The following is a 72,089-nucleotide window of genomic DNA, read 5'->3' as shown; positions in this document are numbered from 1 at the left end:
CATATTCAGTTCGGCCCCCTGGGATCATTTTCAATTGATTTACTTAATCATCAACATGTTCCCCTCTATCTTAATTCTTATATATACATATTTGGTTCAGTAGCATCATATATCACCATATCCAAATCATTTACTAAACTTACAACTTCCAAACCCAATTAACCTGACTCAGACTCAGGCGGATACATGGATCATCCAACCAACACACCAAACTGGCACCGAGGGGCATCACCAGATAAATTGAAGTAGGGGTAATTGGCACGTAAATTACATACTAGCGCACGAAACGCATTATTGGCACACAAAGTGTATCTTGACACATGAGGTGCATCCTGGCATTCAAAGCGCATAATGGCACATGAAGTGCATCTTGGCACATAAGCGCATAGTCTGTACACAAACCAATCCTATGACATGCCAACTATATTGGAATCAGCTCGACTAGTTAATAGGGTATCAAAGTTTAATTTCATTTATAATTTAATACATATATTATCTTTCCATCATATTCATTATCTTAATCCATTTTATCATCATATGTCATTCAATATATTTTCATTCAATTCCACAACAAGTATCATATTTCAAAACAAGTTATGCAACTATACATTTTATTCATTTTAGTCCTTTATCTCGGCAGTTCATATTCTAACTCAATCCAATGATTCATATTATCATTATATACTCCCTTGACATTCTCAAATGCAGTTAGTATGTAAATCCAACAATTCAAAATGATCATAAATGTACAAACTGTGGTCTCGTATCACCCGTCGACAACTTTCATTTTTCCTTTCCCTCTCGATGGTTCCACATCAATGTTAGCTACGAATAGTCACAAAACATATCATATAATCAATTACCAGCCAATTCATAACCAATTATCAATTTATACATATTTTTTTATTTATTCAATTTAGTCCCTAAAACAACAATAATCATAACTTTCAATCTAGAGTTTCGAATTAAAATCCAATTTCACATGTATATTCATTAGAGACCCTATACTTCCTATTCCTACTGAAATTTCATGATAGATTTTCATTTTATTCAATTTGATCACTAATGTAATAAACTAACAATTAAGCTTTGCAATTTAGTCCTCACACCTACATCATTCAATTCTCAACAATGAAAACTTTCAAAAACTTTAAAATTTTCACAAATTGGTACATGGGCTATCTAAATCAAGTTCCCATGACCTCAAATCTATAAAAATTAAAGAAAAATGGCTAGAGACTTACTTGAAATCAAGGGTCGAATGCTTCAAACTTCTAAAATGGTGTTTCCTTATTTTTTTTCTCTTTTAGAAAGGTGAAAAAGATGACAGTTTCATCTTTCTTTCCACTAAAATGCTATAAATATTTAGTTTATTACTTAATTAATCATGTTTTAACTAATTAACCTTTCATTTTTTAAGTTAATTAACATATATCATTACTGTCCACTAACACATATTTTTAAATGGTTTATTAACCATTTTGACCCTTTGGATAATTTCAATTTAAGTTCCCAAGCTTTCAATCAATTAAAAATCTATAGTTATTGGACTTTACAATTTAGTCCTTGAACCTTAATTATCACAATTTCGACTAAATTGTCTAACCAAAATTCAATTAGATTATATATTAACTCTGTAAATATCCCTATTTAATATTTACAGACTTAGTTTATGGAAACGAGGTCCCAAAATCGAAACTTCTGGTACCACTAAAGACTGGGTCATTACATATATTACTTTCATGTTCTAATCACAATGACATATTCAATCAACAAGTCACAAAATCAGACCAAATTCACATAATTCAATACAATCACCCTTCTTGCATTATCAATCAATTAAAATCTATAAATTACAATTACATCCATTTCATCACATTCTCAACTTCCTATTTCATTTGTATTGTTTCGCCTGATGGAACCCTAGTAAAATAGACTCGGATTCACGAGTAAACTACACCACACCAAATTGCTCATCCGAGCTGGACATAAATACATATCAGGAATCCGTCTGAGCTAAATGTAACACCCCTCGTCTGACTTGATCGCCGTATTTGAGCTACGAGATGCCACATTCATTTTCAGAGTAACTATAGTCAAATTACAGCAAAATATTCACATACAAATGTAATTCAGAGCTAAACATATTCATTTATGGTTAAACAAAAAAAATTGAGTCTTAATCAGGCTTACAAAAGCCCTTCTATTGACTCGAGCAAAAAATAAGACTAAATTACAAATTTTTAAAGCCGAAATCGTGACATCGCACAATAGTTTGTCAAGTCGTGACCTCAGGCCACTCGACATTGTGACGTGACCTATTGTTTGTTGACATTACGACGAGAAAGATTGCTTGTCCGGACGTCGACTCTATTTTTGGTAACTATTTCATACTTTCAAAACAACCTATCAAATTGTAAATCATATACCAACTTCAATTGAGTTTAGAATACATCAAAACATATCAAACAAATCATTTAACTACTTATAACCAAAACTAATTCAACATGAGTTTAATCTTTTACAAGTTAACCATTTAATCTTCAACAAGCTTAAGCATACAAGTCATTAAAGGCATATCTACTACTACATTCATTCATATATGTTACCTATTTCAACATTTTAGAAGCTACCATCAACCATTTTCACTTCAAATCATACTAATCCATGTACCATTATTTTAACCATGGTACTTCACATTTTTAGTTCAAGATCACACATATATGTCTACAAATTCAATACCATATGCAAATACAAAAAAAAAAACACCAAGTCAAGATGGAGAGTTTAAAACCAACTTGTCACAAGTAAACATAATCACACCCTAAGTTACTGAACAAGACCCCTTATATACATGCCACAATCTACGACTCAAAAAGACCGAAAAACAACTAATACAAAGACAAGATAGTGTGAGCTTCGATCGATCCTCTTAACGTGTTTCGCAAGGTGAAATATACAAGGGAAGGAGTAACAACGAGGTAAGCATATCAAATGCTTTGTAAGTTCATAGACATTAAACATGAACTTACCTCAATTTAATATTTGATACAACAAGCTATTTAACATGGAAATGTTTGCCTACACATAAAAACTCATATAAATAAGGTGCGTTAACATATAATGACATCAAATGACCATTCAAACATATATCAATCCAATTCAATACCATTTCCATAATCAAAATCAACGTTTAACTATTTGGATAGCAAACATATAACATTCCATTGCCATTTTCACTTTTCATTAACCTTTTTAGCCCGATGAAATCAAGTGAATAAATTCAGATACACGAGTAACTACACCACACTAGATTTCTTGTCTAAGCAGTAACTACACAACACCAAGGCATCTTAATGCAAAGCCCATAGGCAAGAATTCATATAATTGCATTACAATACATCCCTCCACCACACCAGGGTCTCTGTTGAGACGTACAATACTCAATGGTCCGCAACAAATGTTGGATCTTGATATAATCAGTAATGATCTTCGTAGAACCAATTATCTTGTACTATCACATATCCCGTACAAGCGCGCATATAAACCCATTGGCATGTCAATCTTATCCTATCCTTAACTACGTTCACTCGGGCATTTTTAACACATATAACCATTTACTTACAATTTCGTCCATATCTCACATTTTGTACCAAATCACAAATAATTCAAATTGCAACCAAACATGCACATATTCATAATTCAAATACATAAAAATTAAATACAATCATACCATATGAACTTAATTGTTCAAAATAGCAAACAACAGAATCTTCAAGGACTAATCAATAATTTTTCATTTTCAATTTGATACAATTCTCGATCTATACAATTATTCAATTCAGTTTAACAATACCAATCATTTTATAAAATCACCTTATATGTATCAAGCAGCTTAATTTCATTTTTTGAATGCCCCTAAAGTTTTACATTTTATTCAATTTAGTTCCTAAAACAAAAATAACAATATATTTTCATTTTTAGCTTCAATTTCGAAACTGATCTCAATTACATCCTTCTATGACCCTCTATTATTTATTATTGCTAAAATTTCATATCAATTTCAAAATTTATACACTTTAGTCCTTTTAGACAAAACTAACAATTTAAAATTTACAATCTAGCCTTTTTTTTCACATCTAAGCTTAAAATCTATCAATTTAACACAAATTTCTTCAAGAACTCGTCAATGGAAACATTCAAAAGCTTTAACAATTTTACAAATTGGCACATGAGCTAGCTAAATTAAGCTCTCATGACCTCAAAAACATAAAAATTACAACAAAATGACTTAATTGTTATACCAAATTAGTGGCCAAAAGTTTGAAACCTCAAGGAGGGTTTTCTTTGTTTTGTTCTTAGGTGGAGAAGAAGAATAATGAAGATGGCCATATTTTTATTTTATTTTAACTTATATACTTTAATTAAAATTTAATTAATCATAATTATTTAATTTTAATTTTAATTAATTAAACCTTAAGCTTAGTTAGCAAAAATTAGTGGATTCTAACTCATCCACCACCATTTGACCATTTAGAAATGGTCTTATTATTCATTTGGTCCTTTGGCTATTTAAAAATCTATAATGATAAACTTTTACAATTTAGTCTCTATACCTTAATTAACTATCAATTTGGGAAAATTAAAGGTCCAAACTTTAATAAATTTTAATAATAATATCGTAAATATTAAATATTTATATTTACAGACTCGAACATCGAAAATGGGGTTTCGAAACCATCATTTTTGACACCAATGAAAATCGAGTTGTTACACTAAACCTATATAACAACACATCAAGTTACTCGTCAGAGCTAGACTTATGTTACATAATGCTCAAGAACCCACAAAAAATGTCAAACCTCCTTAAAATCTGGAATAATCCCCATAGAAGCGTGCATAGGTCCTTATTGGCTTGCCAATCATATCCTAACATTTTACTAAGTTCATATGGGCATCTTTTACACATACAAGCGTTACATATCATTGTAATTATTCATATTTCATATCGTACCCTATACATAACCACATGCTTCAATTATATGCCTATAATTAATCAAAGTTTCACATATGTACCCTATACTATTACATAATAGCCAATTATCACGTAGTATTTCAATTCAGTCCATTTCTAGCCATATATGCTAATTCACTAATACTTAATCATATTCAAACATATGTATATAGGAATTCAAACATGAAATTTCACATAAAAATAAAGTAAGATGGTAAGTCCCATACGACTTTACCTATTCAAAATGTGAAATAGGTGGATGCTTCAGGGACTAATATGTAATTTTAGCTTTTTTCATACTAGTTCCACTTTGATCCAGATCTTGATCTATATAATTATTTTATATAACCAATTAATACCAAAAATTTTCATACTATTCAATGATATATATAATCCTATAAAATTCTAGTTTTCATTCTCCTCATATTTTACATTTTATTCAATTTAGTCCCTGAACTCGATATGAGTATAATTTTTTATTCCTAGCTTCAAATTAAAAGCTGATTTTGTATATTCTCATTAGGAACCTTATACTTTCTATTTAGAACATAATTTCATGGTAATTTCCATATTATTCAATTTGGTCCTTAATGTAACAAAGTTAACAAATAAGCTAAATTAACTTTACAATCTAGTCCTGTTTATATTCTAAGCCTAAAATTTATCAATCCAAGTCTAATTATTCAAGAAATCAACAATGGTAATTTTCTAAAACTTTAACAGTTTTACAAATTGGTACATGGGCTAGTTAAATCAAGCTCTCATGACTCTATTTCCATAAAATTACCAAAAAAAATAATTGAATTTGCTAATTAATTAATGGCCAAAAGTTTTTAGAATTTCCTTGGGTTTTTCCCTTCCATGGACAGCAAGAAGAAACAAAATGAGGAAGATATATTTTTCTACTAATTTATGCTTTTATACATTGATTAAACCTTAATTACCATTAATTAATTAACTTAAGCTTTAATTAGTTTACTTTAATTACCATTAACCTTATTAGTGGAAAGCAACATCAACATCCATTATCTTAGGATAGAAAATGGTTTATTTATCATTTTGAGCCTTTGATTAATTGCTATTTAGGTCTTTAAACCTTTGGCCAATTAAAAACCTATAGAGATTGGTTTTTTTCCAATTTAGTCCTTAAGTCATAATTAACTATTAATTTGGAAAAATTATTGGACCTATCTTTAATATATTTTTATATTAACTCTATAAACATTCATATTTAATATTTATAGACTCAATTTATTGAAATGGGGTTTTAAAATTATAATTTTTGGTACCACTGAAAATTGGGTTTTTTACAATGTGTACCATTGGCAATACACTGTTTGAAGGCTATTACAAGAGGAATAAGTTCTGAAAAGTGATATGTCACATTTCATGTAATTGGATGTGTAAATCTTAGAAGAATAGAATAAAATTATTGTTTTATTCATTAATTGTAAAGGTATAAATAGTAGTATAGGAATCCTATAATAGGAAGTAAAATATCCTATATTAATTCTAATAAATCAACTCTCTAATTCCTATTATTTATCCTGCAAATCAGCATACATATTAGCTATCTAATCCTTATAAATCAGCCTATCTAATCTGTAACACTCCCCCTCAAATTAGAGCATGGATATTAATCATACCTAACTTATTACATAGGTAATCAATCTGGACCCTATTAAGAGCCTTTGTGAATATATCACCTAATTATTCTCCAATTTTAACATAACCAGTAGTAATCAAACCCTGTTAAATCTTTTCACGAATGAAATTACAATCAATCTAAATATATTAGTTCATTCATGAAAGACTAGATTGGAAGCAATGTGAAGTGCAACTTGATTATCACACCATAGCTTTGCAGGTATTGAGACCTTAATTCCTACTTCACTGAGGAGCTGATATACCCATATGACTTCAAACACAGACTTAGACATAACTTTGTGTTCAGCTTCCACACTTGATTGTGAGACTACATTCTATTTCTTACTCTTCCATAAAACCAAATTTCCCTCGACAAAAACACAATATCCTAAAGTAATCTCCTATTTCAAACCAAGCCCAATCAGAATTTGAAAAACATTCGATCCTAGAATGATCATGATTACCATACAGGATTCCACGTCCAGGAGCATTGTGACAACCCGAATTAGGGCCTAATCGGAATAGTGGTTTCGTGACCACAAATCCGAGATAGAAATAATTGTTTTACAATTATTTTGGGGTTTATGATATGATTTCATGATTTCGTGAAAATTTCGTGATGAAATTCTATGCATTGAGCGCTTAAGTTGAGATTAGGGACTAAACCGAATAAATTGTAAAACTCATGTTTTAGAAGTTTTTAGTATGAAATTGCTTTGGGATATTAACTAGGAGGTCTTAAATAGAAATTTGACCCATTCCTAAGTTATGGACAAAAGTTGGACATGGAGGGAATTTTTGGAAAGTTTAGTAGTAAGGGCATTTTGGTCATTTGTATATTAAATGAAATAAAATGGCAAAAATAACACAAAATTGGTCATCATCTTCACTAGTTGCTGCCGAAATTTGCTCTCCTCCATAGCTAGGTTTTCTTTAACTTTCAAGCTTCATAGTAAGTGATTTCAAGCCCCGTTTTTAATGTTCTTCACATTTTTGAAGTCCTTGTAGCTCGGTTTACCTATTTCTACCATTATTTCGAGTTAGGGTTTATGTTTAAAAATTTACCCATGAATGATAGGCATGTATTTTGTTGTTTGATGGTAGAATATGAATGTTTTAAGTTAGGAGAACGATCTTTTCTAAGCGATTTTTAGCGAAAACGAGCAAAACGGCATAATCGATAAAAATACCTATTGTTCATAACTATGTGTTAGAGTGAGAATTTGATGTTGCCATAGAAGAGAAAAATGATCCGTAGGTCATTAAACATAAGAATAAGGCTGAAATTAAAATTTCGAGCCTTGGGGAAAAATCATAATTTTGTAAAAGTTAGGGGGCAAAAATGTAATTTTTGTATAATGTGATTTTTGGATTAAAATAAATAGTTCGAGTGTTAAATGAGCTAAATATGTTGTTATAGATCAAGAAAGGTGTGGAATCGACCTCGAACGGGGGAAGGAGAAAATTTTGGACTAAATTGCAAAATTCCCATATTTTGCACCGAGGTAAGTTTGTATGTAAATAATACATTAATTTCATTTACATTCTTATATTTCAGCCTATTATATATATACTAGCTGATGTTGAAGTATAAATCGACTATTGGAAGAATGGAAATAAGTAATAGAGAGAGATCCCGGTTGAACATTCGGAAAGATCGAATAAAATAGAGGGAGCGTAGTTAGGTCACATGTATGGTGCTGAGTGCACATCATGTGTACAAGAAAGCTACGAGATACTATGTAGTAGCTAGGTCACATGTGTGATACGGGATGTATCCCATGTAGACAAGAGAGCTACGAGAGAGATAAATGTAGCTAGGTCGCATGCGTGATTCCAAGTGAAGAACACCATGTAGACAAGAGAACTACGAGACAAATTGGCTAGGTCGCATGAGTGGTACTAAGTGTTCACCATGTGTACAAGAGAGCCAAATTAAATGAAATATGATGGTGGGGCTGTGTGCTGAAACCATCAAGTATAGAGGATTAATCCTAATTGTTCAACGGGATGGCTTTGTGGTGACATTGTAATCGTGGGCCTATACTCGTGATGTGTGAAATGTGGTGAAAATGATTTGTGATATATATAAGTTAAAATGAGGTTAGTACAAAGAATATGTGAAAGAGTGAAATTAGAACTAAAACTGTTTTGGATAGTAACAGTGATGTGATTTTGAAAAATCACCAAAAATAGAAAGAATTTAATTAGAGGTTGAATGAGATTTGAAATTAAAGCTTAATGAGTCTATTTTCATATAAAAGAAACAGAGCAAGCAAAGGAATTATATATTTTGAGATATTTACAATTGTGTGACTTGCTCAGGATGACTATGTGATCCCCTATTCCAAATTTTAAAAATCATTAAAAATTGTACAAAACACAATAAGAAATATAGTTTATAAGCCCAAATTTCTTATTGAGTCTAGTTTTAAATGAAACAGGTTTCATGGTTATTTGAATTGTGTACTGAGAGAAATTCAATTCGTAGTGAACAGAGGTCAGATTAGTTGAGCTGTGTAACAGGGGAAACTTAAACTAATAAACTGTACTAATTGGCTGAACCAAAAATTCTAAAAAAAATTTAGTAAGAATATTTATGAGTCTAGATTCAGGGAAATTTTACAGATTTGAATTTTGAGTTTCGTAACTCGAGTTATGATTTATTTAGTGATCATGACGCAGGAGGGACAGCTTGATCAAATCAGAGTAAATAGTAAAATTAAAAATATGATATAATTGAGTTATGTTGTAAACATATTAGATTCCTTATTTGTTATTTATATACTTACTTAATAAGCTATAAGCTTACTTTCTTTTCTCTCCTTTTTCTTATAGTGTCATCTAGCTAGCATAGGAGTTAGAGATCGTTGAAGATCCACCCGCACTATCAATACTCTTGGTATTTGAACTCAACATTTTGAAACATGGCATGTATAGCAGACTTAATTATTTTGTTACATGTCATAATTGTCTAGGTTTAAAATACTAATTATAGTATCAAACTAATCATTTTGTACGAAGCCTTTGAAATTGGTTTGTATTGTTAATAGCATACGTTATAATGATTAATGATCAAATTGCACGCCATATTTTTGTTTGGGTTCTATTTAATAGTATATACTATAATTTGTTAATACCTCGTACCCTGTTCCGGCGACGGATACGGGTAAGGGGTGTTACAAGCATCTTTTAAATAGTGCATAACTTATTCTACCTCCTTCCAATGATCAACAATTGGTGATGACATAAACTGGCTTTGCACACTCATTGAATAAGCAATATCAGGACGCGTCACAGTAAGATAATTCAACTTTCCAATAAGTCTTATGTACCTCTCAAGATCTGCAAATAATTCACCTTATTTAGTTAATTTTAAATTAGGAACCATTAGAGTGCTATATGGTTGAGCACCTAATTTTCCCGACTGCGATAATAAATCGAGCACATATTTTCTCTAAGATAGGAAGATTCCTTTCTTACTCCTACAAACTTCAACTCCCAAGAAATAATTTAACATCCCCGAGTCTCTGGTATGGAACTGAGTATGGAGAAAAGACTTCAGAGACAAAATTCCTCTAGAGTCACTACCAGTGATTACAAAATCATCGACATATACAAATAACAACATAATGCCTCTATCAAACTGTCTATAAAAAATAGAATGATCTAACTTGCTCTTTTGCATCCCAAATGTAACACCTCTAACCCATATCCATTGCCAGAATAGGGCTACAAGGTATTACTGATCAATCACATCACAAAAGGATATATTTCTCATACATTAAGTATTTCCATATAAACATCAATCAAACATAACCACATTGTCCCTTAAGAGGGCTTATGAGGCCTTAAACATGCTTTAGAGGTGGTTCAGGACTAAACCATTAACATACAAAAACTTTGGGAACTTATAAAATTTTTCATGAAATCAGGGGTTATACGCTTGTGTGACCATGCCGTGTGCCTCACACGGCCACAGGACACGCCAGCGTCCACGTCGTGTGGAAACAAGGCATACATACTGACTTGGCCACATGGCCGACCACACGCCCGTGTGCCTATTCGAAATGGCCACACATGCCCATGTGCCAAGGCTGTGTGCCACACACGGCCAGTAGACACGCCCATGTGTCTAAGCCGTGTAACTCACTGACTTGACTTTAACTAAGCTTCAGGGGACACACGCCCGTGTGCTAAGCCCGTAAGGATGAAAATAGGCTAGTTTCAAGCCACATTTCTCACCCAAACTTAACCACTTGCAACAGGTCATAATTCACCTATAAAATTTGACTTATGAGTTCAAATAACTCCACATCTTTACTAACCTTAAAACACACATATAAAACATATCAAAATCAAGTCATGTAGCCACCAAATTGGCACTCAAACATCAAAACTAAACCAAGCATATACATGTCACTTACCAAATGACTATTTGAGCTAGTTGAACCATAATCAAACTTATCAAGATATATCATTTTACAAGGCAATATACACACCAAGCTAACATCATTTTCAAGCCACATCTCATGCCTATTTACATCAAACACATAGGCTTCAATTTCCAAAATTAATTATACTCATCAAATAACTACAAAACCTATACATGCCATATAACCAATATCACAAAGCTTAGAAGTACCAAACCATAGCTGGATAGTGTGATTAGATCTCCAACGACTTCCAACTCGAGCAAGCCTCCGAAACTCTATAAACATAGGAAGGAAAACAAAGTAAGCTATAAAGCTTAGTAAGCTCGTATGGTAATAAACTCAACTTATCGAATAAACACAGATTAAGTATTTACATATTTTATAATGTTACTCAATGCTTTCACCTTTATACCATGAATCCATTCACATAGTTAACCAAGAGTTTCACATGTTTATTCATATCATTGTTCATATAGATCTAACACATTCTTACGAATTCATTCCCATTTGCATGTACATAAGCAAATATATATATTTATATATGTATAACTTTATTCAATCCAATATCCATCACATTTTATTTAGTAAATATGAATCATGTTAAATATCACCAAATAATGGTATTTCTCACACTATGTGCCATATGTATATTTAGTTGAAATAACTATAACTTATATCTCACATATCATTCAATTCATACCTCATTATAGCCAAATGAACACATTTTGGCTTGAAACATACTTATACATAAATCTTTCTCATATCATATACATGATACACTATGAACTCACCAAATTACCTTCATTCGATTCTCATATAGGTTCTGTACGTACCTGTATTACGTAATTTGATTGTACTTTCATTCTCGTCTTGACTATGCCCGTTGAACCATTCGAAATTGCTAAGGATAATTGGAAATCTCGTATAACTCATACAATGCCATATCCCAGATATGGTCTTACATGTTATAGCCTATCGATGCCAATAGCCCAGCTATGGTCTTACACGAATCTCATATTGATGCCAATGTCTCAGACATGGTCGTACACAAATATCATATCGATGCCAATGTACCAGATATGGTGTTACACGAATCTCATCTCGGTAACCCTAATGTCATGACATTTGTATTCAATACTATTCCTAAGATTCGTACGAGAGTTTCAGACGTCGTAACTTTGTCGATTTTGGCTCGTAATCGTGACCATATAGCATTCAATTCAATTCAAAAATAAATAAGCATTTATAACACAATTGAAGTATGTTTGTTAGCAGACGAACTTACCTCGTTCTCTGTAACAACGAATTAGGTCAACGAATTCGATACTTTGTTTTTCCCTCGTTCTAGATCCGAATCTCATTTCATTTTTTTCAATCTATGTAACAAGAAAATTTACTTATTTAATCATTAATTCATTCAATTTAACACAATTTACACATTTTTGAAAAATTACACTTTTACCCCTATTATGTCACATTTTTGCAATTTAGTCCTTATCATTTAGAATCACAATTTCATGCAATTTCATCCTACCCATGCTTAGCCGAATTCTTCTTATTGCCTTAGCAGCCCACATTTTCCAAATAATCACACTTTTAACCACAATTTCAATATTTCACAATTTAATCCCTAATTTCAATTTTCATAAAAAATCTAATATCAAATATTCATATTTCACCATTAAACATCAAAGAATACATAAGCTCATCAATGGAAACTATCAAAATCTTTAACAGTTTTGAAATCGAAGACACGGGCTAGCTAGTACTAGTTGCAATGTCACAAAAACATAAAAATAATAAAAAATCGATTCAAAATGGACTTACAATTGAAACATGCAAGAACCAAATGCTCAAAACTCCTAAACTCATCTTTTTCTTTTGATATTCGACTATGGAGAAAGATGATAGCATAAAAAAATGGCTTTTGTTTTATTTAATTACACATTATTTAACATTTTACTACTTTGCCATTAAAATAAATTCATATTTACACAAATGCCAAACCAAATATCATCCACTAACTCACAATTGGTTAATTATCACATAAGGACCTTTAATTTAATATTCTATAGCTATTGACACCTTTAGCTTATAGAACACAACTTTGACACTTTACACGATTTAGTCCTTTTTACTGAATTAAACACTTAAAGGGTAACATTTCTTTACGAAACTTTCACGTAATTAATCTATCATGCTGTAGAACCTATTATAATAATAAAATAAATATTTTAACTTCAGATTTGTGGTCCTGAAACCACTATTTTGCCCAAAAAAGGTTCGTTACAACTCTCCCCGTTAGGGATTTTCATCCCCGAAAATCTTACCAGTGATTTGATTAGAGATTTGCTTTCACATTGCCTTATCACATAGCCTCGAATTTCTCAGCTCTTTAGTCTTACAAAATAGGATTTTGATCTATTCTTCGCTATAGATCTTCTCAAGTTCTGACAGTAATATAAGTTGATAAGCCATTGACCTTATTCTCTCTATAATCCCATACAACCTGTTGAATCATAAAATCATTTTTCTTTAATGACCAAAACAAAGAATATTCTTTCTCGAAGGTACTTTTAGGAACACTTTATTGCCAATCTGAATTTCAATATCTTCACATTTCAAGTCTGTATACAATTTTTGATGATTTGAAACTACTTTCAAAATGTCACATATTACTTCCACATTTCTTCAGCCTTCCTACTCAAATCAACCCCGTGAATTATTTTCTCACATTATCCATCAGTTGGAGAATAAAATGCAGTGTTACAATGCAACGTCATACTCAAAGTTTACAGTATTTTTCTTTACAAACACAATATAAACCTCAAATCTCTATCCGAGATAATAGAGACTGGCACTCTGTAAAAACTGACAAGTTTAGAAATGTATGACTTAGTTAGTCTATCAAGAGAGAAATTATACGTACTGAGATAAAATGTACAGACTTCTTCAACAATCAACAATAGTTCAGATAATATCTTTCTTCTACAAAACCCAATGAAATTCTATTTCATCTCCACTCAAATAATAACACAGACTATAACAGTCCCAAAGGTATTTGATAATCAGCTTTAACCTGTTGATAAATCATACATTTGGATACAAGCCAGAAGTATCACATTTCATACTCATTCACCAGTAAAACTGTCTCAGATTATTTTACACCTTGGTATTCCCTAAATGAACAGATAATTACTACTATAAATTTCTCGATACACGAACTCTGTCTCGAAACAACAAATAATCATCAGTTACAATCTGAACCTCTAAACCAGAAGTCAATTCACATTGAACTCTTTTAACTTGCAATTCACTGATACATTTCTGAGCTTTACAAAATCCCAGAATAAATATCAATTTAGCTTTTAACTCAACTAATATCTATCCATCATCCAATAACATCAATCGTATATTCATCACTTGTAAAGCACAAAAAGATTTCTTGTTCAAAATATACGTGACTATAATCGTTTGTCCAGGATGATAACAAATCACTGACTCAAATTCTTTCAAAAGTTCAAGCCATCTTTGCTGTCCCAAATTTAGATCTCTCTGTAACATCAAATAGGTTACATTACTCACCAAACTATCAATGTCATTAACTATTCAATGCGAATTACAATGTCAACCATTTCTAATTCACGTGTCGAATAACTCTTTTCATGTAGCTTTAACTGTATTGAAGCATAAAATATCACTATACATTCTTGTACTAAAAATACTTCGAACCATTTAAAGACGCATATCTGAAAATCATAAAATTTTTACTTGACTCAGGCTGAATAAGAATTGATGCTTTAATTCACAATGTTTTAACTATTTACCACTTTATCAACAAGTATCATACCATTCAGACTTCACAATTGCGATGACTTTATCAATTAAAACCATTCCAATAGATATAATTCTGTATCATGTCTTCTAAAATATGAATTCTTCATTCAGGCTATCCATCTATTTACCCTTGAACTTACAAAATTTATCTTCCAAACTCGAGGATAAACTTAAACACATATACTCAATTAACCCTTCAAGCAAACAATCTCATCAGGTTAAACAACTGAATCGATCTTGGCTATCGAACAATAACTTTTCAAAGAAAACCTTTCTTCTTGTTGTCAAGATAACTTAAATATACATGTTATTGCAATATCTTTAGGATACTAATCAAAGATATTTAAAAATGACATAATTCAAACATAACATAACAACCCATTTTCAATTCATGGACATTTATCAAGATTACCTGGGACTGGTAACCAGTATGCAAATTTGGGTTTGATCTTTCACCGTTTACTCTTTTGCCGATGTCAACTCACTTTTAAGAAACTAGAAAGGATTTTATAATAAAGCCATCTCCAATATTAATCACCGAAGCGTTGAACTATATTGAAGCCACCTCCATCATATAAAAATCATAATGCCATAATAAGACCAATGCCTGAACCGTATAAATAAATAAAATCCCCAACTATTAATAATGCATTTTGACCAAAAAAGAAATCAAAAATGGTTTCCTCAACAACGAATGCAGAAACACAACCTCTATCATTTGATGACGGTACCACTGTACTACCGTGATCAAACCAGAAATTATAATCATAACAAGCATAATCATCTTCATTAAAAGAACATCTATTGTAGATATCTTATGCTTAATAAATTAAAAAATAAAATGCTAAGGAAGCCAAGATAGCATAATCTCAAAATGTGGAGCTATACAAAATTTTTAAAAATCACAACTCATATAGAATATTAGAAATCTCAATAATTTCCTAGAAAATTTCCAGAAGGAAAAACGTCATTCACAGGTACTGAAATGCATAGTGACAGAAGCAATATAATCTTTATATACATTCAATAGAATAATAACCAGTAGAAATAGAATACGAGCATCATACAGATTTTATCGTCGATTTTCCTATCAACACAAGGGAATAGAATACCAAAGAAAGATAGAGCAATGCCGATCATAACTCAAACGGACCAACAATGCTTTCGTCTATCAGTATGTTCCGCTAGCGTTCTCATACGATAAGAATTTCATCTGAAAATATACAGCTACATATATCTCTAAAAATAGTTGAACATATAGACAAAAGAGTTCGTCGTAAACCATTCGACTATAACCGTTGTACTCAACTATTTTAATAATTCAAACATGATTCCACTGTCTACCTCTGACATCACTGATTTCTCATTATCCCAACACTAATATAAATCAATTCAAAAGAACTTCCAGTTAATACATTCTTTAGATATCATACCTGAATATTTTGTTTCATTGAAATCAACTTCTTCTTTAATATTGACTTTGCATAATCCAAATAGCCTTCAAAACAATCCGATATCTCTTCTAGTACTGTCTTTACTGTTGACTCATTCTCTTATCTGACCACAGTATTAATCCTTCAATTGATGAACTTTGTAATTCTACACTAGTGAGTTTATTCAATCTAAATACTACAAGTTTTCATTGTAATACCTTATTGATGAGGGGGTGAAGGTCGTAACACCTTAAATTTAACTTTTACATATACATACACATAACATAACATTTATTAATAACACGATATTATGAACTTTTATTCATACCTTTATGAGTTTCAACTCATCATAATCACATTTTCACTCAAACATTTGAGTATAACATTCTACATTATCGGAATTAGCTCAGTTGGAAAGCACATTTATCTAATTAAAACAATTCTCATTAGAATCAGGAGATATCACACTATCACAGGTTAAATATGGCATGTATAGCTAGACTCACATATGCTACATTAGTCCTAAAATCGACTAAACCGTAGTTCTAATACCAATAAATGTAACACCCCTAACCCATATCCGTCGTCAGAATAGGGCTACGAGTTATTACCGATCAATCACATCACAAAAGCATACATTTCTCATACATTAATTATTTCCATATAAACATCAATCAAACATAACCACATTGTCCCGTAAGAGGACCTATGAGGCCTTAAACATGCTTTAGAGGTGGATTGGGACTAAACCGTTAACATACAAAAACTTTGGGAGCTTATAAAATTTTTCAGAAATCAGGGGTCACACGCTAGTGTGACCAGGCCGTGTGCCTCACACGGCCACCAGACACCCCAATGTTCAGGCTCTGTGGAAACAAGGCATATATACTGACTTGGCCACATGTCCGGCCACACGCTCGTGTGCCTATTCGAAATGGCCACACACGCCCATGTGCCAAGGCTGTGTGCCACACACGGCCAGTACACACGTCCGTGTGTCTAGGCTGTGTAACTCACTGAATTGAATTTTAACTAAGCTTCAAGGGACACACAACCGTGTACCAAGGCCATGTGTCACACACGATCGAGCCACATGCTCGTGTAGATGAAAATATGCTTGTTTCAAGCCACATTTCTTACCCAAACTTAACCACCTGCAACTGGTCATATGGTAATAATATCATACACAAATAGGTAGCCAACCATACCAATTTCATGCACAAATCATGCCATTACATTCCAATCATTTCATCTATTCATACATAACCATTTGACTAATCAAAAACTTACCAAATCGACCATAATTCACCTAAATAATTTGACTTATGAATTCAACTAACTCCACATCTTTACTAACCTTAAAACACACATATAAAACATATCAAAATCAAGTTATGTAGCCACCAAATTGGCATTCAAATATCAAAACTAAACCAAGCATGTACATGTCACTTACCAAATGACTATTTGAGCTAGTTGAACCATAATCAAAATTATCAAGATATATCATTTTACAAGGCAACATACACACCAAGCTAACATCATTTTCAAGCCACATCTCATGGCTAATTACATCAAACATATAGGTATCAATTCCCAAAAATAATTATACTCATCAAATAACCACAAAACCTATACATGTCATATAACCAATACCACAAAGTTTAGAAGTACCAAACCATAGCTGGATAGTGTGATTAGATCTCCAACGACTTCCAACCCTAGCAAGCCTCCGAAACTCTATAAACATAGGAAGGAAAACAAAGTAAGCTATAAAGCTTAGTAAGCTCGTATGGTAATAAACTCAACTTATCGAATAAACACTGATTAAGTATTTACATATTTTATAATGTTACTCAATGCTTTCACCTTTATACCATGAATCCATTCACATAGTTAACCAAGAGTTTCACATGTTTATTCATATCATTGTTCATATAGATCTACCACATTCTTACGAATTCATTCCCATTTGCATGTACATAAGCAAATATATATATTTATATATGTAACTTTATTCAATCTAATATCCATCACATTTTATTTAGTAAATATAAATCATGTTAAATATCATCAAATAACGGTATTTCGCACACCATGTACCATATGTATATTTAGTTAAAATAAATATAAATCATATCTCACATATCATTCAATTCATACCTCATTATAGCCAAATAAAAACATATTAGCATAAAACATAGTTATACATAAATCTTTCTCATTTCATATACATGATACACTATGAACTCACCAAATTACCTTCATTTCATATATAGGATCTATACTTATATGTATTACTTAATTCGATTGTACTTCCATTCTCGTCTTGACTATGTCCGTTGAACCATTCGGAATTGCTAAGGATACTTGGAAATCTCGTATAACTCATACAATGCCATATCCCAAATATGGTCTTACATGTTATAGTCTATCGATGCCAATAGCCTAGCTATAGTCTTACACGAATCTCATATCGATGCCAATGTCCCAGACATCGTCTTACACGAATCTCATCTCAGTAACCCTAATGTCATGACATTTGTATCCTATATTATCCTAAGGTTCGTACGAGACTTTCAGACGCCGTAACTCTGTCAATTTCAGCTCGTAATCGTGACCATCTAGCATTCAATTCAATTCAAAAATAAATAAGCATTTATAACACAATTTAAGCACGTTTGTTAGCATACGAACTTACCTCATTCGTTGTAACGACAAATTAGGTCGACGAATCCAATACTTTTTTTCCCCTGTTCTGGATTCGACTCTCATTTCATTTTTTTCATTCTATATAATAACAAATTTTACTTATTTAATCATTAATTCATCCAATTCAACAAAATTTACACATTTTTGAAAAATTACACTTTTGCCCCTATTATTTCACATTTTTGCAATTTAGTCCTTATCACATAAAATTACAATTTCATGCAATTTCATCCTACCCATGCTTAGCCGAATTCTTCTTATTGCCTTAGCAACCCACATTTTCCAAATAATCACACTTTTAACCATAATTTCAATATTTCACAATTTAATCCCTAATTTGCATTTTCATCAAAAATCACTTTATAAAATATGAAAATCTAATATCAAATATTCATATTTTACCATTAAACATCAAAGAACACATAAACTCATCAATGGCAGGTATCAAAATCTTGAACAGTTTTGAAATCGAAGACATGGGCTAGCTAATACTAGTTGTAAAGATCACAAAAACATAAAAATTATCAAAAACCGAGTCAAAATGGACTTACAATTGAAACACGCATGAACCAAATGCTCAAAGCCACTCATCCTTTTCTTTTGATATTTGACTATGGAGAAAGATGATAGCATAAAAAAATGGTTTTTATTTTATTTAATTAAACTTTATTTAACATTTTACTACTTTGCCATTAAAATAAATTCATATTTACACAAATGTCAAACCAAATTTCATCCACTAACTCACAATTGGGCTAATTATCACATAAGGACCTTTACTTTAATATTCTATAGCTATTTGACACCTTTAGCTTATAGAACACAACTTTTATACTTTACAAGAATTATTCTTTTTTACTGAATCAAACACTTAAACGGTAAAATTTCTTTATGGAGCTTTCACATAATTAATCTATCAAGCTGTAGAACTTATTATAATAATAAAATAAATATTTTGACTTCGAATTTATGGTCCAAAAACCACTTTTCTAATTTGACCCAAAAAATGGGTTGTTACACCAAACTTCTCAACAACATGGCTAAAATTTTAAAACCAAGCCCAAAGACTCTGTTTCAAGCCATATAAGGATTTTTGCAGACGACATACTTTCCCATACTCCCCCTAAGCAACAAAACCAGGTGGTGGCTCCATATATATCTCTTATTGAATATCACTATGAAGAAAGGCATTTTTTATATCGAATTGATGTAGAGGCCAGTTTTGAGTTGTTGCAATGAAGATAAACAACCTGACATAAGCAAGTTTAGCAATAAGAGAAAAGGTGTCATGATAGTCCACTCTATAAGCCTGATCATATCCTTTAGCAATAATCCTAGATTTCAATCGAGAAATGAAGCCATCAAGATTAATTTTGACAATAAACACCCATTTACACCTAATAGCCTGTTTACCAGCAGGCAAGGTACTGACTTGCTATCAAATATAGTAGTCAATTTGGGTTAATTCCTCACTTAAGGAGCTTGTTTTCTAAGCAATTTAGGATTTTAATTTACATTTTTATTAATTAGCCCTTAGGATAGAAAGTTAATAAAAATTAGTGTTTTTAACATATTTTGTAGGTTATGTGACCCAATAGACTGACATAGGCCTTAGGTGGTGCTAATATGTTCAATTCAATGTCTACTATGATGATATAAAGGCCTAATTGATGTGGAAGCAAGGATCGAGTGATGCACAAGGTTTCCAAACCATAAAAGTACCAAAGGAACGGCATTAGGCTAAAGTTGCATGTAGTGTAGTACCACGCAAGGGGTGTGACGTGACATAAGGCCGACGTGCTGCCCAAGCTTATCAAGGATATTTTTGTTTGCATAATCAAACTGATTCAAAGACCTAGGACGTGCTAAAGACCTAATTTGGGATGCCAAAACCTATATAAATAAGACATTGAGGGTTTGATGTAACTAAGTCGTCGTAGACGCCTTCAAAAGCCCTAGTAGTTTAGAAGTAGATTTAGTTTATTTTCTTTTCGGCTTTTCAATACTTTCTTGTTTTCCTCTTGAAATCAATTTTGATTCAAGAGTTTACTTGTATTATTCTAGTATTTCAGTTTATGTTATTTTCCATTCATTTTATTTCTTTACACTAATCAAGAGATTTACTACTTTGTTCCCCATTCAATTTCAATCCACGATTCTTCAAATCTCTTTTCTTATCTGAACCTATCATATTTCTCACATGGTTTACTCAATTGGAGTTGAGATTATGAATAACATGAGCTGCTAAATCCCTTAGGGAAGATTAATGAGTGAATGATGATGTGATTAATAGAGGATTTAGGGTTTCTTAAGATGGATTAGTTGGTATAAATTATGTGTTCTTAAACTATTAGGACTAACAACCCTAATAAGTTATCCTAGGCTAGACGAGGTTGGGAGAAAAGTCAAACTAAGTAAATCATAATTTATCCTGGTTGAGAAAGTAAGGTTAGGAGATAAGAAAGTATCAACCATTAGATTAGTTAATTAGAGGCTGAGAGGTAATCATTGATTAATCAAGGGCTAATCCACTCTAAAACTCTAATATGAAGTTAGGTACAAACCCTGAAGTGAGTTAATCTTCCTATTGGTTTATTGATTTATTTTGATTGTTTATTTTTCTTTATTTATTTTTTAGTAATTTATTTATTTTTATCTCTTCAATATTATTTTCTAGTTTATTGTAATGTAGGAACTAATTACTACTACTTAGACTTGCTACTATAAAATGTTTTCATTATTCATTTCATCCTCCCTTGGGTACGATCCTTGGAATACTTCCAAGTATTTCATTGTACAACTATATTACAATTTGACTTGTGCACTTGTGGACACATCCATTCTTAATTCTTATATTTTTGGTGTCATATTTAAACTATAAACAATAGTACCTTTATAGGCAGTCAAGTTGTTGCCACTGTTGTTGGAGAGATTTCAACAATAAATTTTGAAAATAATTTTTACAATTAATAAGATAAGTAGGAATGTTAGGACCTATAGATACAATTTTTCATTTTTTTTAGTTATTTTTATTCAATATCTTTTCAAGTCCTCAGGCGCAACCGTCTCGCAATGGATAACAATCCACCCACGGTTATAAATTTACCCCGGGAAAATTTGTTATTTGAGGAGCCATGAGAGAAGCAAGGAAATAATTGGGAAGAAGTCCCAATGGCTCAGTGGACGTTACATAAGTATGCCCTACCTACCTTAGACATGGTACGAGGAAGCATGTAAAGGCTGATAATCAACGGAAACAATTTCAAACTAAAAACAGACACAATACAGATGATCCAAAACACACTATAGTTAGAAGGGAACATGATTGGAGACCCGAATCAACACTTGAAGTAGTTCCTTCAACTGTGAGATACCTTCAAAACAAAGGGGTATCCGATGATGTCCTGCGTCTCTGATTATTCCCGTTCTCACTATGTGATAACGCAGATGATTGGTCAGACTTGTTACAACCGAGTTCCATCACCATATGGAGCAATTTAGCGAAAAGTTTTCTTTACAAATTTTTCCCAATTAGTAGAACCATACAGCTGAGGTGAGAAATGTCAATTTTAAAAAAAATTGAAAAAGAATCTCTGTACGAGACATGGGAGCATTTCAAAAATTCCCACACCATGGACTACAAGTGTGGCTTCAAATCTAAATTTTCTATAATGGCATTCACGACCATATAAAATTGAGCTTAAATGGAGCACCCGGAGGGTCTCTCATGTTCCATATGTATGAACGAGCGTACAAAATCATTTAACATATGGCTATGAACTTGTACATATAGCCCATTGAGAGGTTTATGTACAAATCTAAGACATCAACGATGAAAGCTGTGAAGGAAGAGAAGTTCGAACGAATCTTAGAGAAGCTCAACACAGTTTGGAGCCACCTGTCAAGCTAACTAAAACGGAGCCTTGCTCTAAAAACCAACCGAATGTGGCAGGCTACGTAAATAACAGGGGTCGAGATCCTTATTCAAATACCTACAATCTTAGTTGGAAAGCTCACCTGATCCTCAAGTGGGGAGGTAACCAAGGATTTGTAACCCAAGCTCAAACTCGATTGAATCCTCCTTATTAACCTCCATCATTGCAACAACGATAAGGAGGTTACCTCCCCTTATAAACCTCCACCACCGATACCAATCCAGGGTATTATCTATTACTTGATGGAGGGCTGTGATGAGTGGACTTGCCAAGCCAACTTCAAGGTGCCATTGAAATTTCCATCATGTTCCCAATGACCAAGATGTAGATGCAATTTATTTGCACCCGCCTAGCGCTGAACCATAATACCTCTAATGTTACCACTTATTGAGTGGTCATGCTTTACTCTTGCAAAGAGATGGAATTTGTATAGGCCATTGGATCTATAAGGAGATGCTCAAGTGCATTCAAAATTGGAAATAAAGTACATACTTCCCGTATCTGAACATCGTTTTATGTCACCGAGTCGACGTCCCTATGTCACTGGTCGAGCCATTCATAAGACCCACTAGGAGCATGATCAGGGATAACTTGTACGACCAATTCATCGATCTCTAGCACAAACAAAATCGGAATAAGAAGCTCAGAACTAAACATAGGAGAAAAACTTAGGGCCCGACGAAGAGGAAAGGGAAGTACACACGTAGTGGATGATGGGTCTCACAGATATGCCGATATCGAGGTGGCAAACTTGATGGATACAGGATAGGGGGATATTTTGATTCGTATTGCAGAACAGAATGGGTGGCCCATACCAGCAGAACTTCTTGACATGTTCGAGAGGTTTCCATCACCAAGCGAGGAGGGCACGGATGATAAGTATGAGGATGAAAATGAGGAGGAGAGCCATATCGGACCATCGGACTATGAGCGGGCATTTTTCCTAAACTGCTCATCGACAAAGGGTGTGGTGATCTACGACTCGAGGTAGCAGAGCCTGGCCCAAACTTTGACAAGACAGGTTACAAAAGTGTCAGCGGGGTGCAATAGGGGCTGTAACGCCCCAAAATTTATATTTTTGATTCTGTTAGAATGTGACACAATTGTGTATCTGCTTCAGTGGTTAAGTGTTTTCGGTGTGTGTGGGTGGTCTCAAGTTCAAGCACTAGCTTGGGAAAATTTTGGTATTTTTCTGAAGTAAGCCTATTACGTGAGCAATGGGCTTATATTTAAGTTCTTGTAATTTCATATCAGAATGGGCCAACTAGTCTGGTGGTTAAGTTGAGTGATGGATTGCTAAAAGTCTTGAGTTCGAATCTCTGCACGAGCGTTGGAATATTTTTTTGCTCGTTTGACCAAGAGAGTTTTGGTCAAACAGAAATTCTGATGGAGTTGTCTAGTGGGAGTAGTAGGAGGAAAACTAGGGATTGGGATCATTTTGTTAGTTTTCCCAAAAATTTCAGTTTCTCCAAAAGTCTCTAACATCCTTCTCATTTTTCTTCTTTTATCTTCTCTACCGAACTTCTGTTTCTTTTCTTCCTCTTCTTTAGTATACTCTTTGATGTGCACGATAAGTTGTATATTTATGATTGATCGTACTTGAAAACTAACTATTATCATGATAAAGGCAAGCGTACCTATCGAATACTAGTATAGCTTATAGCAAGACCGGAATGTCGAACCCACAGGAAGTAAAAGTACTAGTATTAACCTTATTTTTATTATCTAGCCTAAAAATAAGGGGATATGCTTTATCTAAACTGATTAACTAAACTAAGAATGCACAGGAAGTAAATTGGAGAAATACTTTTGGGAAAACTGATTGATTTAGACAATACCTAAGGAAGAATCCACCTAGACTTCACTTGTTATTTGACTCTAAATTAGACAATTTATTCACTTAACTCGATCCGTATAAATCCCTAATTTATATTATTATCTCTCTCGAGACTAACAACGTCTAACCCTAGGTTGATTAATTGAAATCTCTTTCTAATTAAAACCCCTAGTGTTGTATTAACTCGATCTATGGATTCCTTATTAGGTTTGACCCTAATCCGGCATATTTATGTCGCCCTATGTCTAGGGGTGCAATCAACTCCGCTTAATTATGCTAGATCTACTGTTAGAGAGGAACTTTTGCTCCTCTGAATAAGCACATCAATACTTGAATCAATATCCTGGAATATTAAAGTAAGAATTAAGAGCACATAACTAAGAACAAATCAAGTATTTATTATATAATTTAGAAAATAGTAACAAGATCCATCTTAGGCTTCATCCCCCTTAGGTATTTAAAGGACTTAGTTCATATGTGTAAAAGAAAACATCACAGAAGAATAATAATAACAAAACATAAAGACACCCAAAAACCCCTGAAGGAAATTGAAGGGAGATCTTCAGTCTTGAAGGAGAATCCGGCTTCTGAGATGGATCAATCGTCTTTCTTCGAGCAATTCCTTGCCTCCTACTCCGTATGTCCCCTTTAGGTGCCTTCTAGGGTGTTTATATAGACTTTAGAATGCTCCAAAACCCTCAAAAGTGGCCTTTTCTGAGTAGAACTAGACTTGGGCTCAACCAGGACACGCCCGTGTGGGGTGGCTTAAGCCGTGTTAGATTCTGCTAAATAGACACGGACGTGTGGTCTACCCGTGTGAGGAAGTCCCGGTAGTGTTAATTTCTCACGTTGACCCATTTTCTCCGTTTTTGGCCCGTTTCTCGCTCTTATTACTCTTCTATGCTCACCTAAGTATAAAGCATGAAATTAAAGGATTAGGAGCATTAAATTTCAAAATCTAATGATAATTCATCCAAAAATATGCTTAAGCATGGGATAAAATATGTATAAATTACGACATATCACTCTTTTTTTTTGCATTCTTTCAATTTGGTGTTTCCATCTGTTATTTTCATGTGTTTTGAAAAGTTGATTAAGTATGTTTTTGTTTTGGGTTAACAAATATGTTATTTATAGAGGCTTGATTTGGTATATAGGTGGGAGTTAAGGGACTGTGGTCGGCCAGTCGGTACTCTGGTGTATGGAATCGCTGTTCTTGCTCGATAGTAAGGGCTTCGTGAGACTTTAGGAAGTTTTCCTTCAGAATTTAGTTCCTTGGGAAATCCAAATAAGGGATTAACTGAGTGATATTGTAGTCAATGTGTAGGTTCTAGAGGGCTCTTGGTTGCATTGCATCGTTTCAATACTAGGTGTGTACCCAAAAATACCGAAAATGAGAATCGACGAGAGCCAAAATTGCAAACTATCGATGCCACACGAGCGTATGGTCGCCCATGTGGTAGGCCTTGTGATGGAACACGGGCATGTGACTGACGAGCCAGGCCGTGCGTAGGTGACACAGCCGTGTGATGGATGGGCCAAGCTGTGTGATCCACACGGCCAAAGCCAATTTGGGCCGTGTAGGCCACACAAGCGTGTGGGATTCTGGACGAGGCAGTGTGATCCACACGGCCAAGGCTAATTTGGGTTGTGCTGAGATTGTTGGAGAGGGTCATTGGGTCCAATACTAGATCTAGGGGACGAGGGTAAGTTACGGAACAACTCCGGTCCAATAGGGCCAAGTTATTTAGGGGTGTCACTGGATTCACCCCTAACATGGCCCAGTACTGTATGGAGGCCACAGAGAGAATTATGGATAACTTGGACTTCAGCCTTGAGTAAAAGATGAAGGGGTTGTTGCTTTGCTTCGCGATAAGGCATACTAGTGGTGGCTGACTGTTAAGGAGGACACTCAGCCAAATCGATTGACATGGGATTTCTATAAGACTGTGTTCCAAGGAAAATATGTAAGAGCCAACTAGATTGATGCTAGGAGACGTGAGTTTCTAAATCTCACGCAGGGAGATCAAACAATGGCTGAGTTTGAGGCCGAATTTCTACGACTCAGCCGCTATGAGCGAGGCATGGTTGCGACTGAGTATGAGCGATGTGTTCACTTTGAGGATAGCCTTAGAGATAACCTGAGGATGTTGATAGCTCTGGAAAGGGAGTGTGAGTTTGCTGTGCTGGTTGAGAAGGCCAAGATTGCTGAGGATGTTAGGCGCACTGAGCGCTAGAACAAGGATAGTGAGAGGGGTAATAACAAGAGGGATTCAGAGCCCTCGAGTTCTATGATAAAGCCTAGGAAAAAGGCCAGATCTTATGGGCTGGTTAGAGTTGGGCCCCCTATTTCGCCTACAAGGATCTTGCCGTGTGGGTTATGTGGTAGACGCAATCCAGATGAATGTTAGAGGTCGATTGGGGCATGTTTGAGATGTGGGTCTATAGGGCACCGTGTTCGAGAGTGTCCACTAAGGGCTGATCAGATGCAAGCTCCAGATTCTGGTACTGCATAGCCGCCGAAGGTAGTTCAGCAGCCACCTAGGGGCCGTGGTCAGACTAGGGGTGGTAAGGGCATGGGCCATGGTCAAAGAGCACTAGGTAGAGGTGCTAGGCATACCGAGGCGAGGTAGTCTGCTTTGGTATATGCTACTTGTCACTAAGAGGACCGAGATACTCCAGACGTCATTACGGGTACATTCTTAATTTTTAATGTACCTTATCTTGCATTGATAGACATAGGCTATACTCATTCCTATGCAGCTAGCACTGTGTCTGAAACGTTAGGGATTCCAATTGAGAATACTTGTAGTGAGAAGACTATTGTGGCTCCCTTGGGGCAATCTATCCTAGTCAGTAAATTGTATAGAAATGTTCTATTAGAGGTTCAAGGGACAGTATTTCTGGCTAATCTGATGAAGCTTCCGTTTGGGGAGTTCGATTTGATTCTGGGTATGGATTGGTTAGTCAAACATTGGGTGAGTCTCAACTGCACGACTAAGAGGGTCAATTTGAGAATCGATGGGGACGGCGAGGTGGTTATGATTGGGGAACAATAAGATTATTTGTCTAATGTGATTTTGACGTTGGTAGCGGAAAGTTGGTTCGAAAAGGGTGTGAGGCATATCTAGCCTATGTAAGTGTTTCGAAATCTAGGAACTCTTCGATTAAGGACATTAAAACTGTTAGTGATAGTTTGAATGTTTTTCCTGAAGAGCTACTGTGTTTGCCTTCGAGCCGAGAGGTGAATTTTGGAATTGAACTTATTTTGGGTGCAGCTCTAGTGCCTATCACCCCTAACAGCATGGCGCCGAAGGAGCTTATGGAGCTTAAGGCTTAGATTCAGGAGTTGTTGGATCGTGGGTTTATTAGCCTCAGTATGTCTCCGTAGGGAGCACCTATTTTGTTTATAAAGAAGAAAGATGAGACAATGAGGATGTGTATCGATTTAACAAGCTGACGATCAAGAAAAAATACCCACTTTCGAGGATTGATGATCTATTCGATCAGTTCAGAGGGGCTCCGGTGTTCTTCAAGATTGATCTATGTTTGGGTTATCACCAGTTGAAGGTTAAAGAGGCCGAAGTATATAAAACGACATTTAGGACTCGTTATGGTCACTACGAGTTCCTAGTGATGCCCTTTGGTTTGACTAATGCACCAACGGCTTTTATGGACTTGATAAATCGAGTGTTCTGGCCCTATCTGGATCAGTTAGTGGTGGTATTCATTGATGATATCTTGGTATATTCTAAGACTAATGATGAACACGATGTGCATCTAAGGGTGGTACTATAGATTCTTCGTGAGAAATAGTTTTATGCAAAGTTTAGCAAGTGTGAGTTCTGGCTTCGAGAAATATCGTTTTTGGGGCATGTAGTTTCCACTGAGGGCATACGAGTAGACCCTCGTAAGGTTGAGGCAGTATTAGATTGGAAACAGCCGAAGAATATGTCTCAGATCCGTAACTTTCTGGGTTTAGCGGGGTATTATCAAAGTTTTGTGGTAGGGTTCTCCTTGATCGCAGCTCCGTTGACTAAGCTTGTGCGTAAGGGAGTTCCTTTTGTCTGGACTGATGTGCAACAAAAGAGCTTTGAAAAGCTAAAGACTATTTTGACTCAGGCTCCGGTTCTGATACAGCCTGAGCCTGGTAAAGACTTTGTGGTTTACAACGATGCTTCACATGTCGGGTTGGGATGTGTATTGATGTAAGACGGTAAGGTGGTAGCGTATGCATCTCATCATATTAAAACTCACGAAGCAAACTATCCGTCTAATGATTTAGAGTTGGCTGCGGTTGTGTTCACCTTGAAAATCTGGAGGCACTATTTGTATGGTGAAAAGTGTGTTATCTACACCGATCACAAAAGCCTCAAGTATCTCCTTACTCAAAAGGAGTTAAATATTAGGCAGCGTAAATGGGTTGAGCTGCTAAAGATTATGATTGTACCATTGAGTATCATCCTGGTAAGGCCAATGTGGTGGCCGATGCATTGGGTCATAGGACTATGACCGATCTAAGAGCGATGTTCACTCGGCTTAGCCTATTCGATGACGGAGGTCTGTTAGCAGAACTTCAAGTTAAGCCGACATGGATTGAGCAGGTTCGACGCAAACAGTTAGGGGATAAGTCTCTTGAGTTGCGCTTTCGTCAGGTTGAGAGTGGTGATACTATTGATTTTGGGATAAACAGTGATTGGGTACTTTGTTTTTGCGGTCGGATTTGTGTACCGAGTGATGAGGATTTAAGACGGTCGATTTTGAGGGAGGCGCATAGTAACAATTATGCTATGCATCCTGGTGGGAACAAAATGTATCGAGATCTTCGAGAGTTGTACTGATGGCCAAGGTTGAAGCATGAGATTACTGATTTTATGGCTTGTTGTTTGACTTGTCAGCAGGTGAAGCCTGAGCATCAGTTACCTTATGGTTTGCTACAACTGGTTAAGATTCCGTTATGGAAATAGGAGCAAGTAAGGATGGACTTCATTAGTGGGTTGCCTTAAACACCCACTAAGAAGGATTCTGTCTGGGTCATCGTGGATCAATTGACCAAATCTGCACACTTCATTCTGGTTAGAACAGACTTCTTTCTTCAGAAGTTGGTTAAACTTTATATCTCTGAGATAGTAAGACTACATGGGGTACCTGTCTCGATCATTTCTGATAGGGATCCTCACTTAACGTCTCGGTTCTGGAAAAAGCTATATGAGGCTCTGGGTGCAAGGTTAGACCTCAGTACTATGTTTCATCCTTAAATGATGATCAATTTGAAAGGGTGATTCAAATACTGGAGGATATGTTGAGGAGCTGCGTTATTGATTTCCGAGGCAGTTGGGAGGACTATCTACCATTAGTGGAGTTTGCCTACAATAATAGCTTCAAGTCTAGCATTCAGCTGGCACCTTACGAGGCACTGTATGGCCATAAGTGTCAGACTCCTTTGTGTTGGATTGAGTTGGGCAAGGGGCGTGTTTTGAGTCCTAAGTTAGTTTTTGAGAATGAGGATAAGGTCAGACTGATTCGGGATCGTCTGAAAGCAGCTTCTGACAAGCAGAAGTCTTATGTTGATCTGAACTATCGCGAGATCGAGTATTCTGTGGGGGACTTTGTGTTTCTAAAGGTCTCACCATGAAAGAAGGTTTTGAGGTTCGATCGCAAGGGCAAGTTGAGTCCTAGGTTTATTGGGTCGTATCGAATTTTGAAACGAGTGAGACCGATCACTTATTAGTTGGAGCTACCTACAGAATTAGATCGCATTCATGATGTGTTCCACGTCTAAATGTTGAGGCACTACCGCTTTGATCCCACACATGTTTTCCCTGTTGAGGAGATTGAGGTTCGGCCAGATCTAACCTTCGAGGAGGAGGTGGTTCAGATTCTAGATCGCGATGTTAAGGTTCTAAGAAGGAAATCTATTCCACTAGTGAAGGTGTCGTGGCGGAACCATATCCCTGATGAGGCTACGTGGGAGCCTGAGGATGCGATGCGTCAGCAATATCCTCACCTGTTTTGATTAGGTAAATTTCGAGGACGAAATTTTCTTTTAGGGGGTAGAGTTGTAACGCCCCAAAATTGATATTTTTGATTATGTTAGAATGTGACACAACTGTGTATCTGCTTCAGTGGTTAAGTGTTCTGGGTGTGTGGGATCTCCCAAGTTCAAACCCTAGCTTGGGCAAATTTTGGTATTTTTTTTGAAGTAAACCTGTTACATGAGCAGTGGGCTTATGTTTAAGTTCTTGTAATTTCATATCAGAATAGGCCTGCTGGTCTGGTGGTTAAGTTGAGTGATGGATTGCTAAAGGTTTTGAGTTCGAATCTCTGCATGAGCGTAGGATTATATTTTTACTCATTTGACCGAGAGAGTTTTGGTCAAACAAAACTTCTGATGGAGTTGTGTAGTGTGAGTAGTGGAAGGAAAACTAGAGATTAGGATCATTTTGTTAGTTTTTCCCAAAAATTTCAATTTCTCCAAAAGTCTCTGACATCCTTCCCGTTTTTCTTATTTTCTCTTCTCTACCATACTTCTGTTTCTTTTCTTCCTCTTCTTTAGTATACTCTTTTTTTTTTGCATCCTTTCAATTTGGCTTTTCCATATGTCTTTTTTGTGTGTTTCGATAAGTTGATTAAGTATGTTTTTGTTTTGGGTTAATGGTTATGATGTTAATGGAGGCTTGTTTTGGTATGTAGGTGAGAGTTAAGGGACAGTGGTTGGCCTGTCGGTACTCTGATGTATGGAATCGTTGTTCTTGCTCGGAGGTAAGGGCTTCATGAGACTTTAGGAAGTGTTCATTCCAAATTTAGTTGATTGGAAAATCAAAATAAGGGATTAACTGAGTGATATTGTGGTCGATTTGTAGGTTCTGGTGGGCTCGTGGTTGCGTTGCATCGTTTCAGTACCGAGTGTGTCCCCGAAAATACAGAAAATAAGAATCGACGAAAGCCAAAATTACAAACTATCGACACCACACGAGCATGTGGTCACCCATGTGGTAGGCCGAGTGACGGAACACGGGCGTGTGACCTACGAGCTAGGCTGTACACCGTGTGATGGCTTGGCCAGGCCATGTGATCTACACGGCCAAAGTCAATATGGGTCGTATAGGCCACACAGGCATGTGGGCCCACACGGGCGTGTGAGATTCTAGACGAGGCCGTGTGATCCACACGGCCAAGGCCAATTTTGTGCCGTGTGGGCCACATGGGTGTGTGAGCCTATTTTTTGAAATATTCTGTAAGGTTGCACAAGTCGCCCTAGTCAACTGTGGACCTTCTGTAGGGTCGGTAAGCTTTACTTAGACCCCTTCTTATGTGACCTGATTGTATGAGTTCTGACTAATCATGAATTATGATATCCGATTGTAAGAATTATGATTGCATAATGGTATGACATCTTATGTATGTTGCATTGCATCGAGGTGGGTTATTGATTTCTAGAAGAAGTGTCTTAAAGGCTATTAAGTTTGATATTTGGCAGCTCAGCTGCATAAATCTGATTATGTGCTGCATTTCGGTACAGAATGGTGTGTAGGGCTGGGTGGGTCGATTTAATCCTCACATGGTGTGTAAGGTTGGACGGAGATGGTGTGTAGAAGCTGGTGGGTAAGATTCTGTTTATATGCATTTGCATTCTGTATCTGATACGGGCTAAGGCCCTAATAAAAGTCTGAGACTGTATCTGAATGGGCTTAGGCCCAAACTGTATTGTGACATATATCTGTATGCATATTTTCTGTTGAGGTTGCACACTAAGTTTACGAAAATTCACCCTATCTGTTTCATCTGTACAGGTAATCCCCAGACTTGACGGATCGGCACAGCGAAGGACTCGACAGTGGACACACGTACACTTTTAAGACTGTTTTGTTATCTTTACAATTTAATTCTTAATTTAAGGTTTTGATGTAATTTTGGATTGGACTTGGACTATTTGGTTTTAAATTTTGGTTTGGTTTGTTTCACGATTTTAATATTGATAAGCATGATTAAACCTGATTTTCACTAAGGGTCAAACGGTTTTCTAAAAATAAGAGTTTTCTAAAGCTTCCGCTAAAATATGCTTTTCATAACACGAAATACGTGACTGATATCGAATTAAGATAAAGACTAATTAACTAGAATGGTTTTAACTCAACAAACATGTTTTCAAATTTCATTCCATGTGATATCGCTAGATTCGGTCGTACCATCTAGGCCGAGTTTAGGGTGTTACATTTAGTGGTATCAGAGCCAGGTTCAAAACTTGACTATAAAATTTTAGGTTCTAAACTAGGTTTTAAAGAATTACTTTCAACTATTTTCAAATACTCTCTTTAAGTATGTGGTCCACTGAGTCTCCGGCACCAATCCTGTAAGTTTTCTGAAACTTATACTATTTTTTTCGAAATATTGTAGATAGTATATTCTGAAACTACTATAGGTAGTAAATCATACTGAAAACACTCTAGTTAGTGTATACTGAAAACTGTAGTAAAATTGTGACTTACGAAAACAAACTCTAAACTTTTGATATTATGTTGCATAAAATATCTACTAATAAATATCAAAACTCTAACTGATTCATAAAACTGTTAATGTAGATAAACTTCGAATCTAGAATGAGCAAACGTGGTACTCGCGGTAGAGGCTGAGGTAGAGGCCGTAGAAGGGCTCGAGCTAAGTCCTCTTTCATATATAATATACCGTATCTAGATACGAGTGAGACATCGGTTTTGCTTGCAACTGAGACTGGGTCTTAGAGTCATTCGGCTGGGGACAACCCACTATTCCAGGACATGTTGAGATTGTTGGAGAGGATTGCTAGATCCAATACTGGATCTGGGGGCCGAGGGTCGGTTACCGAATGACTCTAGTCCAACGGGGCCAAGTTATTTAAGGGTGTCCTTGGAGTCACCCCTAACATAGCCCAGTACTAGATGGAGGCCACGAAGAGAATTATGGATGATCTGGAGTTCAGCCCTGAGTAAAAGCTAAAAGGGGTTGTTTCTTTGCTTCGTGATAAGGCATACCAGTGGTGGCTGACTGTTAAGGAGGGCACTCAGCTAGATCGATTGGCATGGGATTTCTATAAGACTGCGCTCCAATGAAAATATGTAGTAGCCAACTACATTGATGCTAGGAGACGTGAGTTTCTGAATCTCACGCAGGGAGATTGAACAGTGGCCAAGTATAAGGTCGAATTTCTACGACCCAGCCGCTATGCGCGAGGTATGGTTGCGACTAAGTATGAGCAATGTGTTCGCTTTGAGGATGGCCCAAGAGATAACCTGAGGGTGTTGATAGCTCCGCCAAGGGAGCGTGAGTTTGTTGTGCTAGTCGAGAAGGCCAAGATTGCTGAGGATGTTACGCACACTGAGCGCTAGAACAGGGATCGCGAGAGGGGTAAGAACAAGAGGGATTCGGAGCCCTCGAGTTCTGTGACGAGGCCTAGAAAAAAGGGCAAATCTGATGGGTCGGTTAGATTTAGGCCCCCTGTTGCACCTACAGGGATCTTGTCGTGTGGGTTATGTGGTAGACGCCATCCAGGCGAATGTTGGAGGTCGACTGGGGTATGTTTCAGATGTGGGTCAACAGGGCACCGTGTTCGAGAGTATCCGCTGAGGGCCGATCAGATACAAGCTCTGGGCTCTGGTACTGCGCAGTTGCCAAGGGTAGTTCAGTAGGGGCCGTATTCACACTAAGGGTGGTAACGGTATGGGCCGTGGTCAAAGAGCACCGAGTAGAGGTGCTAAGCATACCGAGGGGAGGCAGTCCACTTTGGTTTCTGCTGTTTGTCGCCGAGAAGACCGAGATGCTCCAAACGTCATTACGGGTACGTTTTTAATTTTTAATGTACTTTATCTTACATTGATATACATAGGCTCTACTCATTCCTATGTAGCTAGCACTGTGTCTGAAACGTTAGGGATTCAGATTGAGAATACTTCCAGTAAGATGACTATTGTGAGTCCCTTGGGGCAATCTATCTAAGTCAGTAAATTGTATAGAGATGTTCCGTTAGAGGTTCAAGGGACAATATTTCTGGCTGATCTGATAGAGCTTCTGTTTGGGGAGTTCAATTTGATTTTGGGTATAGATTGGTTGGTCAAACATCGGGTGAGTCTCAACTATGCGACTAAGAAGGTCATTTTGAAAATCGAGGGGGACGACGAGGTGGTTGTAATTGGGGAACGACGAGATTATTTATGTAATGTGATTTCGACGTTGGTAGCAGAAAAGTTGGTTCGGAAAGGGTGTGAGGCATATCTAGCCTATGTGAGTGTTTCGAAATCTAAAGACTTTTCGGTTAAGGACATTAGAACTGTAAGTGATTTTTCAGATGTTTTTCCTAAAGAGCTACCGAGTTTACCTGCGAGCCGAGAGGTGGATTTTGGAATTGAACTTATTTCGAGTGCAGCTCTGGTGCCTATTGCCCTCTACCGCATGACACCGAATGAGCTTACCGAACTTAAGTCTCATATTCAGGAGTCGTTGGATCGTGGGTTTATTCGTCCCAGTGTGTCTCTGTGGAGAGTACCTGTTTTGTTTGTGAAGAAAAAAGATGGGACAATGAGGATGTGTATCGATTATCAATAGTTGAACAAGCTGACGATCAAGAATAAGTACCCACTTTCGAGGATTGATGATCTATTTGATCAGTTCAGAAGGGCTTCCGTATTCTCCAAGATTGATTTACGTTCGAGTTATCACCAGTTGAGGGTTAAGGAGGCCGATGTGTATAAGACGGCCTTTAGGACTCGTTATGGTCACTACGAGTTCCTAGTGATGCCTTTTGGTTTGACTAATGCACCAATGACTTTTATGGACTTGATGAACTGAGTGTTCCAACCCTGTTTGGATCATTTTGTGGTGGTATTCATCGATGATATCTTGGTATATTCTAAGACTGATGATGAACACGATGTGCATCTAAGGATGGTACTATAGATTCTTCATGAGAAACATTTGTTTGCAAAGTTCAGCAAGTGTGAGTTTTGGCTTCGAGAATATCATTTTTGGGGCATGAAGTTTCCACTGAGGGGATATGAGTAGACCCTCGTAAGGTTGAGGCAGTATTGGATTGGAAACAGTCGAAGAATATGTCTGAGATCCGCAGCTTCTAGGGTTAGCGAGGTATTATCGAAGTTTTGTGGAAGGGTTCTCCTTGATCGCAACTTCGTTGACTAAGCTTCTACGTAAGGGAGTCCCTTTCGTCTGGACTGATGTGCAACAAGAGAGCTTTGAAAAGCTCAAGACTGTTCTGACTTAGGCTTTGATTCTGATACAGCCTGAGCCCGGTAAAGACTTTGTGGTTTACAGTGATGCTTCACATGTCAGTTTGAGATGTGTATTGATGCAGGATTGTAAGGTGGTAGTGTATGCATCTCGTCAACTCCAAACTCATGAAGCAAACTATCCAATGCATGATTTAGAGTTGGCTGCAGTTTGTTCACCTTGAGAATCTGGAGGCACTATCTGTATGGTAAGAAGTGTGTTATCTACACCGATCACAAAAGCCTTAAGTATCTACTCACTCAGAAGGAGTTAAATCTTAGGTAGCGTAGGTGGGTTGAGTTGCTTAAGGATTATGATTGTACCATTGAGTATCATCCTGGTAAGGCCAATGTGGTGGTCGATGCGTTGAGTCATAGGGCTTAGCCTATTCAACAACGGAGGTTTGTAAGCAGAACTTCAGGTTAAACCGACATGGATTGAGCAGGTTCGAGGTAAATAGTTCGGGATAAGTCTCTTGAGTTGGACTTTCGTTAGGTTGAGAGTGGTGATACTACTGATTTTGGGATAAACAGTGATGGGGTAATTTGTTTCCGCAGTCGAATTTCTGTACCAAGTGATAAGGATTTAAGACAGTCAATTTTGAGGGAGGCACATAGTAGCCATTATGCTATGCATCATGGTGGGAACAAAATGTACCGAGATCTTTGAAAGTTGTACTAATGGCCAGGGTTGAAGCATGAGGATACTGATTTCTTGGCTCACTGTTTGACTTGTCAGTAGGTGAAGCCTAAGCATCAGTTACCTTAGGGTTTGCTACAGTCAGTTAAGATTCTGTTATAGAAATAGGAGCAAGTAACAATGGACATCGTTAGTGGGTTACCTTTAACACCCACTAAGAAGGATTCTGTCTGGGTTATCGTGGATCGATTGACCAAATCTACGCACTTTATTCCGGTTAGGACAGACTTCTCTCTTCAGAAGTTGGCTAAACTTTATGTCTCTGAGATAGTAAGACTACATGGGGTACCTGTCTCAATCATTTCTGATAGGGATCCTCCCTTAATGTCCCAGTTCTAAAAAAAGCTATATGAGGCTCTGGGTGCAAGGTTAGACCTCAGTACTGTGTTTCATCTTCAGACCGATGATCAATCTGAGAGGGTGATTCAGATACTGAAGGATATGTTGAGGAGCTGTGTTATTGATTTTCGAGGCAGTTAGGAGGACTATCTGCCATTAGCGGAGTTTGCCTACAATAATAGCTTCCAGTCTAGCATTCAGATGGCACCTTATAAGGCACTGTATGGTCGTAAGTGTCGCACTCCTTTGTGTTGGACTGAGTTGGGCGAGCGGTGTGTTCTGGGTCCTGAGTTAGTTTTTGAGACTAAGGATAAGGTCAGACTGACTCGGGATCATTTGAAAGCGGCTTCTGACAGGCTGAAGTCTTATGTTGATCTGACTTGTTGCGAGGTTGAGTATTCTGTGGGGGACTTTGTGTTTCTAAAGGTCCCGCCATGGAAGAAGGTTTTGAGGTTCGGTCGCAAGGGCAAGTTGAGTTCTAGGTTTATTGGGCAGTATCAGCTTTTTAAGCGAGTGAGACCGGCCGCTTATCAGTTGGAGCTACCGCCAGAATTAGATCGCATTCATGATGTGTTCCACGTCTCAATGTTGAGGTGCTACCGCTCTAATCCCACGCATGTTGTCCCTGTTGAGAAGATTGAGATTCGGCCAAATCTGACCTTTGAGGAGGAGCCGATTCCAATTCTGCATTGCGATGTTAAGGTTCTAAGGAGGAAATCTATTCCACTATTGAAGGTGTTGAAGCAGAATCATAGTACTGAGGAGGCTACATTGGAGCCTGAGAATGCGATGCGTCAGCAATATCCTCACCTGTTTTGATTAGGTAAATTTCGAGGATGAAATTTTCTTTTACGGGGTAGAGTTGTAACGCCCCAAAATTTATATTTTTGATTATGTTAGAATGTGACACAATTGTGTATCTGCTTCAGTGGTTAAGTGTTCTAGGTGTGTGTGGGAGGTCTCAAGTTCAAGCCCTAGCTTGGGAAAATTTTGGTATTTTTCTGAAGTAAGCCTGTTACGTGAGCAGTGGGCTTATATTTAAGTTCTTGTAATTTCATATCAGAACGGGCCTGCTGGTCTGGTGGTTAAGTTGAGTGATGGATTGTTAAAGGTCTTGAGTTCGAATCTCTGCACGAGCGTAGGAATATATTTTTACTCATTTGACCGGGAGAGTTTTGGTCAAACAAAAATCTAAGGGAGTTGTGTAGTGGGAGTAGTGGGACGAAAACTAGGGATTAGGATCATTTTGTTAGTTTTTCCCAAAAATTTCAGTTTCTCCAAAAGTCTCTGACGTCCTCCCCATTTTTCCTCTTTTCTTTTCTCTACCGTAATTCTATTTTTATTCTTCCTCTTCGTTAGTATAATTTTTTTGCATCCTTTCAATTTAGCATTTCTATCTATCGTTTCTGTGTGTTTCGGTAAGTTGATTATGTGACACCCCTAATTTGACCCTAGTCGAAAAGTGGTTTCGGGACCACAAAATCGAGTCATAAAAATAATTAACCGTCATAGTTGATGCTTATTATATGTATATATGCATGTGTGAAAATTTCATGTTTGAATTTTGTTAATTGTAAGTGAATTTTATTAAATAGGACTTATGTGAGAAAATTTAGAAATGTGCTAGGCAAATGTAAAGTGGCCTATTAATGTTTGTTATGAAAATGATGGGTTTGCATGTCAAATTACCCAAAATTAGAGCTAGTGGTCGGCCATGCTATGGGGTGAAACATGTTGGAAACATGTTGTGTTAGTGTGTACTCATTTCACGAGCTGCTCGTGTACTCATTTCGTATTATCTGATTAAGAATTTTATCAATCATTTTAATATTTCAGTGTTTATTACAGATGTCTTATGAATAATAGTAATTCAGAGTTTGAGCTTGTTTCCTTTTGCGGTAGCCTAGCTACAATCTCAGTCCACTTATCAGAGTTTCTATAGTTCCAGTGTTACCCTAACTAAAGTACCATGATAAGGTTTTGTAAAAGCATATAACAGATATTTCAGAAACAATCAGAAAGGCTCAGAAAACTTACAGACTTAGGCCGAAGATTCGGTGTGCCACCTTCTAAAAAACCTAATTTTAGAAAACCGATTTTAATCTTTAAAATCATCTATTTGTAAAGAGAAAATATTGGAAACATTCTCGAAAACAATTTATAATCAAGTTCCAAAAAAATGATTTTCGAAAACCTTTATTCAGTGTTTCTTTACAAACTCCTGTATTTAGACCCGTTCCACAGCAGAATTGTTGCCACTTGGCTCTGATACCACTAAATGTAACACCCTAAACCCGTCCTAGACGTTATGGCCAGATCTGATGTGTCACATGGACTTACGACTTAGCATGCATTCGCTGGTTTAAGTGATTGGGGTGGTCTTTGTAAAAATAGCGATTGAATGAAAAGCCTATTTATTAATCTTTAGGCTATCCATTTGTTGTGCTTGTTGAGTTTTGAAAACATTCATTAATTTTGAAAACCCGCGCAACCTAACACTAGCAATTTCGTCATAGTATAAATATAATCAGAAAATAAAACCATAGCGGAAAAAAGAAATTTAAATAGCGACCTTATTACAACTTAAAACCCAAAATTAAATCAGAATATAAAAATAATAAAAACAAACTAACTTAGAAAAACCAACTTTGTAGATGATGTGGCCACTCCGAATCCCTCACAGCTCCAAGCCCACTATGGTTGGGGATTTCCTGCAGAGATGAAAATAAAGGGTGAGTTCGGTAAACTCAGTGTGTAACATAACCCAACCATAGCCCAAAACAGATCAAACCTCAGAGTCAGACTTATCTGGGCCTTGGCCCAGTACAGAAATTAGAATGAAACCCATAGGCCCATAGCAGATACAGAACAAATATATCATGAATGCAAAAATCCCAACCCAGAGCCATCCATAACACCCCCGTACTAGCCTTACACCATGTGGGGAGACTACTCGACCCACCCAATGGCTACACACCACAGAAATTACAGCGAGGCTGCCAAATATTATGACAAAGTCACTAGATACAGATATTGTGGCTAGGCCACAGGACAGATATATATATGTGGCGAAGCCACCAGATTGCAGCGAGGCTGCCAGATATTGTGACGAAGTCACCAGAACAGATATATGTGGCAAGGCCACCAGATTACAGCGAGGATGCCAGAACGCTTCCTCCATCAATATAAACCCATACGTATACAGAAACAAAACATCATGCTTTTTAGAAAAAAATAACCCTAGGGGTAAAATCGTAATTTTGCATGCATAAGAGTATTTCAGTCATTATTACCTATTGCTAAGGTTTCATGCTCATTCTAACGTTTACCAAGTAATTAGAAGTACTTACCTCGTCTTTTTACCAAAGTGGGCCCGTTAGCCCATTGACCCGTTTTCGACCCATTAAGCCCAAAAATACCATTGTGCACGAAAATGCACACTCTGCACTCTAATCATCCAAATGCACCATATTCATTAACAACTATCTCATGAGCGCTCGCGCGCTCATACGCTCGCGAGTTCACAAAATACCAACGTTTCGGTATTTCATCTTTTACCGATTCAGTCTAAGGGAGGGTGTCGTTTACACACCTAGTTGATGACGATTGATGGCGATATCTCCCACGCGATAATCCTACAATCGATCACTAACACATTAGACTTACGGATTAATGATAACTAACATAAATCCACGTCAACTAACCCAATCATCACACAAGTTAGTCATTTACGCACGAGGGGCAAAATAGTCATTTTACCCTCTAAGGGTAAATCGGTAGTCCTACCCTACAGGGGTATTTTAGTATTTATACAACTTATCCACTTGGGCCTACGAACCCTTTGGGACTACATGGCCCATTTCAGCTCATCGCGGCCCAAAATAGCCGTCCTACTGCTAGAGTAATGAGAAATACACACCTGTTAGGAGACTGCAGTTAATCCGCGCTCCAAACACTCTTAGCTGACGCCCAACCCAAACGAGCACGTCACAAAGCGAAAGGGATCAGCCAAGAAGGGTATGCCTACTCTCCTCATGGTTTGCTCTATTTAAAGCCAGCTCTCTATCTACTCTTATGTTAGCTTTCCAATGTAGGATCCCTCCATCACCAGAGTTTAAAACCAACACCAACTCTTGCCGTCCCAACATAGCAAAATAATCAACCTTTGCGTGCCAAGGGATTCGAACCAAAGTCCTCTCACATGCCAACTCACGCCACCACCACTAGGCCATCAACTCATTTGTGTCATAAATCCAACACATTTTAAACTTTAAAGTGCACCTACTTGCTTCCAGATTTATTGAAAAGAAAAACCAAAATATATTGCAAGAGCCAAGACTTGAACCTTAGACCCCTTGCTTCCTCTATGGCGTCACTTCCTTGTCCCCTAAGTGGCGCCACCTTGCCACTACACCACACTCCTTTTTGTGTCATATTTTACCCCTTTACTCTTAAAAGCCCAAGCACCAATTGCATCACCTGTTCATAAAATTAAAATTCCGAAGACTACCACGGATTTAACTTAAGTTTAGGCCTTCCAAAGGCCCACTAACCTACTAAAATATATATTTTAACCAACCAAAACACACAAAAATTTTAAAAATCACAGAAACACAGAAAACCCAAAAATTGGGGCGTTACACAGAGAACGAGGAAGAAGACGATACTCAACCCCCAACCGCAAAGATGGCTAAAAACCAAGGCAATCAGCTATCTCCTGCAATTGCGGTTAATCAAAATCCTGCTCCACGCACTATGTATGATTATGCTAAACCTTCTTTAATAGGAACTGAATCGAGCATAATTAGACCTGATGTAGCTGCAAATACTTTTGAATTAAAACCTAACACTATTCAAATGATACAGCAATTTGTTCAGTTTGATGGTTTGCAGGATAAGGATCCCAATGCTCATTTAGCCAACTTCTTAGAACTATGCGATACATTTAAAATTAATGGTGTCTCTGATGATGCCATTCGTCTTTGGTTATTCCCTTTTTCATTAGGGAACAAAGCTAAACAGTGGTTGAACTCGTTACCACGAGGGTCAATTACTACTTGGGAACAAATGACCGAAAAATTTTTACTAAAATATTTTTCGCCGGCTAAAATGGCTAAATTACGTAATGATATCTCTTCTTTTGTGCAGATGGATTTAGAAACACTCTACGATGCATGGGAGAGACACAAGGACCTTTTGAGAAGGTGCCCTCACCATGGGTTACCGCTTTGGCTATAGATTCAAACGTTCCATAATGGCCTAAATCCTTCGACTCGACAAATGGTTGACGCAGCTGCTGGCGGAACCATCAATAATAAAACACCTGAAGATGACTATGAGTTTATAGAGGAGATGTCATTGAATAACTATCAATGGCAAGTCATGAGGACAAAGCGAACAAAAACAGCCGACGTTTATAATGTCGATTCGGTCACCATGCTCTCTAATCAAGTAGGACTCTTAAATAAAAAGATTGATGGTTTTCTTAGTTCTTCACAGGTTCACCCAGAAATGCAGTGCGAAGTAAGTAGAGGTGGAACAAGCCATTTGGAATACCAACCTTATGGCCACAACATGGATAACGAGCAATTAAACTACATGGGTAATAATCCTCGACCTCAAAACAATCCATATAGTAACACTTACAATGCAAGTTGGAGGAACCACCCCAATTACTCGTGGAGTGGTCAAGAAAATCAAAGACCACAACCACATCCAGGTTACCAACAACCACCCTACCAACAGGAAAAGAAGCCGAAGTTTGAAGAGATGCTCTCAAAGTTTATTTCAGTGTCAGACACTCATTTCCAGAACACTGAGACAGCACTTAAAAATTAACAAGCGTCGATCTAAGGGCTCGAAACTCAGATAGGCCAGCTTTCCAAACTAATTTCAGAAAGACCACTAGGAAGTTTACCTAGTAACACCAAATCAAAAGAGCATGTGAAAGCAGTTACGCTAAGGAGTGGGAAAGTGTTAACGGAAACTAAAAAGAAGCTAACACAAGAAGCTGTGATAAGCAAAAGGGGGGAAGAAAAACCCAAAAATAGTGACAAACTAGTGCCGAAGGAATATAAACCTCCAGTTTCATACCCAGCAAAATTGAAAAAAGACCGCATTGATGCACAATTCGGTAAGTTTCTTGAACTTTTTAAGCAATTTCATATCAACTTATCTTTTGAAGCCATCTCGCAGATGCCTACATACGCAAAATTTTTGAAAGAGTTTCTAACAAATATAGGAAATTCGAGGACTTGTCTATAGTAGAACTCAACGAGGAGTGCTCAGCCATACTCCAAAACAAGCTGCCAACCAAACTAAAAGATCTAGGGAGTTTTACTATCCCTTGCTTAATTGGTAGTCTAAATGTTGAGAAAGCGCTAGCTGATTTAGGCGCTAGTATTAATTTGATGCCATATAAAATGTTCAAACAAGTTGGTCTTGGGGAACCTAAACCTACTAGGATGAGTATTCAATTAGCCGATAGATCTGTTAAATATCCTATAGGGATTATAGAAGATGTACTTGTAAAAGTAGATAAATTCAAATTTTCTATTGACTTTGTTGTGCTTGACATGGATGAAGATGTGGAAGTGCCCTTAATTTTGGGGCATTCATTTTTAGCCACTGCTAGGCCTGTAATCGATATGGGTGATGGTAAATTGGTACTTAGAGTAGGTGACGAGGAGATTATCTTTAAAATTTATGATGCTATGAAGTTTTTTAGGGAACAGGATGACTCATGTTATTTTATTGACTCTATTGATCATACTACCCAAGATTTTTTTTAGGAAACTTTCCAAAAGGACACGACGGAACTATATCTAGCTCAAGAAGAGGAGACAGATGATGAACCTAATGAGCATTATTCAAGACAAGTAGAATATAAGGGAATTAAGATAAACAATGAACTTAAACTAGAACTTAAACAATTACCAAACCACTTGGAATACGCATTCTTTGGAAATAATTATACATTACCAGTTATCATTGCCTCTAACTTGCAACGCAAGGAGAAAGAGGAATTAATCCAAGTATTAAAAGAACATAAGAAGGCCATAGCTTAGAAAATTTCTAACATTAAAGGAATCAGTCCTTCTTTTTGCACCCACAAAATTTTGATGGAAGATGAATACAAACCGTGTGTACAAGCTCAAAGACGACTGAACCCCAACATGAAGAAAGTTGTAAAAGCCAAGGTAATTAAACTCTAGATGCTGGAATTATTTATCCTATTTCTGACAGTTCTTGGGTAAGTCCAGTGCAGGTTGTCCCTAAGAAAGGAGGCATGACGGTTGTGACCAACGAAAAGAATGAATTAATCCCAAAAAGGACAGTCTCAGGATGGAGAGTTTGCATAGACTACAGGAAACTGAATGATGCCACAAGAAAAGATCACTTCCCCTTGCCATTCATTGACCAAATGTTGGAAAGATTATCTGGACACATGTATTACTGCTTTCTAGACGGACTCTTTGGTTACTTCCAAATCCCAATAGCTCCTGAAGATTAAGAAAAGACGACATTCACATGCCCATATGGCACGTTTGCTTATCGTAGAATGCCTTTTGGATTATGTAATGCTCCTGCCACTTTTCAGCACAGTATGATGGCCATCTCCGACAAACTCGTGGAAGATATCATGGAAGTATTTATGGATGATTTCTTGGTATTCGGTAACTCTTTCCATCTCTGTCTTAAAAATTTAAAATGAGTTTTAATAAGATGTGAGGAAACGAACCTTGTGCTTAACTGGGAGAAATGTCACTTTATGGTTCAAGAAGGTATTGTATTAGGGCATAAAATTTCTAGTAAAGGGATTGAGGTGGACAAATCTAAAATAGAAACAATCGAAAAAATACCCCCTCTAGTTCGGTTAAGGCTATTAGAAGCTTTTTAGGACATGCTGGTTTTTATAGAAGATTTATTAAGGATTTTTCTAAAATAGCTAAGCCTTTGACTAAATTGCTAGAAAAGATATACATTTTAATTTCAATCAGGAGTGCTTAGAAGCTTTCAATACTCTAAAGGATAAATTAATTAATGCTCCAATTATAATTGCACCTAATTGGAATTTACCATTTGAATTAATGTGTGATGCGAGTGACTTTGCAGTAGGTGTAGTACTGGACAGCGGAGAGACAAGCATTTTCAACCTATCTATTATGCTAGCAAAACTTTGACATCTGCACAAGAGAATTATACTACTACGGAAAAAGAGTTGCTAGCTGTGGTTTTTGCGTTTGATAAATTTCGATCATATCTCATATTATCTAAAGTTGTTGTTTACACTGACCATTCCGCCCTTCCCTACCTTTTAACTAAAACTGATGCAAAACCTCGACTTCTTCGATGGATTCTCCTATTGCAGGAATTCGACTTGGAAATTCAAGATAAGAAAGGAGCTGAAAATCTCGCAGCTGATCATCTGTCTAGGCTTAAGAACTCCAATACCAGAGAACTAGATGAAGTTTAAATAAATGATTCGTTCCCTGAAGAATAATTTTTTGCTATATCTGACTCCGACGTACCTTGGTTTGCAGACATTGCAAATTTTTTAGTTGCTAACATTATCCCAAAAGGGTTAACACACCAGCAAAAGAAGCGATTCTTTAATGATGTGAAAAAATACTTTGGGGACGACCCCTTTCTGTTTCTTAGATGTGCAGATCACATCATTAGAAGATGCGTTACAAGATCAGATTGGAACATTGCCACTCAGGGCCAACCGAAGGACACTATAGTGGAACTAAGACCGCACACAAATACTTGAATCAGGTTTTTATTGGCCCTCGATATTCAAAGGCGCTAATAGGTACGTTACCTCATGTGACAAATGCCAACGGATAGGTAACATATCTAGACGTGATGAAATGCCTTAAAACTATATGATTTCATGTAAAATATTCGACGTTTGGGGTATCGATTTCATGGCTCCATTCCCCAGTTCATTTGGGAATAAATACATCTTAGTAGCAGTTGATTACATGTCCAAATGGGTGGAAGCCCAAGCTCTACCTACTAATGATGCTAGAGTGGTAGTACGTTTCCTTAAAAAACTCTTTTCGAGATTTGGAACACCTAGAGCAATTATCAGTGACAGGGCACTCATTTTTGTAATACCCAATTTGAAAAAACCCTTAAGAAATACGGAATTCATCATAGAACAGCCACCCCATACCATCCTCAAACTAATGGACAAGTAGAAGTAGTAAACCGAGAAATCAAATGGATCCTTGAAAAAACAGTAGAATCAAACAGAAAAGATTGGGCAATGAAAGTAGACGACACCTTATGGGCTTACAGAACTGCTTTTAAGACCCCCATAGGAACATCACCTTACAGACTTGTTTATGGAAAAAGTTGTCATCTACCATTCGAACTAGAGTATAAGGCTTTTTGGGCTATTAAATTTCTAAACCTTGATCCCAAGATTGCAGGAAAAAATAGGTTGATACAGCTCAACGAGCTTGATGAGTGGTGAGCCAATGCATACGAAAATTCACGCCTATACAAGGAAACAACAAAGCGGTGCCATGACACTCATTTAAAGCAACGAAAACAATTTGAAGTTGGAGATCTTGTCTTACTATACAACTCAAGACTCAAATTGTTTCCTGAGAAACTTAAATCACGATGGTCAGGACCTTTCGTAATTCAAACTGTTTTCCCATATGGCACAATAGAGGTAAGTCACCCATCATACGGTACTTTCAAAGTAAATGGACAACATCTCAAACTTTATAATGGTGAGAATTTTAAAGGAAATGGAGAGGAGCTACGACTCCACAAACCGCTCTGAATAAACCAACAAGGTAACAGTCGAGCTTCGACTATAAACAAGCGCTTCTCGGGAGGCAACCTAAGTACTAACGGTTTTAAATTATTTAAATTTCAAGTTTTAAACATTTAGGTCACTAACAGAGTATTTGAAGCACAAGTTCCCAACACCACACGGATGGAAACACAGCTGTCAATATGACCGTGAGAAAATAGGGTAAAAGATTTCCCCAAACACAGGCCGCGATAAAACGCCACGGCCGTGCGACATGTCCGTGGCCGAATCTGCCTAGCACCCGTGGATAACACTATCAAAATAACACGGGCGTGTGCAGAGCTACACGACCGTGGGAGAAGCAAATCACATCACACACGATCATGTAACATGATCATATAACCAAACGGCCTATACACACGGGCGTGCCAGAAGGCCGTGTAATGACACCTTAATTTGCAACGAACACGGCCGAGCCACAACCCACACGGGCGTATGCACCGGCCGTGCCATTTGAGAAATTAGAATAATTCTTTTATTTTATTTTTCTTTCATTAAGTTTTTAAGATTCATTTGTTTTCCTTTTAAACATGGCTTATCTTTGTGACTACTATCAAGATTATTCCCCTCACTCTCTTTTTATCATTCAGAATCATACTTGATATCCAGATTAATTTCCAATACTCGATCTCACCAATCCAAAAATATCATCCATTTTTAATACAGGAAGTTTCACTTCTCCCCCTATCTTATTTTTATACTTTAATATATATTTTTACATTGAGGGCAATGTACGTCTTAAGTGTAGGAGGGATATTTATCTCATTATTAGAAAAATCCCTAAATGATTGCCTTGTTCTCTTGAAAAGCTTTGATATCATATTTAGCATAAATTTTAATTGATTTATGATTTTAATTGATATATCTTGAATTAAAACATAGGCAATTATGCATTGATTGTTTAAACTTTAAGACATTAGAGAATCAAGCATGATGAGTTGATTTTTAAGAATTTAAAATCTTAGGCTGTTTCCCCAAAGTTTAGGTATTACTTGGAGTTAGAATTCACAAATTTTTAAACATCAAAAAGCCATAATTTTTGTGAGATTTTTGAGCCTTTTGAGCATCTGTTAATTCTTTTCATGCTTACTTTTATTATTGCTTTGAATGCGTCAGTATTGAACTGTTATTCTAGAACTTGCTTGATTATGCATGTCGAGACCACACCATTTGATTTGATATGTCAAAATGATTAAGCCACTTAGGATTAACCCACTCATGCCATGAAAAGCCTACCTCCATGATTAAACCCTAGTAAACCCCCTTGAGCCTAACAAGCCATTTCTTGTATTAACCTTAATATTAACCCTTAACCCATTATTGTTGAAATCCCCTAAATTAATCCCTATTTTTGTTGAGATTTGAATTGAATAAATTGTTTAGCTATGTCTTGTTCTTAATAGTTAGTCTATGTTATGTAACTTGTTCTAAAAAAAACTATGTATACATATCAATAATTCCATATTTTGAGAAGAAGCTCTGTTGTACGCAAGTGAAGATTAACTTTTGTTCTAGTTAGGCAATTTTTCAATTCAATCTCAATTCTAACCATTTCTTTCAGCTTGTGACCACACCCCCTAACCAAGCCTCATTACAACCCTCTAAAGACCTTTTGATTGACGTATCATCTTAAATTATAGTGGTGAAGATTTGATTTTCATGCAAGCCTATGGTAACGAATTTTCAGTATTGGCTATTGAGTGCTTCATTTATTGTCCTTAAACATTTCGAGTGCTTTGAGTGAATCTTTAGTGAGGGTGTGAAACTCTGTGATATTCTGAACCAAAAGTAATTACTTAAATGAGGGGAGGCACCTATGTTTACATGACTAAATACTCAACTTGAAGTGTTTGAAACTTTTATGTTCTTTTAGTTGAATTCTCAATGTATGATTACCTATGGATTGTTCTGAGATATTATCGATAGAAATTATAAGTTGAGAAGAATTTATTTTGATTATGAGTTGAGAATTTTGCTTGAGGACAAGCAAATGCTTAAGTGTGGGGGTATTTGATAAACCGTAATTTATACATATTTTTACCCCATGTTTAACACATTTTATGGATGATTTTCCATTAGAATTGGTGAATTTGATGTTCCTAATGCTTTAATTTCATGTTTTACACTTAGGAGAGCATAGGAGAGCGAAAGGAGCAAGAAACGGGCCAAAAACGGAGAAAATGGGACAAAGTATGAAATCAACACGGCCTGGACCTCCTCACATGGGCAGACCACACGACTGTGTCAATTTGGCAGGCTCGAACACAGCCTGAAGTAATCGCACACGGGCGTGTCCCTGCCGAGCCCAAGTTGAGTCCAATTCAGAAAATGCTAATTTTGAGGGCTTTTAGGCATTTCAAAGTCGATAAATACACCCTAGAGGAAGAAGAAAAGACGCACAGAGTAGGGGGTAAGGAATTACTCCAAGAAATTTGATTGATTTATCTCAGAAGCTGGATTCATCATCAAAACTGAAGATCTCTCCTCAATTCTCCTTCAGGAGTTTTGGGTTTTCTTTATGTCTTGTATTCTTTATTATTCTGAGATATTTTCTTATTTAGTTATGAACTAAATCCCCTAAATACCTAAGGGGAATGAAACCTAAGATGAATCTTATTATTATTTTCTGAATTGTATGATAATTATTTGACTTGTTCTTAATTATGTGTTCTTAATTCTTGTTTTGATATCCCAGGATACCGATTCAAGATAAACTCTTATTAGGAGGAATAGACCCTGTTTAAGAGTACATTTGTCATAATTAAGCAGAGTTGATTGCGCGCCTAGACATAGGGTCACAAGATTTTGTCGGATTAGGGTGAAACCTAATAAGGGAATCCATAGATCGAGTTAATGCAACCCTAGAGTGTTAATTAGAGAAAAGTCTCAGTTATTCAATCTAGGGATTAGACATTATTAGTCTTGAATAAGGATAATAACATAACTTAGGGATCTCTATGGAACAAGTTAAATAAATAAATCGTCCGATTCGGAGCCAGAATAACAAGTATAGTCTAGGTGGATTTTTCCTTAGGTATTGTCTTCATTCAATCGATTTTTCCAAAAGCAATTCCCCAATTCCATTCTCTGTGCATTCTTAGTTTAGATAATTAGTTAGTTAAAACAAAAACCTCTTTATTCTTAGGCTAGATAATAAAAAGACAGTCATTACTAGTACTTTTAGTTCCTTTGGGTTCGGCAATCTGATCATGCTAAAACTATACTACTGTTCGATAGGTACACTTGCCTACATCGCGATAATAGTTAGTTCAAGAATGAGTAATTATAAATATTTAAAACCTATCACGAAATCATGCGATTACTAAGCAATTTATTCAACTCAAATCTCGACAAAAATAGGGATCAAAAATAATTGAGGGGATTTCAACAAAAAATGGGTTAAGGGTTAATATTAAGGGTAATACAAGAAATGACTTGTTAAGCTTAAGGGGGTTTAATAGGGGTTAATCGTGGAGGTAGGCTTTTCATGGCATGAGTGGGTTAATCCTAAGTGTCTTAATCATTTTGACATATCAAATCAAATGGTGTGGTCTTGACATGCATAATCAAACAAGCTCTAGAATAACAGTTCGATACTGACGCACTCAAGGAAATAATAAAAGTGAGCATGAAAGAATTAATAGATGCTCAAAAGGCTCAAAAATCTCACAAGAATTATGGCTTTTTGATGTTTAAAACTTGTGAATTCCAACTCAAAGTAATACCTAAACTTTGGGGAAACAACTTAAGATTTTAAATTCTTAAAAATCAACTTATCATGCTGGATTCTCTAATGTCTTAAAGTTTAAACAATCAATGCATAAATGCCTATGTTTTAATTCAAGATATATCAATCAAAATCATAAATCAATTAAAATTTATCCTAAATATGATATGAAAGCTTTTCAAGAGAACAAGGCAATCATTCAGGGATTTTTCTGATAGGGAAATGAAGTAAATACCCCCTACACTTAAGATGTACATTGTCTTCAATGTACAAAAATATATATAAGATTATAGAAAGAAGATAAGGAGAGAAGTGAAACTTCCTGTATGATGAATTCCTCGAACAGGAGTTTTGGAGAGTAATCTGTGCGAGAGTGGAGGAGGATACTCCAGCGGTGGTAGAGGTTCATTAGTCCATAAGTCCTGCGCCAAAAGAATATTATATCTAGTGGTAGCTATGGTCGTGGTCGATCAGGACATGGCCGTCGTGGAGAACCTTTCTCGGTAGAGTTTTTAGTTCCTATGCGATGATGAGCTTAGGGGCTCTATATAACTGTGATAAAATCAGGAGCTTTTTAAGGGATATTAGTAAAAATAATTACTCTTAATGAAATAACCGAAATTGATAATAAAATAAAATTCTAAAATCTTAATAAAAATAAAAAGTAGTTTTAATAAAAATTAAAAACATAAATAATAAATAAATAGTTTTAAGCATCTTCATCGCTGGATGGTTCGCGAGGTGGGACTGGCGATGAGATGTGGAGGTGCTGACAAATCTGCTGTAGAGTAGCATCAATGTTGTCAAATCGTTGAAAACACTGCTACTTGAATCGAGTGAGGCGCTCAGGGATGTTAGCATATGAGGCTGCCACATGAACTGGACGAGAGGGTGGTGGTGGCTGAGTTAGTGGGTCCTCGTACTGTGGAGGGACATCATCAGGAATGTCCTCGTAGGCCTCCTCCTCGGTAAATTGGGCGAGACGATATTGAGGAGGGTAGGTTCATCGACACTTTTCGATCATCCTCATGCTAAGCATGCTCAAGATGCCTTGTGGAGACATCTGGCCAATGAGGGTTAAGGATGATTCTTGGGCGGCGGTGCTGAGGAGCCCGAAGTGTCGAGCCAACCGAGTAACATAGGGACTAATGGAGATGACCCCCTTCCTATGCCACTCTATCTGGTGCTGAATTGCGAAGGCGATGAAAATAGGCAAGGTCGATGACGTGTCCGTGCGATATACACCATAAAAAGTAGGCGTCGTGAGTGTTGACGACGCCGGTGCTCTCTCGCCTTCCTATAATTGTGTGAGCCAAAATGGCATGTAGGTACCTCAAAGATGAAGGGAGAGCTGATGCCTTGGAGCGGCTAGGATTGTAGGTGGCCCTATCTGGTACTAGTGCGTCCTAGCACCGTGAAGGAGAATGATGGATGTGGCAGTTGAGAGCATGTAAGTCATTCTCCTCCTTGAATTCCTCCGTATATAAACCTAGCGTCGTACCGAATTTTGGGACACTGAGCTAGCGGACTAATCCGCTTAGGCGAAATTGGACCGTGTCGGGATCATCGTAGTTCATCATCACGGTCTGAAGATGAAATGTGGAGCATAATTCCATCGTAAGCTCGAGATACGTCAGTTCGATGATCCCAAAGAAAAGCTCCCAAGGGTCGGTGGTTAGGAGGGCCCGAATCGCTTCAGCCAACTGAACTTGTTCTACCGCAGCCCAGTCGATGCAGCGGCCCGCCATTAAAGGTCGGGCCCGGAATATTTAGAATAGTTCTTCTTGGGGCCCGATGAGGAACTTTAGGAAAGGGTGATGAACTTCTGCAGTAGGACCCAAGAAAAATGATGCTCCCTTCCTTTTCTTTGAAGCAGGGACAACGGCCTTTGTACCACGTGAAGATGACATGGTACTTGCACATAGAATCATCAAGTCGTCTTGATGAGTGGTCAAAGTAAAACGAAGATTAACGAAGATTATGAATAACATGAGTTGCTAAATCCCTTAGGGGAGATTAACGAATGGATTTAGATATGATTAATAAAGGATTTATGGTTTCTTAAGAAGGATTAGTTGGTATAAATTGTGTGTTCTTAAACTCCTAGGATTGACAACCCTAATAAGTTATCATAAGCTAGATGAGGTCGGGAGGTAAGTAGTACTGAGTAAATTGTAATTTATCCTTGCTAAGAAAGTAAGGTCGGGAGATAAGCGAGTATCAACCATTCGATTAGTTAATTAGAAGCCGAGAGATAATAATTGGTTAATCAATGGCTAATCTACTCAAAACCTTAATCCAAAGTTAGTTACAAACCCTGAAGCAGGTTAATCTTCCTGATTGGTTTATTGATTTATTTTGATTATTTATTTTTCTTTATTTATTTATTTTAGTAAATTATTTATTTTTATTTCTTCAATATTATTTTATGGTTTATCATAATATAGGAACTAATTACTACTACTTAGACTTGTTATTGTAAAAATATTTTTATTATTCATTTCATCCTCCCTTCGATCCTCGGAATACTTCCAAGTATTTCATTGTACAACTATATTACAAATTGACTCGTGCACTTGCGGACATCGCCATTCTTAATTCTTATCTTTTTTGTGTTATGTTTAAACTATAAATGATAGTACATTTATAGGTGGTCAGTAACCAAAGTCCAGGTACCATTGACATCTAGAGCATTCATTTCCTCAATCATAACATTATGACATCTAGGATGATCTAATGTCTCCCGAGCAATTTTAGGTACAAAAACATTATCTAGGGATTTAAGAAAAGTATAAGAAGATGAAGACAAATGATTGTAGGAAACAACTTAAGATATTGGATATGTACATCTACGTTTACCTTTTCGAAGAGCAACAAGAAGATCAAGATCATCTGTGGTAGTCGGATATGATGACAAAGATACTTGATCATCAGGATATGATTCTAGAGACTCGAGAGTCAAGTCAGAACTAAGTGGATATAGGAAACGGGACTAGGTGTATTTGATGGGAGGCTTAACTAGTGTATAGGTAGGCGGACTCAAATTTGGTATGATATTATAGATTAAAAGATCATCCTCCCCTTGACTTACAGTACCTGAACATAACGGTATTTTTTCCAAAAAAGTAACACCGGTAGACACAATATACTTACCAAGACTTTGACAATAACAACGATACCCTTTTTGTAGACGGGAATATCGCAAAAACATACACTTTAAGAACTTACGATCAAGTTTTTTAACTTGAGGGTGAACATCCCGAACAAAACAAGTACAACTGAATATCTTTAGTGCTATAGGGAACAATTGTTTATTTGGAAATAGGGTATGGCAAGGATTATTACCAGACAAAACCCCATTTTGAGAAGGGGTGTCAATACAAGAAGTCTGATTTAGAATACCCTGCTCAAGCATGTATTTTTGAAAATTTCCTGAAACATATTCTTTAGCATTATCACTCCTTAAAATTTGTATGGGTTTACCAAATTGGGTTTGAATTTCAGCACAAAAGGAAGAAAAGTGAAAAATAATTCTGAGTGATTTTTCATCAAATAAAGCCATGTCATTCTAGAATAATCATCAACAAATGTAACAAAATATCTAAAACCAATTTAGATGTAACTGGACAAGGACCCCAAACATCATATTGTACTAACTCAAAGGGAGCAGTGGCTTGCTTATTGACTCTAGGACTAGAACAAAGATGACGATGTTTAGCAAATTGACAAGACTTACACTCTAAAGAAGTAATGTTGGAAAACTGAGGACAAAGTTTCTTTAACATAGAAAGCGAAGGATGACCCAATCGACAATGTTCTTCAGAAGAAGTGACTGTTCCAGCACAAGCTATAGATTATGGTTTCTGGGTATCAAGAATGTGGAGACCATCAGACTCATGTCCCTGACCAATAATCTTCTTCGTCATGAGATCCTAAAATAAAAAATAACCAGGAAAAAAATGAGACACAAAAATTAAGGGCACGAGTAAGTTTGTTAACAGAAATCAAATTAAGAGATAATTGTGGTAGACTCATAACAAATGGAGAGATGATGTGGGATTAGTGGTTTTAGACCCAATAACATTAGATTTTGAACCATCGGCTAAAGTGACAGGAGATATAGACTTATGTCGCTGAAAGAAAGTAAACTAGATTACCTGTCATGTGATCCGTAGCACCAGAATTAATGACCCATTTTGAAGAAGAGGAAACAAGACATGTATTGAGTTTACTTGACTCAACAAGAGCAGTAATGTGATCGGATGGCTGTTTCACAGTTTCTTGCAGCTGAGTCATTCTGGCATTCATCCGCAGGTATTGTAACAGACTTTTTAGAGGTCTCAGAACTAGATTCAATATGAACAAATTGAGCTTTCTTATACTATAGCTTCCTACAATCCAGCTTGATATGACCTGGTTTATGACAGTAGAAACATACAATTTCTCCTTGCTCCTGTCTACAAATTCCAATGTTCTTATCAGATTTGTAGAATCCCGACCCCATGCTCTTATTGTTGCCACCACTCTTGTATTGTTGTCTACCCGAGTCAGATGTGGTAGTGTGACTAATAAGAACATTGTTAGGCTGTGTAGATAGAACAGGTAACGAATTCTCCGTACAGAGGACCCTCTAAAAAACATCGTCTAGATTGGAAATTTCTGAACTGGAAAGGATTTGAGATTTGGCAGTCTTAATTCAGACGGAAGACCGACTAGAAAACTCATAACAGTCATCTTCTCTCGCTGATTTTGTTGTACCTCTACATCGGTACTGAAAGGAAGCAGCATATTGAGCTCTTCATATGTTTTCTTGAAGTCCATAAAATAAATGGTGAGAGATCTCTCTTTTATCTGCCCTGTAAAAATTCTTCCAAACATCATAGATACAAGAGATATTTCCTTTTCCAGAATATAAGAACTGCAAATAGTTCATTAATTGTTTCACTGTGTTACAATGAGTAACCAGACCAACCAACTCAATGTCAATAGAATTACAAATTTGTATATACAAGCAAGCATCTTCTCTCACCCAAAACAATCTAGAGTCATCCGTAGGTGGATTATCAGTCATATGACTATCCATAGAAATACTGAGCAAATATAATTCAATAGTATGGTTCCAATCAAGAAAATTAATTCCATTTAATTTATGTTCCGTTATTACCCACAAGATTGCTGCAAATTTCAACCGGAACTATATCAGAAACAATTCCAGTCTTTTTGTCAGACATAATTGCTGAAAAATTCAACAAGATAACAGATTACCCACAAGATAACCAAACCTGTCGTAACCAAGTCCCACACCTATATCGATGTTGACCCAAAAAATAGGTATGCAAATAGCGTTGAAAAACAGACACTAGTCGTTGGGTTCTGATCGACCGGCACACAACGTACCTCCCTAAGTTGGAGGTGTCTATGGATGAACCTTCAAAACCTAAATCTTAAATATAGTTAGAAAATGCAATTGGAAAATAAGTTTAACGAAAAAAAACGTTTTTAATTATTTTTTTAAATTAGAACTAAAGTAATAAACACTTAATTAAAATTGTACATTTTCGATTTTAAGATAAACACTTCGACCGGATAGTCTTCTCTACAAAATTTCCACTAAGGTAATTTTATAATTTCTCTAAACTTCTAGGCTAAGCTGTACATAAGAAAAATATTTCTAGAAAGTTTTTTAAATAATTTCTTCAGAAAATTTTCTCTATATAACTTTCTCTTAAATTTAAATGTGTGAAAAATAATTACTTATAGCTCTCTTTACATAAGGAGAGTTTAAAAAGTTCAACTATGATTAAGCTTAACTCTTTAATATTAAATTATATATTAATATTATTATATATTAAATTAATAGAATATTTATTATAGATAAATATTATATTAAATTTAATATTAAATCTATTAAAATAATATTATTTTTGGAAAAGTTAATTTAAAATCAAATTATCCGGTTGAGTCCCAATAAGAGTGTGATTCCCCCACTGTTCAATTGTCGGAGGACCACCCATTGTCCACGAAAATCTTGTCATCGTCGTCGCCGTCGGCACCAACGTGTCCGGTGGTGCCATCGTAGGTGCTACATCCTCATGGAACCTCGAGCCAGTTCAATCCAGGCCAGTGATGGCCCAGCCGATCCGATCCTGCCACCTGTTGGATCGTCGGCCCAGTTCAATCAGTTTTGGTTTCTTGAGTCCAATTTTTTATCTCAAGACCAAATTTCAAGTTAAATTACCCATTGGGCCAATTTTTTGACTTGAAAATTAATTTCCAAAAATATCATAATTATTTTAATTATTTTGATTAATTTATTTTTACTTGATCAAATTTAATTTTTCAAAATATCATTTAGATTTTCCAATTAATTTTTTAAGAAAATTCTTTAATCAAATTTTCTAGTTGAACAATTCTCATGATCGCCTAATGTAATTCCACATCGAATTAATCAACTCAATTAAATTATTTCCAAATTCGTAAAAATTTCTTCTGATTCAAATGTAGTCCAACAAGCTTTTGTTAAGCTAGCGAATGGACCAATCAGACATATAGAATTAGGCTCTAGTAATTGCAAATTATGTCCAAAAGCATCGTTCCAATAATTCACAATTTACTTAATCATGGAGTCAATTCACAAGAAGTATCATGGTTGACAACTCCTTATTGTATACTCTTTACGAAAGCAATTCATCCAACTGATTTGTCCAATGACCTCGTAATGCATGTGTTACCCTCATATGATGATTCCTTTTATTTAAATCCATTCATCCAATACAATCATATTTTATCTCATTGTCACCATTATGTCTTCTTAATGATTAATATGATCACTGTCAACAAACGACAATGATAAATTGCTTGTTCGAGAACAAGCAACCCATGGCCACGTTCCATATTTATCAATCCACACAATGCCAATGAAATGATATCATTAACTTTTTACTCTAGTTATGAATTCCATTTTTTCTAGTAAAGTCATGTCATACACAAGTCATGTACCCAACATACCGGTTATGGGCTCGATCTTCTTTAGAGCATAAGCCTCCACTTATGTCAAAGCACATGAGCTACATACGCATGGTCAATGACTAACTCGGGATTTAGGTAAATCACACCATAAATGTTACAAGTGAATTAATTCACAAACGAATTCAGAATTAATTCATTTTGGGTCTAGTCCAATATATCATTCTTCCAATGAATACATTTATGTCTTTACTCATGGAGTCAACTACTCTGATAGCCAAGACTAGTCTTCTCCCTAATTGGAATTGTAGACGGCATAATAATCCTTCTAAGTATTTGAATCAAATGCTCACTTTGATTCCTTTACGAGATTGCAGACTCATTTAGATTATCTACTAAAGTAAGTTGTCTTTCTCGCAATATAAATGTTCTTACATTGCCACTTATCATCAGTTTGAACCTAGACAATCAATGAGCTAATATTTATTTGTCACAATTTTGTTATGTATGAAAAATATGAAAGATGGAAACACAAAAAGATATAACAGTGAAATGTGAAATTAACTTTATTTATTCATCGTTTAAATACATAGAAAATAGTAACATGTTTACTACAATATGGACACATTTCCCAACAATCTCTCGCTTGCCCTAGTGAAGTAAATGTGTCATGTTTCGCATTCTCATATCTTTGATATGTTTGTTAGAACTCCTAGTTATAAGAGTCTTATTAAATAGATTTGCACGGTTATCTTTAGAAGCTACTTTCACCACATCTACAATTCCTTCGGTTACTGCCTCTCGTATCAAGTGATGCTTTCAATCAATGTGTTTCATCACAAGTGATGTTTTCAATCAATGCGTTTCATCCTCTTATGACTTCTTATTTCCTTGGTATTAGCTATTGCAGCACTATTATCACAATACAGTGTTATAGCTTTTTCCATACCAGTAATGACCTCAAGATAGTTAAGAACTTTCGAAGCCAAATCATTCCTTTTGTTGCCTTAGAAGCAACCACATACTCGACCTCCATAGTAGAGTCAGCAGAGCAAGTTTTTTTTACACTTCTCTATACTATGCTCCATCACCAAGGACAATTACACTTCTCGTTGTCAATTTCCTCGAATCTTTATAGGTTTGAAAGTCTGAGTCTATGTATCCCATAGGAGTAAGGTTCTCCCAAGAATACACAAGCATATAATTCCTAGTTCTTTTAAGATACCTTACTATATGCTTTACAACTTGCCAATGCTTGAGACCAGGATTCGCTTGATATTGACTAATCATTCTCACTGTGAAACTGATATCTGGACATGTGCAAATCATCGCATACATAAGGCTTCCAACTACTGAAGCATATGGAACCTTAGCCATATTCTCTCTTTCTTCTACTGTCTTAGGATAGTCATCCAAAGAAAGATGAAAACCTAACCGCCTATAAATGCACTATCGTTTATACAATAAATAAAACACCAAAAAAAATATAAGAATTGGGAATGGTGGTGTCCACAAGTGCACGAGTCAAATTGTAATATAATTTGCACAATGAAATACTTAAATCTATTCTGATGATTGTACCCAAGAGAGGATGGAATAAATAATGAAAATAAATTTACAATAACAAGTCTAAGCAGTAATAGTTAATTCCTATATTACGATAAATCATAAATTAGGTTGATAGATAAAAATAAGAAAACAACAAAAAGAATAAATAAAGAAAGGTAAATTAATGGAATAGATCGATAAACTAATCAGGAAGATTAACTCGTTTCAGGGTTTGCAACTAACTTCGGATTAGGAGTCTAGAGTAGATTAGTCATCGATTAAGCAATCATTAACTCCAGATCTCTAATTAACTTAATCGATTGGTTGATACTCACTTATCTCGCGATCTTACTTCTCAACTAGAATAAATTACAATTTACTCAGTTTAATTTATCTTCCGACCTCGTCTAGCCTATGATAACTTATTAAGGTTGTCAAGCCTAATAGTTTAAGAACACATAATTTATATTAAATAATCCATCTCGAGAAATCTCAATTCCTCCGTTAATCACATCCTCATACACTTGTTAATCTCCCCTAAGGGATTTAGCCACTCATGTTGTTCATAATCTCAACTACAATTAAATAAATCATGTAAGAAACACGATCAATTCAGAGAATAAAAAAGATTTGAATAATCTTGGATTGAATATCGCATAGGAAATGGAATAAAAAAATATCTCAATTAGAATAAAGAAACAAAACGATTGTAACAACCTAGTTTTTGTTAAATCGGAACAGTGGTTTCGGAACCACAAATCTGACTTTAGAAAATTATTTTAATATTATTTTTGGTGTTTACAGCATGTTATTTGATATGTGTGATAATTTTGTGAGTTAATTTTATCGTTTGAGCAGTCAATTTGAGAAAAATGACTTAATCGCGTAAAATGCAAAAGTTGCATGCTATTAGTAAAAGGTGTTATTTGGCCTTGGCTTTTAAATATGATGGCCTTAAATGGTAATTAAACCATTTGAAATTTTATTTGACATTTATGGATATTAAAAATAGATGTTATAATGGTTTTTCATTAAGGTTATAATAGTAATTAACGTAATTATTATGTGTTAAATAAAACAAAATCAAATTTTAGCTTCATTATCATCTTGTTGGCAGAATATTAAGAAAGAAAAGAATCCATTGTTGAGTTTGAAGGTTTGGCTAGTGCATGCTTTAATTGTAAGTCTATGTTGACTCGGTTTTTGATGATTTTTACGTTTTGTGATCGTTGCTTTGTATTCTAGCTAGCTCATACCCTAATTTCTGAATTGGTTGATGAATTTGTAAGTTACCATTGCTAATAGTTTATGTTTTTGAATGTTGATTATGGAAAATGAATAATTATTGATAGATTAATATGTTTTGTTAAGTGATTTTTAAAGAAAATACAAATTAAGGATTTATTTGTGAAAAATGAAAAATGTGTGGTTAAATGTGTGAATAAGTGATAAATATGGGTTGATATGTGCACTAGGAAAATTTGGCTAGCTTGGGAGGGTCTTAAATTGCATGAATTTTGTGTATTAGTGAAATAGGGACTAAATTGTAAAAATATGGAACTTTAGTCGCTAAAGTGTAAAAATGCTTAAATATGTGTTTTTGGACTGAATCTAATGAATCAATGAATAAATGAGTTAATTTTGAATTCATATAGATCATGAAAGAAAGAAATCAGATTTAGATCAGGGGAAATCGAAGGTTATTGAATAGTCGACCAGACACGTCAATCCCTATTACGAGGTAAGTTTATATACAAATAAATGTGTTTAAATTGAGATATATATATGTTTATTTGATACTGAAATGCATCAAATGCTGAGTGATCGAGTACGAACAAGAATTGACAGAGTTACGACATTTGAAAGCCCCGTACAAACTTAGGAATAGTATAGGATATAAATGTCATGACATTAGGAATATCGAGATGTGTTTACGTGTAATACCATGTCTGGGACATCGGCATCTTTATATGATTTCATATAAGACCCTGTCTGAGACAGTGGCATCGATATGCGATAAAATGTAAGACCATATCCAGGATATGGTATTGTACGAGATATATATGATTTTCGTGTATCATTAACGATTCCGAATGGTTCAACGGGCATAGTCAAGTCGAGAAAGAATGTGTGAATGAGTTAAGTGACTCAGGTACATACGAGATTCTTACAAGTGTTAAAAAGGGACAATGTGAATGATTGATAAAAGTTTTAATTTGGATGTAATGGCCTAAATTCAAGGTTATCGGAACAGTGGTTTCATAACCACAAATCCGATTTAAAGAGAAATTTATTTCAATATTTTTGCATGAAAATTGATATGATAGGAAAATCGTATGAAAATATTTATAGAAAAATTTTACCGATTTAGTGGTTAGTTAGAAAAAGAAATTATTGAAGAAATTGGGTAAAAACAAGGTATCGAGACTTCTATCTCGTAAAACCAAGTCGAAAATAATTTTATAAATATTTATGAAATGTTATTAATGTGGTATTAAAATTTCGATAGGAAATTTTAATGTTTGGGTAGTCAATTGAATGAAAAGGACAAAATTGTAATAGGTGTAAAAGTTGCTAAAATGATTAAATAGTTTAAGAGTCTAATGAGAAAGGATTTAAAAGGCAATTAGACCCAAAAGTTATTTGGGCTGGACGGCAAGGGTATGAAATCAGCAGAAAAATTGATAAATTAAGGGTAAAATTGGAATATTGTAAAATTAACTAAATGAAGCTAGGACTAAATAGGAAATATCTAGATTTCTCTTCATTTCTCTTCAATTCCAGCAGCTAAAAATGCCATAGGAAGGTTCTATAAGCTGGTATTTCATAATTTTTGCACCAAGTGAGTTAATCCTTGCCTTTTTCTTGTAATTTTTGTGTTTCTAAGACTTTTGCAACTAGGTCCTACTATTAAATTCATTAGTTTTTGATTTCATGGATGAAATTGAAAGTCACCATGATTGAGTTCTGTAATTTTATGATGAAATAGAATGAAATTAAAGCTTTAATTTGTTTATGAGATGATTTTATTAGGTAATTTCAATAGAAATTGATTTTTAGGACCTAATTGTGAAAATGCTTGGAATTCAAGTCTATTGCTGAAATTTTGATTCCTAAAGGTTGTAAAATAGTTTAAGGTGATATAATAAAATATTAATTGAGAAAAATCAGTTCAATTGAGAGGCTAATTGAGTAGGGACGAAATTATCATTTATTAAAAGCTTAGTGGAAAAATGGTAATAAACAGCTTGCACAAAAACAGTTTGGACAGCAGCAGTAGACTAACTTTGAAAAATCACCATAAATTTTAAAAATCGAATTTGAAGATTAAAAAAATATGGAATTAAAGCTTATTGAGTCTAGTTTCTCATAGAATAAATAGTGTAAGCAATGGATTTGTAAATTTTAAGATATAATGAATTTTATGAGACAAGGTCAGAATGAATTCGGGTTCCCATGTTCTGACTTTGAAAAATCATAAAAAATTTAATAAAAACAATTAGGGGCTTAAATTTATATTTCTAGACTCCTTAATGAGTATATTTTTAAGATAAATGAACGAGAACATCATTTGAATTCTGTATGAAGAGATAATTAATTTTTAGTGAAGAAGGGTTAGAACTGTCGATAGTAGAACAGGGGTGACTTTAAAGAATAAACTATATTGATTGGATAAACCAAAAATTATAAAAGTTTTATGGTAAGAAGATATGTGAGTCTAGTTTCATTGAAAATTATCAGATTCTAATTTGGAGTTCTGTAGCTCAAGATAAAAATAATTTAGTGACTATGACTCAAGTAGACAACTTTGAATGAGCTATAAATAATAGTTGAATTATAGAGAATGTTGCATATGAACATGAAATGTATTAAATTGATAATTAAATTTATTTATTTAGATCCAGAAGATTCAAATACGAAGCTAGATTGAGGAAAGGAAAAATTTCGGGATTAGTAGATTTTTTGTTTACAAACAAGTATCAAGGTAAGTTCATGTAACTTGAATTATATTCTTAAATGCTTGAAATGGATGTTTTTTATATGAATATGATTTGAATGTTCATTATATGAAAATTGATGAAACATTGATATATTTGATAAAATGGGAAGAAATCCCGGTTGAATGAAAGGAAAATTCGATGGATCTCTGAAAAGGAATTGACGGTAAAAAGGATCTAGCCCGGACGGTTGATCCTATCCTGATATAGCCCTCCCGAAGGATATGTGTAAAATGGATTTAGCCCGGACAGGTAATCTGAATTAGGGTCTGAATTTAGCCTGGACTGGTAATTCAAATCCAAGCTCATTAGAGTAATTGTCGTTGTAGGGGATTTAGCCTGGACTGGTAATCCCGACAATACTCTATGAATTTATATTGCAGGGGATTTAGCCTGGACTGGTAATCCCGCTACAAGGTTGAGGTTCACAGGAGTGTGCTCTCTGAAATGGAAATGTGGGCACAATAATATGAATTAACGGACCCGGAATTGTACACTAAAAGTGTACCTCTGAAAAATCCATCGAAATTTCGATAAATTCAACGGGATAAATATGGAAAAATAATAAGGAAATGGAAATCATGGTATTGATGAGCTCATCAATCATGGTATATATTATTGGTACATGGAAATTATTGTACTAACTTGAATGTTGAGTTTGTGCATATTAGGGTAATGATGCATTGAATGGATATAGGAATGTTTATTGTATTGTATTGAAAATATTAGGTAAGTATAATTCTTGTTACATGAGCTTACTAAGCACAAAGCGCTTACCCCGTTTCCTTTTTCCCTGTTTTGTAGTGTTAAGAGCTCAGAGGTTGGATTTGGTCGGAGACACATCACACTATCAACCTCAGGACTTCGGTATATAAACAAACTTTATTTTGGAAATCAATGGCATGTATAAGCTAATAAAGTAAATGATTCTATGAAATGAATGTAAGGCCAGCCAATGGTATGGCTAACAAATCTTGGTTTAGTTATGTGATGAGGTTATCTTATAAAAATGCATGAATCTATCTTGAAAATATGTTGAATTGGATTGGTCTCGATATAATATTGCAGGGAATGTTAGATATCTGTAAAGGGATTGTATTGAGTTTTCCTTTAAAAAAAGAAGAAAATTATTTATTTGTAAACTCCGGTAATATCTCGTACCCTATTCCGGCAATGAATACGGGGATGGGGTATTACATTTATTGGTATCAGAGCTACGGTTTAGCCGGTTCTAGGACCGATGTAGCAAATACAGGATTAGCTATACATGCCATTTAAATTATTATTGATAGTGTGATATCTCCTGGCCATTTAAAATGTGTTTTTTTTATAGTAATGTCATCCAACCGAGCTCAATCTGAGGAAGCTAGGAGTCATGCTCCGGCTTCAGTACAAAGAGAAGAAACTAGCAGTAGAAGACCCGAGACAGAAGGTCGAAGGGAGGAGGCAAAAACAGCCTTCTTTCAAATGAGGAATGAATGGTTTAATCAATACTTAAGAACTAACCATGTAGTGCAACAAGTTCAAGCTCCCCCTCCTGCTCCTCCACCGGTTCCTGAGATCCTACAGGGTACAGGTACTGAATCTGTTAGAAAAGGGAAAGCTCTAGTAGATAAAATTTGAAAATATGGGGCTGAAGAATTTCGAGCAGCAGTTGATGATGATTCCGAACGGGTTGAATTCTTGTTAGAAAACACTACCTGAGTTTTGGAGGAATTATCTTGTGCACCAGAAGAATGTCTGAAATGTACCGTCTCACTACTAAAAGACACAGCTTACCATTGGGGGAATACTAAAGCTTCAGTTGTTTCGAAAGAAGAAATTACATGGGAATTCTTTCAGACCGAGTTCAAAAAGAAATATATCAGCCAGAGGTTTCTCGATCAGAAGAGAAAAGAATTTCTTGAGCTGAAACAGGGTAACAAATCTGTATCTGAGTATGAAAGAGAATTTGGTTGATTGAGTAAATATGCTCGAGAATGGGTACAGTCAGAAGCTGAAATGTGCAAACGATTCGAAGAAGGGTTGAATGAAGACATTAAGCTACTGATCGGAATTCTTGAAATTCGAGAGTTTGCTACATTGGCAGAGAGAGCTTATAAAGCAGAAGAATTGAGCAAAGAAAAGAAACAGGCTGAGAGGGAAGCTCAAATTTTTAGTAAAAGACCGATGGGAAAATCCCAGTTTTCTGCTTCAAAAAAATTGAAGAAGTATCAGGATCGTTCTACTTCAGCCATTGGGTATTCGGGCAGAGAGCGAGGTTCTCAACGCACTAATCCAAGGCCTTCTACTCCATCAGTGACCAGTGTTGGCAGTGTTGGCACTCCTAAACCGAGATGCCAGTACTGTAATAAAGCTTATTTTGGTGAATGTCGATTAAAGAGCAGGGCTTGTTACCGATGTGGTTCTTTTGACCATTTCCTCAGAGATTGCCCAGAAAGGGGTGAAAAAGAAGCTGAACAGATATCGAAGCTGAATAATCCAGTTTCAAAAGGTAGACCACCTCAACCATTCGGTAATGTCAGTGGTAGTCGAGGAGTAACAAAAGATACTGCAGGTAGGCCTGAGGCACGAGCACCTGCTAAGACATATGCCATTCGTGCCAGAGAAGATGCCTCAGTACCCGATGTTATTACTAGTACATTTTCTTTACTTGATACTGATATTACTGCATTGATTGATCCTGGTTCTATGCATTCATATATATGTGTTAAACTTGCAATTATTAAAAATTTATCTGTTGAACCTACTGAATTTGTGGTTAAAGTCTCGAACCCCCTGGGCCAGTCTGTGTTGGTGGATAAAATTTATAAAAATTGTCCACTAATGGTAAGAGGTTATTATTTCCCAGCTGATTTGATGTTACTGCCATTTGATGAATTTGACGTGATATTAGGCATGGATTGGTTAACCCAGCATGATGCGGTAGTAAATTGTAGACAAAAATATATTGTGTTAAAATGTCAGAATGGTGAGTTGCTCCGGGTTAAATCTGATCAGACAGAAGGGTTATCTGATATGATTTCAGTAATGGCAGCACAGAGGTATGTCAAAAAAGGGTATGATGCTTACTTGGCTTATGTACTTGACACCAAAGTATCTGAGTCAAAAATACAGGCAGTTCCAGTGGTATGTGAATTTTCCGATGTGTTTCCAGAGGAATTACCAGGATTGCCACCAGAAAGAGAAGTGGAATTTTCTATAGATTTGATTCCAGGAACTACTCCGATTTCCATAGCTCTGTATCAGATGGCTCCTACAGAATTAAAAGAGTTAAAGACACAGTTGCAAGAGCTTGTTGATAGAGGTTTTATTCGACCGAGTCATTCACCTTTGAGATTGTGTATCGACTACCGGTAACTTAATAAAGTAACCATAAAGAATAAATACCCATTACCCCGGATTGATGATTTATTTGATCAGCTAAAAGGTGCTACTGTGTTTTCAAAGATTGATCTTCGATCAGGTTATTATCAGTTACGGGTAAAAGAGTCAAATGTACCAAAAACAGCCTTTAGAACCAGGTACGGGCATTATGAGTTTCTAGTTATGCCGTTTGGGCTAACTAATGCACCTGCAGTATTCATAGATTTAATGAATCGAATATTCAGGCCGTATTTAGATAGATTTGTGGTAGTATTCATTGATGATATTTTGGTTTATTCTCGGGATGAAAAAGAACATGCAGAACATTTGAGAATTGTGTTGCAAATTCTGCGAGAGAAGCAGTTATATGCTAAATTCAGTAAATGTGAATTTTGGCTTCGACAAGTGGGTTTTCTAGGACATATTGTATCTGCTGAAGGTATCAGGGTAGATCCAAATAATATCTCAGCTATTGTTAATTAGAATCCACCAAAGAATGTATCTAAAGTTAGAAGTTTCTTGGGTTTAGCTGGTTATTATCGGAGATTTGTACTGGGATTCTCTATGATAGCTTCTCCAATGACTCGATTATTGCAGAAAGATTTAAAGTTCGAGTGGACTGATGAATGTCAACAAAGTTTCAACCGATTGAAAGACTTATTAACGAAAGCACATGTATTAGTGCAACCTGAACCGGGTAAGGAATTTGTTATTTACAGTGATGCCTCATTAAATGGTTTAGGTTGTGTTTTGATGCAATAAGGTAAAGTAATAGCCTATGCTTCAAGACAACTTAAACCACATGAAAGAAATTACCCAATACATGATCTTGAATTAGCTGCTATTGTATTTGCACTAAAAATATGGCGGCATTACTTGTACGGTGAGAAATGTCATATTTATACTGATGATAAAAGCTTGAAATATTTGATGACACAGAAAGATTTGAATTTGAGACAAAGCAGGTGGCTTGAACTGATAAAGGACTATGATTTGATTATTGATTACCATCCGGGTAAAGCTAATGTTGTAGCTGATGCTTTGAGCCGAAAATCTATGTTTGCTTTACGAGCTATGAATACCCGGTTATCATTGACTAATGATGGTTCAATCCTAGCAGAATTAAGAGCTAAATCGATATTTTTATAGAAAATATGTGAAGCTTAGAAGAATGATGATAAGTTACAAGTTAAACGGGCATAGTGTGAGTCAGATAATGATTCTGAACTTCAGATTGGTTCTGATGGTTGTTTATTATTCAGAGGTAGGGTATGTGTACCTCAGAATTCAGAGCTCATACAGAAGATTCTACGCGAGGCTCACAGCGGTATTATGTCTGTACATCCGGGGAGTAATAAAATGTATAATGATCTGAAAAAGATGTACTGGTGGTCGAGAATGAAACGTGATATCTCTGAGTTTGTATCAAGGTGTTTAATATGTCAGCAAGTTAAAGCTGAACATCAGGTACCTTCGGGGTTACTTCAGCCAATTACTATACTAGAATGGAAATGGGAAAGAATCACTATGGATTTTGTATCGGGGTTACCTTTGTCTCCGAGAAAAAAAGATGTTATTTGGGTGACTGTTGACCGATTAACAAAGTCAGCTCACTTTATTCTGGTACGTATGGATTATTCTTTAGATAAACTAGCTGAACTGTACATATCTGAGATTGTCAGGCTACATGGAGTGCCTGTCTCTATTATATCAGATAGAGATCCTCGATTTACGTCTCATTTCTGGGACAAATTGCAAGAAGCCTTGGGTACTCAGTTGTATTTCAGCACTACATTTCATCCTCAGACAGATGGTCAATCTGAGCGTGTAATTCAAGTATTGGAAGATATGCTCCGATGTTGTATACTAGAGTTTGGAGGTAATTGGGAGAGGTATCTACCTTTGATTGAATTTGCTTACAACAATAGTTATCAGTCGAGTATTAAAATGGCTTCGTATGAAGCTTTGTATGGTAGAAAATGTAGAACACCGTTATATTGGACAGAGCTTAGTGAAAGGAAGATGCATGGGGTTGATTTGATCCGGGAAACAGAAGAAAAAGTAAAGGTTATTCGAGATAGTCTAAAAGCAGCTTCCGATCGTCAAAAATCATATGCCGACCTTAAACGAAAAGAGATTGAATTTCAAGTCGGTGAAAAGGTATTCCTGAAAGTGTTTCCTTGGAAGAAAGTCCTCCAATTTGGTCGAAAGGGTAAACTGAGTCCAAGATTTATCGGGCCATATGAAATCATAGAAAGAATTGGACCGGTCGCCTATCGATTGGCATTACCACCGGAACTTGATAGAATCCGTAATGTTTTTCATGTATCTATGTTACAACGATATCAATCAGATCCTTCACATGTTATTTCTCCGACAGAAGTGGAGATTCAGCCGGATATGACTTACAGTGAAGAACCGGTCAAGATATTGGCACGGGAAACAAAAGAGCTTAGAAATAAAAAGATAAATTTGGAGAAAGTATTGTGGCAAAAGCACGGGATTGAGGAAGTGACATGGGAACCGGAGGAGGCAATGAGGAAACAATATCCAAACCTCTTTACTGGTAAGATTTTCGAGGACGAAAATCCTAAAAGGGGGGAGAGTTGTAATGGCCTAAATTCAAGGTTATCGGAACAGTGGTTTCGTAACCACAAATCCGATTTAAAGAGAAATTTATTTCAATATTTTTGCATGAAAATTGATATGATAGGAAAATCGTATGAAAATATTGATAGAAAAATTTTACCGATTTAGTGGTTAGTTAGAAAAAGAAATTATTGAAGAAATTAGGTAAAAACAAGGTATCGAGACTTCTATCTCGTAAAACCGAGTCAAAAATAATTTTATAAATATTAATGAAATGTTATTAATGTGGTATTAAAATTTCGTTAGGAAATTTTAATGTTTGGGTAGTCAATTAAATGAAAAGGACTAAATTGTAATAGGTGTAAAAGATGCTAGAATGATTAAATAGTTTAAGAGTCTAATGAGAAAGGATTTAAAAAGAAATTAGACCCAAAAGTTATTTGGGCTGGACGGCAAGGGTATGAAATCAGCAGAAAAATTGATAAATTAAGGGTAAAATAGGAATATTGCAAAATTAACTAAATAAAGCTAGGACTAAATAAGAAATATCTAGATTTCTCTTCATTTCTCTTCAATTCCAACAGCTAAAAATGCCATAGGAGGGTTCTATAAGCTGGTATTTCATAATTTTTGCACCAATTGAGTTAATCCTTGCCTTTTTCTTGTAGTTTTTGTGTTTCTAAGACTTTTGCAACTAGGTCCTACTATTAAATTCATTAGTTTTTGATTTCATGGATGAAATTGAAAGTCACCGTGATTAATTTCTGTAATTTTATGATGAAATAGAATGAAATTAAAGCTTTAATTTGTTTATGAGATGATTTTATTAGGTAATTTCAATAGAAATTGATTTTTAGGACCTAATTGTGAAAATGCTTGGAATTCAAGTCTATTGCTGAAATTCTGATTCCTAAAGGTTGTAAAATAGTTTAAGGTGATAGAATAAAATATTAATTGAGAACAATCAGTTCAATTGAGAGGCTAATTGAGTAGGGACGAGATTATCATTTATTAAAAGCTTAGGGGAAAATGGTAATAAACAGCTTGCACAAAAATAGTTTGGACAGCAGCAGTAGACTAACTTTGAAAAATCACCATAAATTGTAGAAATAGAATTAGAAGATGAAAAAATATGGAATTAAAGCTTATTGAGTCTAGTTTCTCATAGAAGAAATAGTGTAAGTAATGGATTTGTAAATTTTGAGATATAATGAATTTTGTGAGATAAGGTCAGAATGAATTCGGGTTCCCCTGTTCTAACTTTGAAAAATCATAAAAAATTGAATAAAAACAATTATGGGCTTAAATTTATATGTATAGAATCATTAATGAGTATATTTTTAATAGAAACAAACAAGAACATCATTTGAATTCTGTATGTGGAGATAATTAATTTTTAGTGAAGAAGGGTTAGAACTATCGACAGCAGAACAGGGGTGACATTAAAGAATAAACTGTACTGATTGGCTAAACCAAAAATTATAAAAATTTTATGGTAAAAATATATGTGAGTTTAGTTTCATGGAAAATTATCATATCCTAATTTGGAGTTCTGTAGCTCAAGATAAAAATAATTAAGTGACTATGACTCAAGTAGACAACTTTGAATGAACTATAAATAATAGTTGAATTATAGAGAATGTTGCATATGAACATGAAATGTATTAAATTGATAATTAAATTTATTTATTTAGATCCAGAAGATTCAAATACGAAGCTAGATCGAGGAAAGGAAAAAGTTCAGGATTAGTAGATTTTTTGTTTACAAACAAGTATCAAGGTAAGTTCATGTAACTTGAATTATATTCTTAATTGCTTGAAATGCATGTTTTTATATGAATATGATTTGAATGTTCATTATATGAAAATTGATGAAACATTGATATATTTGACAAAATGGGAAGAAATCCTGGTTGAATGAAAGGAAAATTCGATGGATCTCTGAAAAGGAATTGACGGTAAAAAGGATCTAGCCCGGACCGGTGATCCTATCCTGATATAGCCCTCCCGAAGAATATGTATAAAATGGATTTAGCCCAGACGGGTAATCCGAATTAGGGCCTGAATTTAGCCTGGACTGGTAATTCAGATCCAAGCTCATTAGAGTAATTGTCGTTGCAGGGGATTTAGCCTGGACTGGTAATCCCGACAATACTCTATGAGTTTATATTGCAGGGGATTTAGCCTGGACTAGTAATCCCGCTGCAAGGTTGAGGTTCACGGGAGTGTGCTCTCTGAAATGGAAATGTGTGCACATGAATATGAATTGAGGGACCCGGAATTGTACACTAAAAGTGTACCTCTGAAAAATCCATCGAAATTTCGATAAATTCAACGGGATAAATATGGAAAAATAATAAGGAAATGGAAATCATGGTATTGATGAGCTCATCAATCATGGTATATATTATTGGTACATGGAAATTATTGTACTAACTTGAATGTTGAGTTTGTGCATATTAGGGTAATGATGCATTGAATGGATATAGGAATGTTTATTGTATTGTATTGAAAATATTAGGTAAGTATAATTCTTATTACATGAGCTTACTAAGCACAAAGTGCTTACCCCGTTTCCTTTTTCCCTGTTTTATAGTGTTAAGAGCTCGGAGGTTGGATTTGGTCGGAGACACATCACACTATCAACCTCCGGACTTCGGTATATAAACAAACTTTATTTTGGAAATCAATGGCATGTATAAGCTAATAAAGTAAATGATTCTATGAAATGAATGTAAGGTCAGCCAATGGTATGGCTAACAAATCTTGGTTTAGTTATGTGATGAGGTTATCTTATAAAAATTCATGAATCTATTTTAAAAATATGTTGAATTGGATTGGTTGATTTGGATTGGTCTCGATATAATATTGCAGGGAAGGTTAGATATCTGTAAAGGGACTGTATTGAGTTTTCC

The 72,089-nt window shown here is 35.7% G+C and overlaps 1 non-coding gene and 1 pseudogene across 1 annotated transcript; both read right to left on the bottom strand.

The window, feature by feature from the left end:
- Nucleotides 1–42,260: 42,260 nt before the first annotated feature.
- On the bottom strand, nt 42,261–42,367 carry LOC121205891 (small nucleolar RNA R71). Its single transcript, XR_005900964.1, has one exon. It is a non-coding gene; the product is annotated as a small nucleolar RNA R71 (small nucleolar RNA).
- An 11,777-nt stretch (nt 42,368–54,144) lies between these two features.
- On the bottom strand, nt 54,145–56,781 carry LOC107934301 (uncharacterized; annotated as a pseudogene).
- Nucleotides 56,782–72,089: the final 15,308 nt, after the last annotated feature.

The sequence above is a fragment of the Gossypium hirsutum genome, chromosome A08, assembly GCF_007990345.1.
Source record: "Gossypium hirsutum isolate 1008001.06 chromosome A08, Gossypium_hirsutum_v2.1, whole genome shotgun sequence".
Taxonomy (NCBI): domain Eukaryota; kingdom Viridiplantae; phylum Streptophyta; class Magnoliopsida; order Malvales; family Malvaceae; genus Gossypium; species Gossypium hirsutum.
Note: the sequence above shows the minus strand (reverse complement) of the source record. Positions and strands in the feature narration are given on the sequence as shown.